The 72,089-nt window shown below is 40.3% G+C and overlaps 1 protein-coding gene and 1 pseudogene across 2 annotated transcripts; one reads left to right on the top strand and one right to left on the bottom strand.

Annotated features, from left to right (window-relative positions):
- Positions 1–31,891: 31,891 nt before the first annotated feature.
- Positions 31,892–34,758, bottom strand: LOC104610064 (pentatricopeptide repeat-containing protein At3g26782, mitochondrial pseudogene; annotated as a pseudogene). The gene is made up of 2 exons (XR_016080521.1): positions 32,186–34,758; positions 31,892–32,078 (listed from the first exon to the last, which is right to left on the bottom strand). The product of XR_016080521.1 is annotated as a pentatricopeptide repeat-containing protein At3g26782, mitochondrial pseudogene (transcript).
- Positions 34,759–35,391: 633 nt separating this feature from the next.
- On the top strand, positions 35,392–71,863 carry PARP1 (poly(ADP-ribose) polymerase 2). Its single transcript, XM_010276526.3, has 20 exons — positions 35,392–35,734; positions 43,405–43,454; positions 43,565–43,748; positions 44,615–44,801; positions 44,921–45,227; positions 55,396–55,591; positions 55,674–55,832; positions 56,005–56,065; positions 56,170–56,233; positions 56,321–56,569; positions 58,747–58,984; positions 59,112–59,227; positions 59,315–59,391; positions 59,564–59,724; positions 68,480–68,671; positions 68,792–68,900; positions 69,115–69,197; positions 70,490–70,627; positions 71,074–71,256; positions 71,533–71,863. Exons 1-20 carry the CDS (start codon positions 35,591–35,593, stop codon positions 71,596–71,598), a joined length of 2,964 nt encoding a protein of 987 aa, XP_010274828.2. The 5' UTR covers positions 35,392–35,590; the 3' UTR covers positions 71,599–71,863.
- Positions 71,864–72,089: the final 226 nt, after the last annotated feature.

Below are 72,089 nucleotides of genomic sequence, written 5' to 3'. Positions count from 1 at the left end.
GCTCTAAACCCAAAATGACATAGGGTTTTCAATCCCTTAACATTAGGCTTGATTTTTTTAAGCATATACCCACCAACTAGCTCTCTTAGACCATGGTTTCAACTTTCAACCAATTTTAGGACTTTTTGAACAATGTACTTCTTCTATAGGAAATAAATTACAAAGAGACAGTCCTAACAAACCATTTTTAGGAACCCAAACCATTTATCCTCACTATCATCCTAGGATATTTCTCTCCACCTACCCATGAATAGGAGTTCATGCTGATTGCTTACCTAGAAGCTCTAGGGAATATTATAACATGTATCTGTTTCCTAACATCCTTAACTCACAGTATAAATGAAGGCACTTAGGGTTCTTAACATTTTTCCATATTTTGTGGCTACGAAAAGTCCTACTAGACCCAAATTACTGAAAAGGACAAAATAATAGCCAAAAAATATGCCACATTTCATAAAATATATTATTGTTTTAGAAAATATAACAGGAGGAAAAGAGGATTACATTAATATAGAGTAACTTGTAATGGAGATGGCTCTAAAGATAGAACTTCTATAATATATATGAACAAAAATGCATTTGCATTAAATTTACCAACGATTACATAGATCAGAATTAGATCCTTTTGTGTCTTCATGGTTAACTTCTAGCATTTTTCTCAATTCAGTTGCCCTCACATGCTGCTTAAGTTCTTTCACTATAGCAGCAAATTTTTCTTCAAAATCTGACATCTAATTGAAAAAAAAGAGAGATGTCATTGAATTTTTTTAAAAAGGAAAATTGGGAATAAAAAAAGGTGGACAGTTAAGCAAGTTAGAACACAATTATTACCAATTAGCTACTAAGAAAAAGTAAACATAATAAAAGAAAGGACCATGATCAAAAGGTAATTAGTGTTAGATAGTGTATGCCCTTAGCTCCAATCAGATTGATGTACATATCCATTTATTGTAAATGAATAAAAGTATATAATTGATTCATGTTATATTTGGTGTGTTTTTGTGTAATTACCCTTAAACTGGACAGTTATGATACTCGTGTTAGTTTAGAATGTTCTCAGCCATTGGATAGACTTGGGGAAGTTTATCCTGCCAAGGCTGACACTAATGTGCTGCCAAGTAGGTTGGGGTAACTTGTCTCAACCACTAGGGTTAGACCCGAAGCACATGTAGTGTGTTTGTTTGAAACACTGAACCCAGACCATTTTCCAGTTATGCCCGGGACCTTGGAGACTGGTGGGCAAAACTAGAAAGTTACACCTAACCCCTAGACTTGATTATGGTACTGCACTGGGTGTCGGATTTGGCTATCTTTGATATGCCAATCAGTGAGATCCTTTGGGGGTCAAAACCTGGGTATATTGGGGCAGTTTGAGAATTCACTCGAGTGGGTGATCATAGTGACATGATCAACCCCTTTGTCGGATTAAGTGAATGATCAGGATTGCACTCTCTCTAATGGAAACTGATGAGGGCGGATTTGCCCCTCCAATGACATTGTGACACATGGCACCTCAGAACAACTAGGTGACACCCGGAACCACTTAGGCAGCAACTTACCCAATTCATGGTGTCCAACCTGGCGGCCTGGCCCAGGCGTCGACCCGGCGACCTGCAAGACGTGCTCGTCGACAAATTCGGCGTGCATACCCCACGATCCTTGGAGGTTGGCCCTCATTCCGGAAGATGGTTAGCGTGCATGGTAGTTACCTCCGAGGATCTCAAACCAATTAGACACGACCTCTCGGAGATCTCGAGGGCGGTACATGAGCAAGGCTTATATAAAAGCACCAACCCCAATGACAGAGGGGGGAAGAGGCAAGTAAGCAAGTTCTAACTCTCAGACTTTGTGATTTTTAGCTCGCAGTCTACTATGAGAGTACTGACTTAAGCATCGGAGTGACCTCGCTGGGTTAGCCACCCCGGGTCCTCTAATATTTGGTTCCTTACAGGTCTCCAAAGAGCAAGGAAGCTCATCAATTCTGCTCGGCACCTGGTCAGCCCAACACCTCACAGGCAGCTCGACACCTCATAGGCAACCCTACACCTAGTCAGCCTGGCACCTCATAGGTAGCTCGCCACCTAGTCAGCCCAACACCTCATAGGCAACTCGACACCTAGGCAGCACGGCATCTCATAGGCAGCCCTGCACCTGGTCAGCCCGACACCTCACAAGCAACTCGCCACCTGGTCAGCCCAGTACCTCACAGACAACTCGGCACCTCATAGGCAACTCGGCACCTCACAGGGAGCTCGGCACCTAGGCAGCTCCACTTCGGCCTCTGAGTCATCGACCACTTGGAAGCAGACCAAATGACGAGGTACTTAGCCAAAAAATCGATACATCAATAAAAATCGATTCATAAGAAACCAAAACTGCCAACAGTTGATTTGAAACTTGTTTGAGATTTGTTTTTGCAAAATATATTTATATGATAATATATATATATATATATATATATATATATATATATATATATATATATATATATATATATGTGTGTGTGTGTGTGTGTGTGTGTGTGTGTGTGTGTGTTTTTTAAGACCCGAGACCCATCTGAGCAGAGAGTGCAACACTACACCTTGCAGCCAGGGGAGAGGTCCTCCCTTATCGAGCAGTGTTTGATCATTAAGGGCTGAGAGGTTAAGTGTAAAAGCATTTAGGGTTGTTATACCTGATGGGCTAATCTCACTTAAGACCATTGTCCTTGGACCATCATAGGATGGCTGGACTCAAAGACCATTTAGTGCAAATGTTGGGCCCATTAAAAGCCCATATTGATGGACTCAGGGGTTCACTGTGCTTGACAGTGAATTTGGCTAGGCTTTTTCATTGTTGGGGTCCCACACCATACAAAGAGAGCCAAATTGGACAGCAACTAAAAGGGGACGTGAGCCACTTGCTTAATGGGCCTAAGGCCCATGATTATTTGGATTAACCAAGGTATCACACGACAGCTTAAAGCAGTCATGTGACATGGATGAATATGGATATGGATATGGGCCTAGATCAACAATAGTATAAGAAGATAACTCTTATCCACTTAAAGAGTCCATATCCAAATAAAGATTTGGACTAGGAAGCTCCAAATTGGATTAGGAGAGCTAATCTTTAAGGCTTATAAATAGAGGAGGGCGAATTGCTCTAGAGATCATCTTTCTGCTCTCAGCTCTCCCCCTCTGCTCTTGCCGCTCAAACCCTAATTCTTTCTCCACTTGGTGACTGATTTTGATTAATCTTGATTTCTGATTTTTGCAAGAAAAATCAGATTTATCTCATGCTCACATCCCTTGCTCGATCCAAATTGTTGGATTGTAGTTATTACTAAAGGACTGCATTGCTGAACCGGCTTCAATTCAAGCTGCATCATCTTTAGTGGAAGTTGGTTTTGGTATCCTCTTTGGGTGTGAACACCCACTTTGGGAACTACACATGTGGAATCTGTATTAGGTATTCTTCTCTATTTCTTTTTGGTTTCAGATCTGGTCCGGTTCAGAGAAAGAACAATCATTGAAAAATGCAATTTTTCTAAAACTAGGAATACGATTCCCAAAAGGGTAAAAAGAAATTTTTGAAATTTCGCCCTACCATCCAGCATGGTTTGGCCATCTATACGATGGATTTCCCCTTCCTGTAATTAGCATATATGATAGTTGAGGAATTCTGATTGGATAAGTGAGCCTGAGACATTTTAGTTTTAAAAAGCTTTGGAAGGAAGGAAAATGACACATTTCTACAACAGGGGACTCGAGGAGGGTGTCATATGACATATCCTTAGTGTTCCATGCTCTTTTTATGTTCCTCCTTTTGATGTATTTCTCAAGTATGAGGTTACAATACGTCATTCTTGATTGGGATTCCTTCATCTTTGATACTACTTGTAATTTATAACTCTCTCCTGACATATAGTTCTAATCAGCTAAATTAAAAAGAACAACCAAAACATACAAGCTTATGCCTTTTTTTATCTGTATATAATACCCTTACCTATAAAATAGTTGTAAAACCAGCAAGCAAACCAATTAAGCTAATCCAAAGTTATATTCTTAGTTTCTAAGCATATCTTAATGTGTGCAATCATTTGATGATCCATGTACTAGTACTGTGGGCAATATCATGTAGTTAAAATCTCTGTAAAATGCATTCAACATATATATTGGACAACAAGGACACTGCTCTAGAGAGAAATTTTTTTGGTTGAAAGTTGGTGGATGTCGATCAAGCAGCTGGTATTTTTCCTAGGAGTTTTATCATTTGTATGGTTGAAATAAAAAAGATACAATCATACAATCATGCATGTAACAACATCGCACTACCTAGATATATGTTTGCTTTGCCTAGTCAAGTAGTAAAAGGTTGTTATCTACCATGCATTTGTTTCACTCAAAACATTGTTTTCCATTCATACAGCTCAAATTCCAAAAGATTTTCCACCAATTGTCTGAAATAAACCATGAACTACCATATTTATTATGATTTTCTTTTATTAGCCTCAACTGCCATAGATATTTCTATATATGTATGTATGTATGTATTAGGGTTTCTAAATGTTTTTCCTATTATAAATTACACTCCTGTACTGGGAAAAAGCATGCACTTTGTGTATAGATCTTAGAAGGTACACCAGGTTTGTTTTATATTTAAAGAGAATTGGCATTAATGTAAAACCACTTGCCAAATAAGTTTTGGTATCATATGGTAAAGATATAGAAAAACTTTAAAACTTGTAAATTGATAAGAAATTTGTTGCTATCTGAGAATTTGCACCAAAGCTAAACCAGGGGATTATGAAGGAAAATCATACAGTATAAATGCAGCAAGATGAAACACAAGTAAAGTCTCATTGTTTAGCAAAACCATTGTTTTTTGAGGTTAGTGGGATCTAATAATTGAGTTTTTTGTGCCATTAGATTTGTTTGGAGAAGAGCTCTTGCAACAGTGCCTCATTTATTGTATAATAAAAATTATATAAAAAAGTTGCAACCTTTTCTATACCAATTTAGTGGTTGTGCCATAAGTAGTCAAAGAAACCACATTAAACAGAAAATGAACATAAAATGCAAATAAAAAATCTAAAATAATTGGCTCTTTTTAATAACTAATAGTTTGTATCCTTTCCACCAAGTTTAATGGAATCTAAATATATAAAATCACAAGAAAATAACAAACCTAGAGTTTCTTTATACAAGTAAGATTACTTTTCCACAAATCTTTTCTTCTGTCGGACCCTGTTCTATCATTTTTTTTTTCTCGCGCTTGCTCTTCCGTTTTACCAACAAGCTCAACTACTTTCACTATCTCTCGTTGCTAGGAAAAGAAATGCGAAAACGCAAATTAGTGGTAAGCCTTCAATGACATCTTTCGTTTTACCAACAATGGGAATGCCATCTTCAGAATTTCAGAATTTCAGATATGCATCAATGGGAATGCCACATTATCATTTTCCAAATGGTTAGGAAGAAAGTTGTTGAGATGGTAAAGGGAGTATGGATTGCTTTACCATTTATTCTAGCATTTCCATTCAACATGCAACTCGTGTCCTATTACAAAGTACTTAAATTGTGATGTCTATGTACATTTTACATTCAACATCTAACACAAATACAAAATTTCACATCAAGCTGTATCTGATTAAAAACATCGAAATGTTCAAAAATCACTGAGATATTGGATTTGTCGGAATTCTAATTTTCAGTGGATTGTAGAACCAATGATGAAATTCGACACTAGTGTTATTACTAGCGTGTAACCTTATAATTCCTTCCACAGCTATGGGTGCAAATTGGGCGGGGTCAGCTCGAAATTTTAGTGTTGACATTGGATTTTTCAGGCTAGACCTGGGCCTAGCCCTTAGGTAGTCTGAACTCAATCCGAGCCCAATCCAATTATATACATTCATACATACATATGTATATATATACTAGTAATTAAGTACATGCATTTGTACGTGGAGAGATATGCCCAATTAATAAAAATACTTCTTACATTTCATACTTATTTTTGTTTAGTATAACAATATTAGAGATATGCCCAATTCTTTTTTTTTTATGTATTATATATTGATTATTTAATTATGACATTATTTAAAAACCCATTTGACCCCAAATAATTGAATATTTGAATTGCTTACCCACCATTAGGAGGAGAGAAGAAAATGGTTTTCTTTTTAAATTACTTTTCAAAATATTTATTTTTATACTATTAAAATTAATATTGTAGATTTAATTAGTTTAATTTAATGATAAGAAAAATATATCTTAAATATAGGATTTAATGAGAGAATATACCTTAGATATGAGATTTAATGAGGGAGAATAGTAAAATAGTTTTATTTCCAATTGGTTTTAAATTTTACATTTCATTTCCATCATTAATAAAAACATTTATTATTTCTCATACTTATTATTGTTTAATATATTGAATATATGACATTAAAAATGTTTCCTTTTTTTAATTTCATTTTTTTTTTGCATTTTATCTATTATTGAATTTTATTATTTAATTGTGACAACTCGGATTAACCCATTTGACACAAAGTGTTTTAATTTCTTACCACCACTTAGATGAAAGCACTATTTTTTTGAGGTAAAATTTAAAAGTATAAGTTTTTATGTTATTAGAATTATTAGTTTATTATGTATTAATTTAACTAATTGAATTTAGTGATGAGAAGAAACAAATATGCCTTAAATATATGATTAAATGAAGGTTAATGCGAGTTAATACCTTAAATGTTGGATTTAATGAGAGGGGATTGAATGCATTAAATATCTTAAAATTATCACTTTTCAACTCATTTAATATCAATTACAAATTACCCTACTTCCCTTGATTTTTTAATAATAAATTTAAATATAGAGGAGTAAATGTTGTCCTTAGAAAATTTCAAAAATATTATTGAGGTTATTCATGCTTTTTAAAGTAGTATAGATTGCATTGAATGAGAGGGGATTGAATGTATTAAATATCTTAAAATTACCTCTTTTCAACTCATTTAATATCAATTACAAATTACCCTATTTGCCCTCATTTTTTATCAATAAATTTAAATATAGAGGGGTAAACGTTGTCCTCAAAAAATTCCAAAAATATTATTGAAGCTATTCGTGCATTTTAAAGTAGTACAGATAAATAAATTTTGCATACAGGTTTATAGATATATAAATACATATTTGTATATATATACATTTATATACATATTTACATATATGTGTAAATATGTATATAATTTTAGAGTGGGTAATTTACAATCCGACTTGGGCTTGGATTGGAAAGATTGGGTTTGACCTCAGGCTCATGCCTTAAGCCCAAATTTTAGGGTTAGGCCTAGATTGTCCATAAACTCAACCCAACCCATGCCGACTTGCACCCCTATCCACAGCTCGCTCAACAGCCATCGTGTTCAGCTAAACCTTGCTGGTGTCACATAAGTTTTAGTAGACATTGTCATGTATAATCTCATGTAGCCATGTAGAAGTAGGGTTGCAATCAAGGTTCAAAATATTGATACAGGTTGATACGTCGGTAGGGCATATTGGCATGTATCGGTACTATTTTTTTATGCCTTTTTTTTTCAAATTTGGTTCAGAGGGGCCGGTCTACCCTCTAAACCACTTGCCAACTCGAAACACCCCCTGTAGGGGCGTATCGGCAAGGCTCTGATACGATACGTATCAGCTGATACGGGTTGATACGTCACAAAAATTTGATCCTTTGTTGTAATCGGGTTTTTGTATTCGGATCGGGTTCGGATAAAAATCAATTGTCAAGGTCTACCAAATCTCTAAATCCAAAATTCAATCTTGAACATGATATCTTGGACTCAGATCGAATTTGGATTTAGTCCATATCCATCTTATGTGTTTAAAGTGTCAAAAAACTAAAAACAAAAAGAAAAAATTTACTAAAACCCACCCCATAAATTTTAACTTCACTTAATATTTATAACATTTCAAAACTTTTAATATCTCCACCTAAAACATCACATCCCCCCTGAACTTTCATCAACACCCCACTTTCATTGTTCACCAAACAAAAAAAAAAGAAAAGAAACTGAAGTTTTCCCTTAAAAATAGTTATTTTTTATACATATAAATAATTTCTATAAATATTAAATGGTAAATTTAATATTTATAAACAATATACAATTATGTATAAATTTTATATAATTATACTAGTGGGGTACATGCAATGTACAAGAATACCCGATATCCAATATGATGACAAGGAATTAAAAATAATATCAGTGTTTTTTTTTTCTCCAATCACTATAATCTAAACTAGGGGTATAAGCGAGCTAAGCCTCCTCACAAATAAGCTATTTAGGCTTTGCTCGCTAAATACTTGAACTCAACTTGCAATAATTAAGTTCAAGTTGAGTAGTTAGTCGAGTCAAGTTTCAGCTTTATGATACCCAACTTAAGTGGCTCTTGTGCCTAATTGACCTCACAATGAAATACTATTTTTTAATATATTTGTATTTATAATATGAATAAACATTAATTTTGACATTAACTTATTTATAATATAAATAAATATATTTATAATTATTTTTCATAATATATTTTTATTTATAGTATTTATATTTTTAATACTAATTTATTTATAATTGGCTCGAGTTGAGCCAAACTTGGGTAGCTCACGAGCATCAACTCGAGTCGAGTTCAAGCCAAATACATGAAACTCGATCGAGCTTGAGTTGGTATGGAGCTTGATGATGTGGCTCATTGTGACACTAGCAAGTGCACTGACCGTTCAAGTAGTAAAGTAATGAATCAAGTATTATTCCCACAAGGATTTAGGAAACAAGTATCAATACTAAATTGAGTACTTCTTACCTGATTAACAAATAAATCAAAACTTTAATGAAAACTAAAAATCCTAAACTAAAATCTATCTAAATCATTGGCCCAATTGCCTTCAAAATAGGTTAGAAGAGTAAACAGTAAATGTCAATCTCAGAATTCAGCAATCTATCAATTTGGATCATTCGAATAAATCATGATTGAGCCTTGGTTTGGTCAGACCCCAAGCTCATGAACAACATCTTTCGAGTGCATGTTCAATCTATGCATGAGTGATGATCCCCATATCTCTATCAATGATCTAATCCTCATGCATGCAATTCTTCAAACACATCTAAGGTATCAATTCAAAACTGAATTGATCACCAACTGAATTGTGCAAGTTATCTCTAATCTTGCATTCAATTCAGTTCTTGAATAGTAGATCTAAATTCCTAGAGTCTCTCTCAAGCACTCTAGGAATTCCAAGCTTTACATCCATTCGGCCAATCTGAAATTTGCAGATCTGAATTCTCTTTCAAACAATTCAGATCTTGCAATCTCAGATCTGAGTTTTGAAGGTTAATTGGCCGAATTAATCTACAATAACACCCTTATTCAAGAAACTTCAAGTACAAATCATAACGAATGAATAAAAAATAATTAGATTGCTGAACTGAAATTTTACAAGCTGAAATACATCAAGGAATAATGGAAAAGGAGAAAGAAGAAAAAAAATATAACAAAGAAAATGAATTCAAATTAAAAGAGAATGAAACTACAATTGAGTTATTACAAAAGATCTCTGAATCACAAACCTCCAATTTCGAACTCACCTTCTCTTCTTGCTTGCTTGACTTGAACTTCCTTCAGCCCTTCTTCTTCTTCTTCCTTGCGCCTACCCTTCTCTTCTCTTCTCTCAAGGTGGTCGAACCTCTAAGAGTGGGAGAGCCTTCCTCTCAAACAATTGAACACCTCTCCCTTCTCCTAAAGACCTCCTTATATAGTTTTTCAAGGGGGCTCTTGCCCCTTCTTGAAGCCTCTAGAATGGGGTGTATTACACCCCTTTCTTGAACTTTCTAGAGTTTCTTGAAAGCCCCCTAAGGGTTGCTGCCCCTAGCTCTTTGGGCTGCTATTTGGGATGCACTTAGGATCTCTCTTAGCACATGATAGGTATACTTTGAGCTGCTCTTTTGGGCTGAGATTGGGCCTTCTTTGCTAAGTCGAATTCTACTCTTTGCTAGGCTTTCTTTTTTTGGGTTTTCTCAAGGAATCCACTTACTCTTCTTGGATCAAAGTGCTCTCTTTTGCTTCCACAACTGGGTTGGGCTGAATTTGGTCTTTTTTGAACCTTCTTTCCTTGCCTTTTTCCTTCATTTTCTTGAATTAATTACCCCTGAAACTTATTCTTAGCATTAAGCTAAATTAAGTCAAAAATTAATAAAACCGGCATAAAAATCCATGCAAAGACCTCATAAATTATAGATAAATTGTATGTTCATCACTTGAACAACCTAATACCCAACTCAACTCAACTCAACTCAATTACACCCCTAATCTAAATTGTATCAATGTATAAATTAAGGGTCCATTTGGTTCACAATTTGAGCCATAATCGGAATGGTTTATTTCCATAATTTGTTTGGTTCATATAGGAATTAGAATGGGAATTAGAATAAACTACAATGTGATTTCATTTCCAAGGGAGGGGAGGGAATAACCATTCTCTTAAATGGATGAATGCCATTCCACAAAGAATGGGAATGGTATTCCAATCTTTCCCAACCAAAATTTGTAATCGAAATGGCCCATTTTAAATCGATTCCATACCCCTATTCACGTAAACCATAATGACATATAGGTATAAGTAATATATAAATACATAGAGGTGGGGCATAATAGGGTGCATGTGAGGCCCATTAGCCATACCATGAAGAGCCTATAGTTTCATAGGTGTGATCCTGTGCTTCCTATTTTGGAGGGATGTTGTGACCATTTCAACCACTAGGTCATCAACAATCACCCCATACAATTCTAATAAGCATACAACATTAACATTAAATTTGCTACTACATAGATATTGATTTTAGGGAAAATCTATAATGCCAAAAAGACATGATATACTACAACTCCCCCTCTCTCAATAAATTTTGGTAAATAACTTGATTGGTTTGTATGTACATGAAGAAAACTGATGCGGCACGATCTGGGCACTCTTAGCTAGCTGCTGACTGTCTCCTTGTTGGCAATGAACGACACTTGAGAAGATGAAGAAGAAGGATTCCCGGGGATTAGCCCGACGGGAATACTTTGAAGCTTAAGTTAGAACATTGGGGAGGAAGAATAGAGAGTATAAAAAGCTAAGAGTGTAAATCGCGCAAGATCACTATGTCTCAAGGATAGCTCGTGAGCAAGTAAGAGTGCAAGTTCAGATCTAATTCGAGAGAGAGTCTGTCTCTCCGCTTTAAGGGCTTTTATAGGGGCGTTCTTGTCAAATCAGGCGTAACCGCCACTGGGCTCCTGTTGCAGCCATTACCTGCCAGGGCTGCGCATGTGATCGTTACAACGTACTGCCTGCTTGGTTGAGTGACACGTCTCCGAAGGGACAGGCACGCCACCATCTGTCGAGAGACGTGGGGCAAAGACTGCACCGTCAGTCGAGAGACGTGGCACAATCTGACGAGTATGGTCTTGTTAGATGGAAGCTTCCTAAGAGCGTCACATCACAGTTGCAAGTTACTTCGTAGCGGGCGATCCTTGCCGCGAGCTACTTTGTAGCAAACTTAGGGGTACTTCGAGGTGACCCTCATCAAGGTTGGTCTTTGGGGCAATTCTTCTGCCCAGGTGTTGGAGCGAGCTGGTTTCCTTAGCTCGTGAGCTGAAATAATCTTGGAGTATTCCCTTCTCAGTAGCTCGGGGGATCTGGAGCTCGCATTGTAGCGAGCACCCTCTATAGAGAGCTATGACGTAGCGAGCTATTTTACATACTCGTTACTTGGTTGCGGTCAAGCCAGGCTGCTGAGCTATTGCTCGTGCTAAGTCAAGTCCACGTGTCATCATCTCAGTAGGTCGGGTCAAATCATCCTCCATCAATTGCCCCCCACTACTCGAGCTAAGAGTGTTTCCTTAGCGCGAGGAGTTCATGGAGTGTGACGGATTGATTTGACCGAAATTCAAACTTGATTGACAGCTCATATTAAATGCCTGCGCGGGAATCAGGGGATTTTTTGACTTTTTGAATACCAAAAACGTGTTGAAGCAGCTCTTAACTCCGGATGTCGTGCAGTCGTCATTACCCCAATCATGGGATACGTGCAGCCAGTCACATTTTGGTTTTAGAAGGTGTGCGGTCAGTTTGACTACGAACCGTCAGATCTGCTTCTATCTGGGCCATTGATCCGGGGGCACAGTGACTATAAATAGGAGGACCCCCTGGGCCTCATCTCCTTTCATGCCATCTTGCTGCCTTCGAATTCTGAGGTCGCGCATTCATCTAGTCTACTCGAGTTCCTCAGTTTACTTCGTTTCGTCTTTTCCGGTGAGTTCCAATCACAGCCAACCATGTCTATGTACCCATACCACACCTACCACCGGGGCGATAACTAGGACGATGATGCTCCCTCAAGCTTGGGGGGAGCTTGGGAGCAAGTTCCGGAGGCTCGGGAGACCTCCGGTGATGTAGCATCTACTTCCCGGGGGAGGGAGCCTGACACTTTCGGCCCTTCCTCCATGATGGCGGAGAGACTCAGGTCTCTAATCCGCTATTTTCACCTCCCTAGGGACCTGGTCTATAGCCTCCCCACTGGAAACTTCCCTTGGGAGCATGGTCCCAATGACATAGTTATCTTCTAGGAACAGCTCGAGGCTGGCCTGCGTCTCCCTCTACACCTCTTAATAGTGGAGGTGCTAAACCATTTAAACGTCAACATCGATCGGCTCCATCCCAACGCTATTCGGAACATGGTTGGGACTATATCTTTGTGTTATGAATACTGTCTTCCTTTGAACCTTGACATTTTTGCCTCTATTCTTTGCATAAAAAATGCCACTCCTGGGGTTCCACCGGAGAGGCGCTTTTACTACCTCTCTCCTCGCCGCGGCTATAAGCTCTTGTACGAGCTACCGAACAAGATTCCCGCCTGGAAGAGAGATTATTTCGTGGTCCATAACCCTGAGCGGTGGCCCTTCCCCACTTCTTGAAGGGGCGCCATCCAGGACCCCGGGGCCGAGCTGGACTCCGAAACTCAGAAAACGATGCTGTCCTGGGCATCGGTAGGCTTCCCCTGTTCGGACTACTTGACTGAGGAGAAGCTCATGCAGGCCGGCCTGGGTCCGCGTAGGTTGTATTTTTAGATCGCGTAGTGTCTTGTAGTAATATTGCGTGTATACACGTACTCTGTTCTTTACCGGACTGATATCTTGTGGTTTCTTTTTTGGCAGCCATCATGTCTGGTGTTGATTCACGCTGCCTCCTTTTGAGCAACCAGAAGCGCAAAGTGAAGAGGTTGCGCCCCAACTGGACTCCCCCCTCTGGGGGTACTGAGTTCGGGTCCGCTGAAACAGACTTCACCTCTCCGCCGCCCGAAGTTCCGCCGCCTCTAGCTGAAGGAGGTGCTGGCGGGGCCAGCCTCGAGGAGGGCGAACTTCCGCAGCAAGGGGTGGTCCCTCCAGGTCATTCTGAGTTGTTTCCCTACCAGCGGTTCCCAGTGGGGAACTGGGAGGGCGTGAATGACTTCGTTGTGGCTCGTCGAAGGAGCTGGAGAGCGATCTGCAACAAAGAGGTCGCTAAGTGGGGGGCGATGGAGCCTAGGGATCTTGCCGTGCACACCGCCTCTCACTGTATGGTGGTATGTGGTCCTTCTCTTCTCCTTTGTCATTCGCTTCCTTTTGCTGTCCTTTGACTCCAATCTCTTGTTGGCAGGTGAACACCACCATACACGCCATGGCCCTCCAGACGCACATACACTCCTGCGACACTCGTAAGTAGAAGGTCAACGTTCAGAAGCTCCAGGGAGAGCTCGATCGGACTTGGGGCGAGCTCCTTCACACTCGCAAGGGGAGCGAGTCCCAGGAGCTACTCGTCCGAGACCAGGAGGCACAGATTGCCAGGCTTTCTAAAGAGAGCCACGCTACAGGGAGGAGTCGTCGAGGGTGGTTGCGGAGAGGGAGCTCCTTCGCCAATAGGTTCGGGACTTGGAGTCCACTCTTCTAGACCAAACTCGGAACTTCGACATCATGGTGGAGGCCGAGCGGGGGAGAGCGGCCTGGGACTTCAAGGACTCCGAGGAGTATCACGACCTCCAGGTGGAGTATGGCTCAAGCTCGTACCACTCCGGATTCAAGCTCTGTTGCTGGTTGGTCCGAAAGAAATTTTCCAGGCTCAACCTTGACGGCATCACTATGAAGGGCCTGTCTCCCGAGACGGCGGACCAGGCGGAGGAGGAAGAGTTTGACTCCCCGAAGGACGAGGACGAGGTGGACCCCTAAGGCTGGCGGCGTCGATTTTCTGCTTTGATATTTGGTGGCTCCCGGGTGCCATAAACCCGGTCTTGAAAAGATCATTGTTGGGCGGTTGTGCCCTTTTTTCCTGCTACTGAACTTTCTCGAGCTGTTTTGCTTGGTTGTTTTTTTTAAACAGTAATGAAATTTCTTTTCTTCTTCTAAGTATGGTGTGCTCTTTTTATTTTTGCTAAAGCGATCTCATCACTTTGAGCTATTAGGGCTACATACCCGAAATAGGACCTTTCGGCAGTTACGTTTAGGGCATCCCTGTAGTATACCAAGGAGTGGTTACCATGTATGCCTAAACTATACGTTTGTTGTTTATACCATTCAATCAATGTGCCGAGACGAACCATGCTTCGTGGGGTTTAAACCCGAGCTGCCAACGCCTCTGATATTTCATACTTTGCTTTCGCCACTGAAGCGGCTAAGTCTTTCATGATGTCGAGGTCTTTGTTAGCTCGATGTTTTCGCCCTTAGGCTGATGGGGTGACATAGTTTGCCCTTGAAGTTTGCCCATGCCATGGAGGCGACTGGGCCTTGTAGCGCCAAGGTCGTGTTAGCTCGGCATTTTGGCCCTTAGGCTCCGGGAGTGACCCATGGTCTACTTAGTAGTTCGCCCATGCCATAGAGGCGACTAGGTCTTATTACGCCGAGGTCGTGTTAGCTCGACATTTTGGCCCTTAGGCATTGGGAGTGACCCATGGTCTACTCAGTGGTTATAGGTAATATTGCCTTAAGTTGACAATATTCCATGCCCGAGGTACTTGTTTCCCTTCAAGGGTTTCAAGCTTGTACGTTCCTTCCCCGACAACTCATCACTCGGTAAGGTTCTTCCCAATTCATTCCGAGCTTACCAACGCCGGGCTAAAGTACCATAATTTCTTGAAGGACCAGGTCACCAACGTGGAGGTTCCGCTTCTTCACCCTGGCGTTATAGTACCGAGCTACTCTTTGTTGATAAGTCGCGGTCCTGATATATGCAAAGTCCCTTACTTCGTCGAGTAGATCGAGGTTGGTACGTAGCTCGTCTTCATTTTCCTTGTCGTTGTACGCTTCCAGTCGTAGCGAGGGAACCTCAATCTCAACTGGGATGACTGCTTCGGTGTCGTAGGTGAGGTTGAAGGGAGTTTCTCCTGTGGCGGTCTTCTCTGTGGTTCGGTAAGCCCATAGAACGCTCGGTAACTCGTCTGCCCACAGTCCTTTAGTTCGGTCTAGGCGCACTTTGAGTCCGCGAAGAATAGCTCTATTCGTAACCTCTGCTTGACCGTTTGCTTTAGGATGCGCGACTGAAGTGAAGTTCTGTCGGATCCCCATGTCTTGGCACTAGTTTTGGAACTTGATGTCCTTGAACTGCTTACCATTATCAGAAATCAATACCCGAGGTAATCCGAAGTGGCACACTATGTTTTTCCAAAAGAAGTTCTGGACGTTTCGGGCTGTGATTGTTACGAGAGGTTCGACTTCTACCCACTTGGTGAAATAATCCACTGCGACCACTAAGAACTTCCTCTGGCCTGTCGCTGGTGGAAATGGGCCAAGTATGTCGATACCCCATTGTGCGAATGGCCACGGGCTGGTGAGGTACTTGAGGTCAGCAGTGGGCTGATGGTGGATGTTGGCGTGCTTCTGGCATTTGTCGCACTTTCTGACGAGCTCCATGGCATCTGCTTTCATTATCGGCCAATAGTATCCATGTCGTAGTGCTTTTTAGGCGAGGGCCCTGCCTCCCAAGTGTCCACCGCACAGACTCTCATGAGTGTCGCAGAGTACGAGCTCGACTTCGGTAGGTTGCAAGCAACGCAGGTAGGGGAGCATGTAGGATCTTCGATACAGCCGTTCATCTATCATGACATATTTGGCTGCCTGACGCTCTACCCTTCTGACAACATTGCGATCTACAGGGAGGGTCCCATGTAGCAAGAAGCTCGCGAGCGGGTCAATCCAGCTCGGCTCTGCTTGAACAACGGGAGCGACCTCCTCTGCCCCCCGAGAATGCTAGGCCGAGGCAAGTTCTCTATGTACACGGTTCTCATGGTGTTATCACTGGTGCTGGCTAACCGGACAGGGCGTCGGCCTCAGTGTTCTCCGACCTTGGGATTTGCCTGATGAAGTATGAATGGAAGTTGAGCAGGACCTCCTATACTTTGGCTAAGTAAGCAATCATAGTCGGTTCACGAGCTTCGTATTCTCTTGTCACCTAATTGACCACGAGCTGGGAGTCGCTGCAGATGATAATGTGCTTGGCTTTCATTTCTTTGGCTAGAGCTAGCCCGGCTATCAACGCTTCGTACTCCGCTTCATTATTGGATGTTGCAAACTCGAAGCGCAGTGCGTACTCCAACTTTGTGCCACTTGGGCCGTGCAGGACTATTCCGGCTCTGCTGCCCTGCTGGTTCGAGGAGCCATCTACGTGAAGGATCCAGGGCTCCTCATCCCAGTTTGTGCTTGGCCTAACTAGGAGAGATGCCGCACTTGCTGCAACCCCACGGTGCTCAGACTCAACCGGCCTGGGGACTTTGGAGCCAAAAATGCATTCTGCAACAAAATCTACTAAGGCTTGGGCTTTAATAGCAGTCTCCGGCTTATATTGGAGATCGTACTCACTGAGCTCAACGGACCACTTCGTCAGTCGACCAGAGACCTCGGGTTTGAGTAAGACTTGCCTCAGAGGTTTGTCGGTGAGGACAATAACAGTGTGAGTTTGGAAGTACGGGTGAAGCTTTTGGGCTACGATAGCCAGTGCGTTGGCCAGTTTTTCTATCTTCGGGTATCTTGTCTCTGCTCCCTACAACACTTTACAAACATAGTAGATAGGTCGTTGGGCCCGATCTACTTCTTTTATTAGTACCGAGCTAACCACTTCGTCGTTGGCCGAGAGGTACAACTCTAAAACATCACCCTCTTCGGGCTGGGTTAAGACCGGTATACTAGCGAGGTATTTTTTGAGCTCGTCAAACGCGAGCTAACAGTCTTGGGTCCATTCGAACCCGTTGCTTTTAATTGCCTTAAAGAAAGGTAGGCAACGATCTGCCGACTTGGACATGAAACGGCTCAGGGCGGCTATTCGGCCATTCAGCCTCTGAACCTCCTTCATTTTCTAGAGTAGTTGCATATCTAAGATGGCATTTATTTTGTTCGGGTTGGCCTCAATGCCGCGCCGGTTCACGATGTACCCCAGGAATTTACCCGAGGTGACTCCAAAGGCACACTTATTCGGGTTCAGCTTCATATTGAATTTACGCAGAATTTCAAAAACTAAGTTCAAGTCTTGTATTAAGTCGCGAGAAAGCTGGGTTTTGATGACCATGTCGTCTACATAACATTCCACCTTTTGACCAATCAACGGCTCAAACAATTTATTTACAAGTCTTCGGAAGGTCGCTCTGACATTTTTTAATCTGAAGGGCATAACCTTGTAACAGTACATGCCGAGCTTAGTTATGAAGGTAGTTTTCTCTTCATCGGCTGGGTCCATCCTGATCTGATTGTAGCCCAAGTAGGCGTCTAGAAAGCTCAGCAACTCATGCCCCGATGTCGCGTCCACTAGGCGGTCAATCTTGGGGATTGGGAAGCAGTCCTTTGGGCAAGCTCGGTTCAAGTTGGTGTAGTCGATACACATGCGCCACTTACCACAATGGGGTTGGCCACCCAGCTCGGGTAATGGATTTCCCTGATAAAATTGGTCGCAAGGAGCTTCCCGACCTCCTCGTCGACTACCCTCCACCACTCCGAGGCTAGGTTGCATTTCTTCTATCTAACGGGCCTAACTACAGTATCAGTATTAAGCTTATGAGTTATGATGCTGGGGTCTATGCCGGGCATTTCCGCCGCGGACCAAGCAAAAACATCCAAATTCTTTAGTAAAAAGCATACCAATTCGAATTGCAAGGGCTCCTCGATGGAAGCATCAATCTGAAGTGTTCGGGCAGGGTCCTCTGCCGAGGTTGGGATAGAGACGGTCTCCTCCGTAGGCGCAGCTCGCTCCTCGCTCTGCTCCGTAGGTCGCTCCAACTCGAGGTTGTCAGCCACCTTGGCTTTTCCCTTGAGGGCGGCGACGTAGCATTTGCAAGACTCAAGCTGGTCACATCGCGTTGCCCCGGTGCCAAAGTCCGTGGGGAACTTCATGGCCAAGTAGTAGGTGGACACCACCGCCCGTAAAGCATGGGTAATCAACCGACCTACTATGGCGTTGTACGGCGAGGGGGTCGCGACCACCAAGAAGTCGTGGTTGAGCCTCACAATGCTAGGCCAGGTGCCGACTTCCACAGGTACTGTCACCCTTCCTAGGGGCCGAACTTCCTCTCCGCTGAAACCCACCAAGGGAGTGTTAGCGGGCTTTAAGTCGCTCTCCTGAAGCTAAAGTTTGTCGCTTTGAAGAGGATGTCAGCTGAATCGACGAGGACTCGCATGACTTCGAAGTCATTGATCTTCACTTTTATGACGAGTGCGTCGTCATGGGGGTAATGGATCCCGCGCGCATCGTCCTCTGTGAAGAAGATGGGGTCTTCTGTCCTTGGTCGTTTCAGAGGGTTCTGCCCCTCCCTGTCGGTCTCGCGAGCTGTTGCTGAGGTGCAGCCTGCCACGATCGAGCCTCCGACTATAACATGGATGATCCCCCAGACCGGTCTCTCCTCGGGGGGCTGCTTCTGCGGTTGTCCGCTTGCCTGCTGGACTCGGGAGCGTCTCTACTTTGCTCCCCTTGTCGACCTACTTTATTATTATTATTATTATTATTATTATTATTATTATTATTATTATTATTATTATTATTATTACTTTGTACAAAATTTTGTAAATATCCGCGATGGATGAGCTCTTCTATCTCATCGCGGAGGTTTTACAACTCTCGGTACTATGACCGTGACCTTTATGAAAACACAATACAAATTTTTATTCCGGGTGCTAGGGTCGGCCTTCAGCCGAGGTGGCCAATTCACATATGGAGCGTCCTTGATCGCCATGAGGATAACAACCTGTTTTGTTTTGAGGGGCGTGTAGTCCCTTTCTGCTGCTAGAGCTCAGGATGGCTGAACTGGCCTCGCCCCCCGAGCTATGTCCTTCTTCTTCTTGCTGTCGCCCTGAGACGGGGGTTCTGTCTCCCTCTTTCTTTCTTCTAGGGCCTACTCGCCCTTCTGGTTGATTTTCTCCTCAATCCTGATGAACCGATCTACGAGCTTAAGGAACTCGGTTATGGTTTTGGGTTGGTTGACAACAACGTGCCACTTGAACTCCTTATGGGTGATACCTCGCTTGGCTGCTATGAGGCGAACTGCGGGATCCAGGTCGGGTATCTACAAACAAGCGTCATTGAACCACTTGATGTAGCTCCAAATGGACTCCCCTTCCTTTTGCACTATGCCGAGGAGGCTCTCCTGAGTTCGCGGGCATCTCTTGCTGGTGACGAAGTGGGAGGAGAAAACCTGCACGAAATGCGCCCAACTTCTTACCGAGCCGGGTGCGAGGTTTCGGTACCAGGTGCGGGCCACTCCTTTGAAAGTAGTGGAAAAGGCCACACAAATGAAGGACTCGCTGGCCCGTGCCAGGTGCATCTGGGACTGGAAGGCATCCACATGGTCGTTTGGATCGAAAGACCCATCATACTTGTCTAGAGGAGGGAGCTTGAAATCCTTTGGCATGGGGACAACAAGGAGTTCTGGAGATAGCGGGGAAGAAATCAAGAGGAGGGGGGTAGCTTTCACTTTAGCTGAGCATACCTACTCCTTTCCTTTGAGCTCAGGAGAGGCTCTGGAAGTAGTTCAGCGAGCTCGCCGGCGTCTTCGTTGCTGCTTTGCTGGTTCAGCGTTGGTGCTCGATGCCTCAGTGTTGCCGAGCTCGATGGGCTCGGACTGTTAGTGATGACTCTAGACCGAAGGGCCCTGTCTGTAGCCCACTGCCAGGACCTCGAACGGGTTGTCCACTAACGGGAGCTCGAACTGCGATGGTTGTGGTGACACGGGCTTTGTTGGGTGAGAGTCCCCTGACGAGGGGGCAGCCGACCTCACCTTCTTGCTACGGAAAGAGGCGTGGCTCTTGGCTGGATCCTGGACCTGGGAGGCTTCTCCCCGGCGGGTTGGCTTGGTTTGCTTCTGTTATGAGCACCCGCACCACACGACAGCAGTAGAGGCAGCAGCGCGCACCGCACGACAGCACGCACCGCGCACACGCCCGGCACCACACGGCAGCGGCACCATGAGCCGCGCGCACGCACTGCGCGGCAGCGGCACCATGAGCCGTGCACACGCACCCAGCAGCAGCAGTAGAGCGGGGCCCACACGACAGATCATAGGCGTGGGCCCACCCTTATCTGGACATGTCAAGAGAACTCGCCGCCAGCCTACCTTATCCCTTATCCTCATCCCTTATTTTATCTTCTTAAGTAAGAGTTGTGTTACCATTAGGAGTAGGTAATTAGGAGTTTTAGTTTAAGTTGGATTACCCTAGCCTGGCCGAATCCAACAAGGAATTTCCTTCTGTAATCTCCTATTTAAGGAGCCACGAATTGAAATAAAGCCTTTAGTTTTCCAGTCAAGAAAAGAGTGAGGAGAGTTCGGGTGGTCTCTGGGACAAATCACCCACTAGATAGTTAAAATAGGGCCTGTGCGCAAGGCGAAAGGAAAGAGAGGGTCAGAGGTTCCTGCCGTGGAACGACCCGTGACACGATCCTACGCTCGGGCCCATAACATCTTGGTATCAAAGCCTACCGTCATGGGGGAACAGGAGCCGGTGTCTTCCAAAGTCCATGAACTGGAGCATAGGCTCATAGAGACCAGTATGGAGGTTCGAGAGGTAAAAAATGACGTTCGGGTGCTGTGTTGCCTGCTAGAAGCGTTCCTCTCCAACAAAGAAAAGAATTCAGAGGGATTAGCCACTACCAGCAGTCGCCGTACGGACTGGACAGAATCAGCTAACGAACATCAAGCCACCGCCCCGATAGTTGCAATTGTCCCTAAGTACAGCCAGCTCGAATTTCCATCTTAAGACGGCACCGGAGACCCATTAGGATGGTTGTACCGCTGCGAGCAGTTCTTCCGCAACCAGTGCACGGATGACAGAGACAAGGTCAACCTGGCAGCCTTCCACCTTATGGAAGAGGCACAACTCTGGTTTTATCGCTTGGAGCAAGAAGAACCCGGGCCCAGTTGGGAGCAGTTCAGGTCCTATTGCCACCTCAGGTTTGGACCCCCGATGACGAGCAACCCGCTGGGTGAGCTAATCAATCTCAAGCAAATGGGAACTGTGGCTGAATATCAACGCCAGTTCCAAACTTTGCTTGCCAGAGCGGCCACGGTTAGGCCAGATCAGCAAGTGGACATGTTCACAGCAGGGCTGGTAAAACCCTTAAGGGTGGACGTAGAGATGCAGCACCCCCCAAATCTGGTTACAGCAATGAACCTCGCCCACGCCTTTGAACGGAAGATGCAGCTTACTCACGGACCCTTCAGCATTGGACGGCCAGCAACGACTTGGGCACCGTCAAGGACAGCGGGAGTGTCTACCCCTGCGCCCAACAGGGAGTAGAGGACCCACACCGGTAACCCTTCCAGATCAGTATCACAGACAGGGAGCAGTAGGGTGTCACCCCCCATTCGGCGTCTGTCCCGAGCCGAGATGGCAGAATGGCGCACGAAGGGGCAGTGTTTCAATTGCGATGATCTATACTCCGCAGGGCATAGATGCAAGAAACTATTCTGCCTTCTAGTAGACGAGACTGAAGAGGATGATGAAGAGCCATCACCAACTGAACCCGAGATCTCACTCCACACAATCATAGGGATCAGAACCTCCCAGACAATGCAACTAAGGGCGCTAGTGACGGGAAAACCCGTGCGCATTCTGGTAGACTCCGGAAGCACCCACAATTTCATCAGCAATCAGGCGGCCCAAAAGTTGGAGTTTCCCATGGAAGTCAGGCCACAACTACAAGTAGCCGTAGTGAACGGGGAAAGAGTTCACAGCCCCGGTATCTGTAAGAACACTAGAATTTAGGTTGAAAAAGAATCCTTCCGAGCAGATTTATTTGTACTATCATTGGACGAATTTGACATCGTCCTAGGCGTTAAATGGCTGATCATGCTCGGCCCAATCCTGTGGGACTTTGCTGCCCTGACCATGACCTTCCACTTAGATGGCAAACCGGTTACTTGGCAGGGAACTTGGACAAGGACCAAGACACAACTACATGCACTCCAGGGGGAGAATTCGCGCACAACTGACGTAGAGAGACTTCTCACCGATTACTCAGCCGTTTTCCAAGAACCCAAGGGCCTCCCACCTCCTAGAGCCTGTGACCACTAGATCCCTCTAATAGTAAGGTCAAACCCGATCGTGGTTCGGCCCTATCACTACCCCCACCGACAGAAAGATGAGTTAGAGAAGCAATGCGCAGATATGCTACAGTAGGGGATCATTCGGCCCAACCACTCCCCTTTTTCCTCCCCAGTTTTGTTGGTACCCAAACAGGATGGGACTTGGAGATTTTGTGTGGACTATAGGGAACTCAATAGCCGAACAATCAAAGATAAATTCCCGATCCCCATCGTAGACGAATTATTGGACGAACTCCATGGCGCACAATTCTTCTCCAAATTAGACCTCAGGTCAGGCTATTTCCATGTCAGGATGTCTTCCGCAGATGTAGAAAAGACAGCCTTCAGGACGTATCATGGCCATTTAGAGTTCCTAGTTATGCCATTTGGCCTCTGCAACGCCCCTTCCACATTTCAGGCCCTGATGAATGAAGTCTTCCACTCCCACCTCCGTAAATATGTACTGGTCTTCTTCGACGACATCTTGGTTTATAGCAAGACGTGGGTGGAACACATTCAGCATCTGCGGGTCGTGCTCAAGCTCCTAAAGCAGCACCAACTCTTCCTTAAAAGATCCAAGTGTTTCTTTGGGGAATGCCAAGTCCTTTACCTTGGGCATGTAATCAGCGGGCAAGGTGTAACTGTGGATAGCTCCAAAATTCAGGCCATCAAGGACTGGCCCCGGCCACAGTCCGCCAAGGCCCTCCGTGGGTTCCTAGGGCTAACAGGGTACTACCGAAAGTTCGTACAGAATTACGGCCTATTAGCAGCCACGCTTACCAACCTGCTCAAGAAAAATGCCTTCCACTGGGATAACATAGCCGATGCAGCCTTCATAATCCTAAGGAAAGCCCTCTCTTCCACACCAGTTCTCTAGCTACCAAACTTTGATCTCGAGTTCACAGTCGAGTGTGATGCTTCCGGCACAGGCATAGGAGCCATCCTTCAGTAGCAAGGGCACCCAATAGCCTTCTTCAGCCGCAAGCTAGCCGACCGCCATCTCAAATTACCCGCCTATGAACGCGAGCTCATTGGCCTAGCCAAGGCAGTACAACACTAGAGGCCATACTTGTGGGGCAGACCTTTCGTCGTCAAAACAGACCACTAAAGCCTCAAATATTTGCTGGAACAACGACTAACCACCTCCCCACAACAACATTGGGTCAGCAAGCTGTTGGGTTTCGATTTCCGGGTGGACTACAAGGCAGGGTCCCTGAACCGTGCAGCAGATGCCCTGTCCCGACGAGAGGAAGATAGTATGCTCCTCCATGCGATCTCCCAACCACGAGCCACCCTGCTAGAAGACATTTGGAACACACAGCCACAGTCATCAGAATGGAACGACTTGGTCCAACAAATACAGTCCGGGTCTGCTAACCCGAACTGGTCTCTCCACGATGGGCTGGTGCTCTACAAAAAGAAGATCTACCTACCCGCTGATTGCCCCCTAATCCCCTCCATCATCGCCAGCATACACAACTCTACACACGAGGGTATCCAAAAAATGTTGCATCGTATTCACATTGACTTCCACTGGCAGGCTATGAGGGCCTCGGTGCAGGACTTTATCCAGAACTGCGCAGTTTGCCAACAACAAAAATGGGAAAATTTGCACCCCGTAGGCCTGCTCCAACCTCTCTCCCTCCCAACGCAGATTTGGGCTGATATTGCCTTGGATTTCATCGAAGGGCTGCCCAAAGTCGGGGGGAAGTCAGTCCTGTTCGTGGTAGTGGACCGGTTCTCCAAATATGCTCACTTCCTCCCTTTATCCCATCCTTATACCGCCATCTCGGTCGCCCATGCCTTCTTCACCCACATTTTTCGCTTACATGGACTCCCTGAGTCCATCGTCAATGACCGGGACCCGATCTTCACAAGCACCTTCTGGAAGGAACTCTTTCGATTACAAGGCATGGCTCTCACCTTCTCCTCAACCTACCATCCACAGTCAGACGACCAAACGGAGGTGGTGAACCGGACAATTGAGATGTACCTCCCCTGCTTCGTGGGTGACCAGCCACGGCGCTGGGTGGAGTACCTCCCATGGGCTGAATACTACTACAATACATCTTATCACTCCTCCCTTGGAATGACTCCCTTCAGAGTTGTGTACGGTCGAGATCCTCCACGCCTTCTGTCCTATGAGCCGGGCTCAACGCGGTTGGAAGAAGTGGACCACAACCTCCAAGATCGCGATGCCCTCCTGGACGAAGTCTCCTTGCGCTTAAAGCAGGCATAGGCACGCAAGAAACACGCCTACGATCAGCACCACTGCGAAGTCACCTTCGAATCGGGGCAGTACGTTTGGTTGAAACTCCGACCATACAGGCAGCTGTCTCACAGGCGTCGGGGCCCCCCTAAGCTGGCCCCCAAATTCTACGGGCCCTTCAAGATTCTACTGAAGATTGGAAAGGTAGCTTATCAACTCGAGCTCCCGGAGCACAGCAGGATCCACGACACCTTCCATGTGTCCCTCTTAAAGCTTTATGTTGGCACTCCTCCCAACCATGTGCCTCCCCTACCCCCTCTGCAGGACAGCAGACCCATCCTCCAACCCCGCGCCCTCATCCGGTCCCGCATCCATCAGGGCACCTTCGAGGTTTTAGTAGAATGGGAAGGACTACCTTCAGCAGAGGCCACTTGGATCCCCTGGACCGATCTCCACAACGCCTATCTAGACCTCGAGCTTGAGGACAAGCTCGTAGTCCAGGAGGGGAGTGATGCTATGAGCACCTGCACCACACGGCAGCAGCACGCACCGCACGGCAGCGGCACCATGAGCCGCGCGCATGCACTGTGCGGCAGCGGCACCATGAGCCGCGCGCACGCCCCCGACAGTAGCAGCAGAGCGGTGCCCACATGACAGCTCATAGGGGTGGGCCCACCCTTATCTGGACACGTCAAGAGAACTCGCCGCTAGCCTACCTTATCCCTTATTTTATCTTCTTAAGTAAGAGTTGTGTTACCATTAGGAGTAGGTAATTAAGAGTTTTAGTTTAAGTTGGATTACCCTAGCCTGGCCGAATCCAACAAGGAATTTCCTTTTGTAATCTCCTATTTAAGCAGCCACGAATTGAAATAAAGCATTCAGTTTTCCAGTCAAGAAAAGAGTGAGGAGAGTTTGGGTGGTCTCTTGGACAAATCACCCACTAGATAGTCAAAATAGGGCCTGTGCGCAAGGCCAAAGGCAAGGGAAGGTCAGGGGTTCCTACCGTGGAACGACCCATGATGCGATCCTACGCTCGGGCCCATAACAGCTTCGCGGCCGGGTGCTGAGGAGGAAGCGACATTTGGGCCTGAGGCAGAGAGGGAAACTGCTGCTGGTACTGGTACTGGGAAACCTGGTGCAGTACTTGTTGTTGGTAGAGTTGAAATTGTTGGAACTGTTGTATTTGAGCCTGCATAGTTGCTCCTACTGTAGTTGGGGGAAACCTCCAGTTGGTTTGGGTTGGCCGTTGGGGGCACAACCGAGGGTTCAGCAGAGGTTGCTCCTACTATAGAAGGGAGCGGGGCAATGGCGGGTGCCACTATAAGAGGCACATTCAAACTGGGGATTCCGTCCATGGTGAGGGGGACGGTAAACTGACCAATGCAGACAGTAGGAAGCTGGGGCTGCTCCCCATAAGCGTTCTGGCCGTTGCCATGTCCGGCATTGCTGGAAGAAGCCATGAAGAATGCTAAGTTTTTGGAAGAAGGTGCTGTTAAAGCTTGGAGGAAGGCTTTTAGAAGTGTTTCCAACTGACGGCGCCAAATGATGTGACACGATCCGGGCACTCCTTGTTGACTGCTGACTGGCTCCTTGTTGGCAACGAACAACACCTGAGAAGTTGAAGAAGAAGGATTCCCGGGGATTAGCCCGACGGGAATACTCCGAAGCTTAAGTTAGAACGCTGGGGAGGAAGAATAGAGAGTATAAAAAGCTAAGAGTGTAGATCGCGCTAGATCACTATGTCTCGAGGTTAGATCGTGAGCAAATAAGAGTGCAAGTTCAGATATAATTCGAGAGAGAGTCTGTCTCTCTGCTTTAAGGGCTTTTATATGGGCGTTCTTGTCAAATCAGGCGTAACCACCACGGGGCTCCTGTCGCAGTCGTTACCTGCCAGGGCTGCACAGGTGATCGTTACAACGTACTGCCTGCTTGGTTGAGTGACTCGTCTCCGAAGGGACAGGCATGCCACCATCTGTCGAGAGACGTGGGGCAGACTATCAATCAAGCAGGTACTGCGCCGTCAGTCGAGAGACATGGCACAGTCTGACGAGTATGGTCTTGTCAGATGGAAACTTCCTAAGTAAAGGTCTATAAAGACAATCTTTTAATGTAACAATTCATTTCCTAAAAATTAAATCACTATTCCTATAGCAGTAGCTGCAATAGTTGTAGTCGTCCCCAAGTAAAGCACAACTTCATCATTATTCAACCTTTTACTTTCCTTAAATCCTTGCAACGTGTTAAATGCATGAGTGGAAACCCTAAAGTCAATACACTGGGATGCAGAAGTGACCAACATATTGGTCTCTATTACAACAGATTCGAAATTACCTTCTTTGTTATTGCGAAATTCCAGATATTGAAGACAATTCCACTTGTAGTGCCCAATTTTCTTGTAGAAGTGACATTCATTAGATGACTTGTATCTTTTCTGCTTTTCCGGTTTGCCTCCCTTTTTTTAGGCTTTTTTCTTATTCTTCTTTTTCTTCTTGCCAAATTTGCCACCTTAAGCATAACTACCAGTTTATCATTTTTAATCCATTCTTTAACTCTTTGCAACATATTGTTAAGTTCTTGCAAGTTAACTTTTAGCTTGTTCATGTTGTAGTTCATGACAAATTGATTAAAGCATGAAGGTGGAGAGTTCATGACGACATTAATCTTGGTGTCACCGTCAAGTTGAGAGATAAGAGCTTCAAATTCATTTATATTACCTATCATACGCATGACATGGCCATGAATTGGTTGGCTTTCGGTTATCCTCATAGTCATAAATAGTTTGGGGACCATTTGTCTTGCAGAACCATTTGCTTGGCCCGGACATCTTTGCATATATTAATTTTGTCAAACTGTCTCTGTATAGAATTATCCAAGGAGGCTATGACATATTACCGGGCAAGAGAATTTTTCTCTTCCCATTCCTGATATTTCCTTGTTCTTGCCTTAAAAGCCCTATCACCTAGACATTCTGGTGCTGAGTTTGTGGCAACATTGTCCAATTTTTCGGATTTGAGCACTAGGTTTAGGTTATGAAACCAGTCTGCATAGTTGGAACCTTTCAATTTGTTGTCGTCTAACAATTTAGCGAACTGTCTATATGCCATTTATGATAAAAGGCACAATTAACTAGTTAATGACCTTAATATTGTTTCATGTTATCTTTCATGGAATGAACTTTTATTTATATTCCATTTCTAATATTTCTCTCCTATCTCACTAACGAGGATATAGTTCATGTCCATGGAAATGTGGGAAATCACATAGGTGCATGGGGCCAATTGTTTCACTCATCCAATGAGCTTTCCCTTTGGCCTTTATCACACAAAGTTCATTGTTATTTTAGGTTAAACATTTGTAATTGGCATGCATAAACCTGTGATATTAGGAACCCCAAGGTATTGTAAAAGAGTATTCCATTTTAAGATAAGCCCTTCCCACTAGTGTATGATGCTCCTATCATCTCATGAAGCAATCCCACTAGTTGTCTCAATGAAATTGGTAGCCCAATTTTATAGTGCATCTCCATCCACCAATTTAGTCCATTTTCATGCTAATGACGGAAGGCCTTTAGAGATATCATCTTATGATATTCCTTATCTCATTGCGCTTATATTAATCATGAGAAAACATATATATCGGTCCCTAGGTCATATTTAGGTTATACCATATTGGCTCCCATTGGCTTTCATAAAGTCAGATTCAAATGGACCCTTTCATGGGTTAGGATTCTCATGAGATTCCTCTTGGGGAGGAAGCTATTGAGGGGACCCATTAGAAAATGAGATCATGCAATATCTATTAGCATCATGACAATGATGTGCATTCAGCCATGATGTTTGTGGAGAGCCACATAAGTGAATACATGGGCCAAACACTTATGGCCCATGAATGAATCACATCCATTCAACACATTTCATACATATACATAATTGATCCATATCAATTCAAAACTTGTAAAACCTATATCCATTTAGATTAACACATGATTAGCCCATTAATGAACCAAATTATTCAATAATTTTATCTTGTCATATGGGCTAAACTGCAAAAACAGTTCGTCCCATATAATAGTATTTGCTAGAATGGGCTAGTCTTGCTTTAATCCAATATAAAAGGGTTTTTCAAGTATGAGCCGAATTGGTCCATGTAATGGGGCATCAAACATTGGCCTAAAATCGATTTTGGGTCACTTAAATAGTGATCAAAGGGGCTATGAACAGACCCCAAAGAACCATAGGTTCGGCCCAACAAGATAGGACCAAAACTAGGTCAGATCGACCAAAAGTTTAGCGTCTAAAAAAATGCATCAATTCACATAGGTAATGATAATAATTCTCAAATATGATTCACAATCATACCAACAAATAAATAGCATATAATAAAAAATAAAATGGCTAGGGCTGATAGTGTGATGGTTTGAATCCAATCCGGACAAAAATTGCATCTATGCAAAACTGCAATATGTAGATTGATATTCATTTGCGATTCATGTCTTCTCTGCAAGCTCCGACGATTTCTCCGATGTAAAAAAATAGAAAAACCCTAATTTCTATTGTTTACATCAGAAAAATTGAATACATTATTTCTAAAAAGAAAAATAATTAATTATATACCACATAATCAAATTAATAAATTCTATGTACATAAATCTTGCCACCATCAAGAGTTTGATCTCCATCATATTTTCAATACAAGATTTCAAGAATGCGTAATAGAACAGTTCTATAATATATCGGAATATATATAAAAATTTCAGATCATTGGCCTGCTCTAAGAACCAAATTCTTAGAGATTTCTACTAATTGCTCAAATCGGCTAAACTAGTTTTGTCGATTTGAGTTTTGGTTCAAATTTGGTTTGGTTCAGTCCAAGGGATGAACCTAGTGCTCTGATACCACTTTTGAAAGGGTTAAGATCCATTATATGGATGGCTGAACCCTGCTAGATGGCTGGGCAAATTTTCAAAAATTTCCTAATCATTTTGGAAATCGAATTTCTTATGTTTTGAGAAACTGCAATTTTTAGGACCAGTCTTGCATTGAGCAAAACCAGATTTGAAACCAAACAAAGAGGGGGATTTATACCTGATACGGATACCACAAATGCAAATCCCAAGGTGGAATTTCATGCCCAAATTAGTCCTAAAACCAGTCTCCACTAAAGATGGCGCAATGTATAGGTGAAGCTGATTCAGCAACATAATTTTCAGCAAAACTGCAACCCAACTGGTTGGGTCAAACTAGGGAAGGTGAGCTTGAAATTCCTCTGATTTTGTTTGCAAAAATCAGAAGAAAACTAATTTATATCAGTTTTTGAAAGCCTATGTCGTGATAGGGTTGCTTGGAAGACAAAAGAGAAAAAGAGAGAACAAGAGAGAGTGGTTTTCTAGTCTGTTTCGCCCTCTTCTTCTTTTATTTCCTTATAGAGCAATGTCCTAATCAAATTAGGAAATTATCCAAATCTAATTTGGATCTGGACTCTATTAAGAGATAAGCCTTATCCTCTTAGGAGGATGAGTGCTCCATACCCATTTCCAAACCCATATTTGACCTAGAGCACATGACAACTTACTTAGTCTTATTAAGTTGTCATGTGACAATTTACTTAATCTTATTAATTATGACCATCAGGCCCATTTCCTTCAAAGGGAACTAAGATGTTGCATGGCCACCTTAAGGCCTAATTTTCATGGCGTAGGACTTCACAATGATCTCGCATAATTCCACATGGGTTTGGCCCAACCTCTGTGAAAAGACTTGATCGAATTCACTAGTAAACATAGTGAACCCCTGAGTACATCACTATATGTTCAATATGGGTTCAACTTTTGCACTTAAATGATCATTAAAGTTAGTCGTCTTATGAAGACCCAAGGATGGACTTAGGTAAGATAAAACTCATTGGGTAATCAACCCTGTAATGGTCTCTTATACTTAACCTCTCGGCCCATAATGATCAAACACTACCCGATAGGGAATGACCTCTTTCCTGGCTGAGGGGGTGTAGTGTTACACTCTCTGCTCGGGTGGATCCCGAGAATTAAAACATTTTGCAAACATTTTTCATAAAACATAATATATATCATATAAATATATTTTGGAAAACCAAATCTCAAATATAGTTGAAATCCACTATCGGCAGTTTAGGTTTCCATCAGAGAGTGTAAGCCATATCATTCACTTTGTCCAACAAATGAGCCAATCCTATCACTATGATCACCCACTTATATGAATTATCAGACTACACCAACATACATAGGTTTTGACCCTTGATGAATTTCACTGATTGGCATATCAAAGACAATTCAATCCAACACCTAGTGTAATACCATAATCAAGTTTAGGGGTTATGTGTAACTTTCCAGTTTTGCCCATCAATCTCCAAAATCTAGGGCATAATTGGAAAATTGTTCAAGTTCAGTGTTTCATCCAAATACACACTACATGTGCTTCGGGTCAAACCCTAACAGTTGAGACAAGTTGCCCCAACTTCTTTGATAGCACATCAGTATTAGCTTTGACAGGATAAACTCCCCAAGTCTATCCAACAGTTGAGAACATTCTAAACTAACAGGAGTCTCATATGTGTTCTGTTTAAAGGATAATTACATAGAGACATACCAATATCAAAATGAAACAATAATGTACTTTTATTCATTTACAATAAATGTATATGTACATCAATTTGATTGGAGGTAAGAACATACATTATTTAATAAATTCATCCACTATCGCTATTTCTTACTCCCTTAGGCCTTTCTCCCCAATCCCAAGTCCCACGAATTATGAGTAAAAATAGAAGTGATCACTTTTCTTTTATTTTATGATAGTGAATAAATAGTAGGGAACCTATCACCAAGGGATTGGGTCCATTCACAATTCGATGCCACATAAAGGGCATAAATGCTAATATTTTATTTTTAATTTAAACTCAAAAATGTTTAGAACTTGGAATTGTTGAGATATTGATACGGTTGGGCTTAGGGGCGGATTGCTCTCTTTTAAAACACCGATATAGGCTTCACTATTATTAGGGTTGACTAGTATCTCATTCACACAAGAATTGCAGTTATAAGTGAAAGGATATTGTGCCACCTATAGAGACTCATGGTTTTGCATTGGTGATTTAAATATAACGTTACACAACACCATTGGGCAAAGTTGCTGGTTTCAAACCAAGCCACTCTCCTTCACACCACCAGTTCTTCCTCTTCCAAGTGGGCCAAACACAATGCTCAAAAAGTTTAACGGGCTTGAACTTCACACCTACACATATCTTGGATGTCGGACTTAAAGGATTAGTTTGGAAAGAGTACAAATACAAATAAATATGTACAATACAAATACAACAAAGTAATACAAAATACAAGGTCATGCACTCACCATTCTTTGTATTTTGTGTATCAACAACTTCAAAAAATAATGTGTGGATGCTTTGAACCATGATATCTCCTTTCACACCACTACCAATAATCTCCACAAGAACAAGATCCATTACTGAAGTGGTGGAAGCGTTTGCGGTCTCTGACTATAATTACTCTTCCATAGATCTTAGAAAAAAGTTTAGTAGCAGAGTGACAATCATCACAAACACGTAAATTCTTCACAACTCGAATGGGGGTGCTTGGAGCTGTACTAATAAGAGCAAAAGCCATGGCCAATTTCTCACTATGATAGTTAAGTGCTGTTTCTTTTTCTTCCTCATCTATGTTAAGTAGAACCATTGATGTGTTGGCCACATAGCCTATGTGTTTCAGGTTCTTCATCATTTCACCTAGCATTTCATAGATTTCTTGGGTTTTTGGATGTGTCCGATCACCCATTATAAACTCATGAACCACCCCGTTTACTTCAATTGAACTTAGTCCCGGTGCTTTCTTAATTCCCGTTTCCTTCATAGTTCTTCTTACCTCTGCAACATCATTCCATCTTTTTGCAGATGCATAGATATTTGATAGCAGTACGTTGTAACCACAGTTAAGGGGTTCCAGCTCAAGAAGCTGTCTTGCAGCCAATTCCCCCAATGTTGTATTTTTATGAATCTTACAGGCAGCAAGCAGGGCCCCCCAGACGATGGCATTTGGCCTGATGGGCATGCTGTTTATCATTTCATGTGCCTTGTCAAGCAGTCCAGCTCGACCAAGAAGATCCACCATACATCCATAGTGTTCAACCTTAGGGTTCAAGCCAAATTCATGTACCATTCTACCAAAAAGCCTCTGTCCTTCAGCCACTAATCCAGCATGACTACAAGCATGAAGAACCCCTATGAATGTAATATCATTGGGTTTGATTCCTCTTCTCTCCATTTCCAAGAAGAGTTCCAAGGCTTTCTCACCACAACCATGCATGGCAAACCCACTCATCATAGCGTTCCACATGCAGATGTCCCTGTTGGTAGCTTTAGTGAATATCCACCGTGCAGCGTCTATGTCTCCACACTTGGCGTACATATCTACCAGTGCCGTCATTAGAACAACATCTGTATGTATCCCTTGCTTGTCTATGTAAGCATGGATCCATTTGCCTAAATCGAGGGCTCCTGCATCTCCACACAGCGGAAGGATATTCACCATGGTTACCTCATTGGGCTTTATGCCTGCATTTCTCATAAGGATAAATAGATCTAAAGCCTGGTTAAGGCATTTGGTCTGTGCATATGCTGAGATCATAGCAGTCCATGTCATGACATCTCTCTCGTCCATAGCATCAAAGAGGGCTCTTGCACTTGAAATCCTACCACACTTGCCATACATATCAACCAGAGCTGTGGTTAAAGCAACCGACATGTTAAATCCATTTCTGAGTATGTAGGCATGCAGTTGCTTGCCCAGCTCTATAGCCCCTGTAGATCCACACTCTAAAACCAGACTGAGCATCGTAATCTCGTTAGGAATCACACCTTCTTCCAGCATCTCCACAAAAAGTTTCACTCCCTCTTCAAAGCAATTGCAACGAATGTATCCTGCTATCATGGCAGTCCATGACACAATGCTTTTGTGTGTTAATCTGTCAAAAAGCCGTCGCGCTAGAGTTATACTTCTACACTTGGCATACATGTCTATCAAAGCAGTAACAGTAGGAGTGCGAATTGATACAGAGCTGCTGCTTTTTATGACATAAGCGTGCATAGGCCTCCCTATCTCCATTATCCCAATGTCTGCAAAAAGATTTATCATATTTATCATGGCAATTTCACTGGGCCTCACTTGCAAGTGATGCATTTCTCTGATGAGATCCAATGCTTCATCGTAGGAGGTACTCCGACTATAGGTTCTGATCATCGTACTCCAAGACACCACATCTCTTTCCGGCATTTTATTGAACATCTGCCGTGCTGAGTTGATGCTTCCACATTCAGCATACACAAGTATCAATGCATTATTCACAAAAACATCCATATCCAATCCATTCTTTAATACGAACCCATGTATCTCTTTCCCTTGCTGTTCCCACGAGAGCTGGCTGCATGCTTTGAGGATGGACGGTACGGTAAAATTGTCGACTTCGGCATCGGAGTTGCGCATATGAGCATAGATTGATAGCGCGTCTCTGGGTCTGTTGTTCTTGATGTATGAAGTGATGAGGAAGTTGAATTGTGAGGCAGGGCTGGAATGCCGTTGAATGGAGTCAAAGGGAAGGGGATGGCTTGGGTCAAAATGGGTTTTGATCATGTGGGAATGGATTTGCTTGGTCTCTTCCAGGTTGAATTGTTCAATTGGCGGGGGAAGAGGAGAGGTTGCTTCCTGATGGTTGAGTTTAATTTTGGAGGCTTCGAGTCTGTGAATTGTGTGTGGGAGGAGTGAAGGGGAGAGGTGGTGTTTGTGAGTAACCATCAGGTTCATGGTGCCTGGCTGCATGAGCAACGCGATTACTGTGTCACATCACCAGATAAATCATAGAAGTATGGCCGTATGGTATGAATGATCATGGGCCGGGCTGGGCCAGGCTTAGCATCCGTGGTCTGTGATATTGGTTATATAGCTCGGGAATGGTCTGTGATATTGGCCTGGGCTGGCCAGGTTTATAGTTTTCATTTTACTAAAACATCTACATTTTATTTACTTAATCAACTTTTAATTAAAGAGTGTTTGTTTTATCATTGGACCCATAATTTTTTAAATACTCTTTCTTTATATAAAATAAAATTGATCAAATATAACTAATAGAATGATTGTTGGTGTCTTATTAAGGGCAAAAATAATATTTTTATTAAATTTATTTAAATGAATATTAGGGTCAACACTATCATCTAATGAAATATTGATTAAATCTATTACAAAAATTTTAATAATAAATTTATAAAACTATAAAAAATATTTTAATAAATGACTCTTTCTATTATTTAACTTTTAGTTAATAAATTCTCGGGTCTCTCTAGTCGTTAATAATATAATAAGGTTTTGAACATTTGTACTCTAACAACATCTATTGAAACCTCTTAAAAAAATCCATCGTAATCCGAATTCGATATAAATCTGGCGGATAAAGATTTAGATTCGATTCGAATTCGAATATATAAATGAATCAAATTCGGATTCCTGAATCCGTTTTGATCGGACAAGTTCCATTTTCGGTTTTGTTCTCACACGGTCACACCTGGAAGCAGCTAGCGGCAAAAATCTCGTATCTCTAAAATGTGCAGAAGTCCGAAAGCTTACGAGATACGATAGAGGAAAGTAACAAGAACTGCATTTTCTCTCGCTTCTGGTAGAGTGGTAGAGTGGTAGAGTGGAGGAGAGTGAGTGTGTGATCAGTGAGAACTGAGAAGGTCTGCGGGTTAAGGAAATGGCGAACCCGCCGAAGCCATGGAAAGTGGAGTATGCAAAGTCGTCGAGGTCGTCCTGCAAAACATGCAAGAATAACATAGACAAGGAGAAACTTAGATTGGGGAAAATGGTCCAAGCTACCCAATTCGATGGTTTCATGCCTGTAATTTTTCTTAAGAAATCCTCATTATTTTCCCTTTTCGCTCCTTTCTTCTCTATTGCTTGGTTCATTGACTCATTCTCCATCTTCTCACCAAGGTTTTAGTGCTGGAATCACGTTGAGTTTCTTTCATTTAGAGATGATTCCGTTTGATGAAATGTGGCTTCATGTTTTATGGGTTTTGGTTTCAGTTTTTGTGTTATTAAATACTTTTTTTTTTTGATGAATGTGTTGTTAAATTCTTTTGGCTTTTGGGTACATGAATTTGGTTTGTCTTTTTTTTTTTTGCTCAATAAGGTTGTTCGGTTAATGGCTTCCCATTTTCTTTTAAAAAACGTTCTTTGTCACTTTATTCGTTTCTTTTCTTGTGCCTTCTCTTTTTTGATATTGGCCCTGAGAACCCCAATGGAAGAATGGCTAATTTGATATGCAACGGTTGAGGATTGTTTACACTTCTTCAGTCTTTCTCTTTCTACACTACCATTTGATATCTGCGACAGTTCATGGACGAATGGTAATAGCATTAGGTTTATGCAACTACAAACGTATTTAGGTGAAGGAGATACTTGACACTTTAAAGGTTTTTAACGCCATTTTGTTGGAGTTAACAAAATGGCACACTTTAAATACATATTTTCTTTTTTTTGATAATTTATTTAAATACATATTTTCTTTTTTTTTGATAATTTATTTAAATACATATTTTCTTTTCTATCGTCTTATATAGTTGACCTTTAACATGCAGATATCATATCATTTAATGCTCTTTTGGGTCCGACATCAATTTGGGCCTGATAAGATACTGAAATCAAGAAAAACCAAGAATATGTGGACCCATCAACTGCATTTCGCTATTTGCTGTTAAGCTTATATGGGCAGTGTAAACTTTTTTAAGGCCATACCCGTGGTTGATACTTTTTTCAAGTCTAATGCGTGTCTTTTCCATATAATTGTAGTTTGTGTTCCTTATGATGTGAAAGTTCCTTCTAATTTTAGATTAATTTCCAAAGAGCTGTTTGTTTTTAAGTTTCTTATTGGATTTGTCTTTTATTCACTAGGGTAACCCTTTTCAAAATCATTTGCATCTAGAGTCCTGGTTTAATCCAACTGTGGCTACTTTAACATGCAAGAGAAATTTGGGTTGCTATTTTATTGGTTCTGTCTAAATTCCTGATTTAGTAGTGTGGGAGCAAAGGCATTTTACTATTTACTTTAACTGGTATACTCTCTAAAGCTTTGATGCTGGAAGGTGTCTTACTATGGAAATTCTGCTGCTATTCTAGGATTGATTAAATTTTCCGTTATGTTCCCTTTCTAACTTTGAAGTTGGCAACTTAGCAAGTTAGCATATTTAGTCAATAAGAAAAACCCACACCATTTCATTCTTGGTAAAAACAGAACTGTATCACTTCTTGATAGAAGCTGTACTGGCATGCCTACACAAACTATATCATCATAAGTTGTGCTTGGGACGTGCTTCATTTTTGTTTTTTGCTGGTTATGAAAACTAAAACATTTTTTTTTTTGGGTTTCCCCTCCTTTTTAAACACTAAAAATGTAGAGTTTTGAGAGAGGAAAACGCATCCGGGGGGGAAAGCTCTGAGAATTTGTAATGGGAAGGAATGTAAGTTTGCATACAGTGGAGATAAAAGATAAAAGGAGGTTTGTGGAATTGAGTTAATTTTTTGGTGTGTTGTTTGATTGGACGATTTTTAGGTTCTGATCCTGATGTGGGGTTTGTCTCAAGGTTGGCTTCTTATGAATGGAGCTTTGGGTATTATGTTGAGGTTAAAGCCTTGGGCAGGGGTCTCTTTTTGTTCTGCTTTAACAACAAAGAAGATGCCCTAGTGGTGCTCAATTGGAAACAGTTTTTTATTTCCTTAATTTTGGGATTGATTGTTGGTGTCCTTTGGTTAGGGTGTATTAGGTATGAGATATGACAAAATCTCAAAGTTGGTTTGGATTATTGTTGCTGGTATTCCTCTCCGTCCATGGTGTCTTCTAGCCTTCAGGATGATTGGTGATTATTATAATCAATTTGTGTCAGTTTGGATAGGAGAAATCTTGGTTGAAAGCTCATTAATCACACTTGAATTGTTGTAGATATCAATGATGTTTACTGTGTTACACTAGAAATGGATAGATGTTTGCAGGGAAGGAATATGATTTGAGAGTAATTGAAGAGGACTTAGTTTTGCTGTTGGATTTGAAGAATAGAGTGAGTGGTGGGAGTAAAAAAGTTGATTTATAGGGGATGTCAAGTAGAGGGCTTCTGGTTTAGGTGGTCTAAATTGGAAGTCAAAAGGTCAGGGCGGGGAGTAGAAGTTAAGGCTCAGTTTGGAAAGAGTACAAACACAAATATGTACAGTGTAAATACATACAAAATGATACAAAATACAAGGTTTTTCACTCTACAAATTTGTATTTGTACTATTTCCAAACTGAGCCTAAGGGAATCTTTAGTGGCGAAGATATGTTGGATATTTCAAGTGGAGGTAGAGGACACGTGGGGAAAGGTGTGTGCAGGTAGCGGTTAAATTTGCCTGGGTATTTAAAGGGTGGTTGGGATTATTTTGGTGCTGTGCATTTACATAAATAGGAGACTGAAGAAGGCTTGTGGTGGGTTCTGTTGTGATAAATGGTTCAGTGGGATTATAGAAGGGTGTTTTTTTAAATGGAGGAGATTTGTCTAAAAGTTTAGGGCATCTAGACAGTTTTGATGGGAAATTCTCGAGAGGTTTTGGCATGGTCTAGGCAGTGCTGATTTGCAATTTTGGGCATGTGAGAGGAGTTTCTGCTCTCATCATAGATTGCAGATTATAAGAGGTCCCTTTGGATAATGGTAATTCACTCTAGGATTGATAACTTTTGGTGGATGGTAGCCATTGGTTTCAAGGTGCCAAGCAAAGCTAGCTGACAGGGGGGGTTGTTGCCTAGCTGCCTAGGTGATGGATTTTTTTTTTAACCATGAATTCTAGGGTAGTTTCCTAGGTTCCATAGCAGGCATCAACCATCTTTCACTGGTAATTGTTTATTATCTTCATAAAAAGTGAATGAGTTCCTTTAAAACATATAAAATCAACATATTCATGAAAAAATAGAAGAAAGAAAAAAAAAAGAAATTTCAGAAAATAGAGGGGCTGAACCCCTATTTTGTCCTAAAGAAAAAAAAAAGAAAGGCTAAAAGAAGAAAATAATAATCAATATGTATTTATTGGAAAAAAATTGTGTTCTTCCTTGCTTATCAGTTCGGGTTTTGAAATCTTTAAGGGTAGACAGCATACATGTTCATTGAATGGTTGAACTCTAACAAATAAGCAAGGTTCAAAGTATCAGAAACACAAGGTGTATCGAAAAGACAATTTTAAGAGACGTATCAGGATACACTTTGGATACGCATGGACACGAATGAAAAATCAAGATATGCATAATTATGCTAGGAAATTCAAATAAATCCTAAAAGATATATTACTAATAATAATTACAAGTTTTATACAATTGTAAAATGTAAATGAGTCATTTAAATGTAAAAAACCATAATTTAATGGTTTATATAAAGTGTGACATATCGGGAAACAATTAGTAACATTGAAAAATGATGGAATAATTAAAATGTGAATGTATATACATCAATTTTCAAATAACCAATATAATTTATCTTAATATTTATTACTATATAAATTTTAATAATTAATTCTAGCATTTATTAATAAAATACCTATCACCCTACTAAGAGAAGAGAAAATTTACTTAAAACTAAAAATGCACATAATCATAGAAAACAAATGGGTGTGGCTTAGTGGCGAACTTATGGTCGTTAAAATCTAGTGACCAAGGTTCAGGCCAAGGTTCAAAATATTGATACGCCTGATATGTTGGTAGAGGCGTATCAGGCAGTATCGATAGCTTTATTTTAATTTTTTTAGTTTTTTTTTTTTTCGAATATGGTTTAGAGGGACCAGTTTAGGGTCCGTCCACCCTTTGAACCGGTCGATACCCCGGAACACCCCTTGTAGGGGCGTATCGGGAAGCCCCCGATACGATACGTATCGGCCAATATGACCCGATACGTATCGATATTTTGAACCTTGGTTCAAGTCTTGCTCTTGTTAAAGTTTGTAGTTTGTATACTAACAAAATGAAATTAATGAGATAGAGGATCACTAATTAATGGAATTAATGAGAGAATTTGAATTAGGCGCTAAAATTCAGATTTAAGTTTAAAATTGGCTTAAATATAGGAGTAATTAACTAATTAATGAAAGGGAAATTAGACTTAAATATAGGAGTAATTAACGACATTAATGAGAGAGATTCGGTATTAAATATAGATTAACGAAATTCATGGAAGAAGGGGAACTGAAATGATTAAATGTATTGGGCTGTATCAGACTGTTTCGGGCCCGTGTCAGTCGATACAGATCTGAAACAGTCTGATACATATGAAAAGAAATGGAGTAAATGATTTATACACGTTCCGTGTATCGGGTTCTTGTCGAAACGATACGTATCGGTCGATACAGCCTGATATGTTGCGATATTTTGAACCTTGCAAATAAGAAAATGATAAAATGAAACTAGTGTTTAAACTCACAAACTGAATAATTAGTTTAATAATGCCTGTTCCATTATTATAATCTTAGAAAATTTAGAATATAAAATCATATATTAACACCATGTACAAAATACCTTGGTGATTAAGTGAGGTGACCCTCCATGGGTGCCTTGTTGCCTATGATGGTGACACGATATCATTCTAGAAATAAACATCATTCGTGTGGTAGGGTGTAGAGGAAATGATATCTGGTGCTTCAATGGTGAAATTTAGTGATCATGGTTCTATTGATTTTCAGGTTAATGAAGTTATCAAGAGTGATAAGGGATGTTTGAGATTTGTGAGACACGGCCAGGGAAAAAAAGGATCTATCAACTTCGGTATTATCATTAGAGATATGTGGTTGTGCCATATGTTAAAAATCAGAGAGAAATCCTGATCTTTTCATTTTGGAGGTAGTTGGCATGTCTGAGAAGTTGGATGGAAAGGAGATTGGTTCCAAATAGACTTTATAATCTCAAAACTGTAGTTTCATTGGAGAGGTATATATTCAAAGTGTAACCAGTTGGAAGCTATTTTCCATGAGGGTTTAGTGTGAGGAAATGTGGTGATGGCTGATGAGGTTGGAGTTGCTGTCAAGTCGTTCAGTGATGAGGCAGAGGGGGATTTGATATGCTGCAGTTTGAGTGGCTTTTTGGTTTGTGGCATGCTAGGATTAGAAGTGGCACCTAGGCAAGCTGGGGTGGGTTGAGGGGGGGACATTTATAGTGGTAATGGTGATGGAAAGAAAACATATTTGGTAGATTGTACTGAAGTTCCAATAACTAGAGTGGGTGTAGATTTGGTTGAAGAGCAATTGTTTCTCAAAGGGATGCTTTGATGCTGGATAACTTGGGACTTAAGAAGAAAGAAGGGAGATAAAAGAATATTAAGTGCTTCCAGATGTTATAAGGGAAAGAAGAACCAAAGACTAGTTCATGTTTCAAAAATCATTGCTCAGATTAGAGGGGGTTTGTTTGGGGTTGTCCCCCAAAAGAAGGTTACATAGGGGGGAAAACAATATTAAGTGCTTCTAGATGTTATAAGGGAAAGAAGAACCAAAGACTACTATGTCTTGAAAATCTTTGCTCATCTTAGAGAGAGTTTGGTTGTCTCCCAAAAGAAGGTTAAGTAGGTTTATAAGGGAGAAGAGAATCTTAAGTGCTTGTAGATGTTATAAGAAAAAGAAGAACCAAAGACTAGTCATGTTTCTAAAATCTTTGCTCATCTTAAAGAGAGTTTGTTTGGGGTTGGCCCCCCAAAAGAAGGTTAAGTAAGTTTTTAAGCGAAGAGTGCTAGAGGATTCAAATCTGTCAGCTACTATGTTTGAGCAGGTGAACAAAGATTTTTGTAACAAGGGAGTTGATATTTGATCCATCTTCAATGGGCAATCTCCGCAAGGATTCTTTGGCTGTGGAAACAGTTGCATAGGGTGGCAATAGCTCTAATAGTTTACAAATTAATACCTCAGACTTCTTGTATGGTGTTTCAAAGGAAGCAGGAATGTGTTCCCCGGTCATGCCAGTTGAGAGTGGCCCTCAGAAACAGAATTGCAATTCTTATTTGGCTGAGAACTTCTTTCAGTCTTTGATGTTACAGTTAGGGAATAAGGACTGTCTAGGAGAAGAGGATGTTTTATGTGGTGCATGTGACTGAGAAGGAAGGTATAATTGTTTCTGATGTATTGGATAAATCTCATAAGGTAGGCAAGGCATTCGATTTTAAGAGAGAGGTTGACATTAGATATAGAAGTTGGAAAAAAATTGGGCTCTTTTTCCTAGGATGAGAGGACAATGCCAGGAAAGTATTTATTCAGCTTGAAGAAGACAGAATGAAAAGCCATTTATTTGGTATCTTTGGAGCCCAGCTTGTATTGTTGATGTGGTAATCATTAATTGAAGGATATATAGTGGGGATGGCATTGAGTATTGAAGTCATGTTTTCTTAAAGTTTGAAAGAATTCTGGACATGGGTGTGAATTGGAACTTATAATGTGTATTTGTTAGAGGCTGGGAAAGAATTGGTGATCATTTGAGAAGCTTCAGTGTCTTGTTCCATTTGTTATCTCTTGATTTGGGCTTTTAGTGGAAATTTATGTAGACAAGTGCATGTTTTCTTCTTTTTGGGTTGCTTTTCTTTCGCAGTTGAGGTTGGGTCTTGTATTGTTATGATGTTATCAGCAAAGTGGGGTGATACATTTGTTTTCTGTTTGTTGATTTCTTATCAACATTTCTATTTTTTCCTTTTTAATACAAATTTTATTTTATTATCAAGAAAAAGAAAGAGGGAACTCTTTCCATGGATGTTAACATGATGTGATTTGTGCTTCCATTTGAAACTTATTCACCAAATGGAGAAAACACCAATATCATAATTAATTATGTCCATTCAATTGGATCATCATATACAACCAATTTTTGTCATGTAGTTTGGAAGGTAAAATAAAATAAAACAAAATGGCTCCGGCTCAACTTGTTTGATGTTTGGTGTCCCTCTTGGTGTTTTAACAAGTAAATTAAAGTCTTTTCTCCTTGCAGCTTCATATGTTTAATACACCTCAAGGAGTCTTCTGGTATATACTTCCTCTTACAGCTTCAATTGTGTGTATTTTGCACAAAACAGTGTGTTTACTGTGATGGGGAAAGCCCTTCAGCTTTTATATTTTGATTGTCTTGATTAAGTCTTACTTTCTTCTTTACTCATAGGGAGATTATTATCATTCTTATTTGGCTCCTTATGATACCAAGATACCTACACAAGGGTGCTATATTGTGTCGGATACTTAGTTTTCAGTGTATGTTCTGCATCTGACCCCTTGTCCAGCTTTGTCCTTGCTGTATGTGGGTAATGTAGTTGGCTTCTTGTAGTTAGATTTCATTAATTTTCTACTTAGTTATGTAACCATCATCTACCCTATGATACCTGTACAAGGACGCCATATTGTTTTCGATACTTGAATTTTTAGTGTAAATTTTATATCAGATACCATGCCCTTGCCATATCTGGGTAATATAGCATTTCTTTGTAAGCTTCTTTATATCAGCAAGATCAAATTTGACTTTATTTCTTCTTGAAACAGATGTGGAACCATGCTTCTTGCATTCTCAAGAAAGCAAACCAAATTAAAAGGTATGCCTTTTCATGATTGATTTTACAAATTACAATCACCACTAAAGAAATGATCTGTTGCTACTTTTATGTGTGACTATTGACTTCAATATTTTCTATTGCAATTTTAGCCTTGATGATGTTGAAGGCTTAGACTTACTTCGTTGGGAGGACCAGCAGAAGATAAAAAAGTATGTAGAGAGTGGTCCATCCTCAAATAGTACTGCTGTTGCTGTTAATGATTGTGGTATTGAAGTTTCACAGACCTCTCGTGCTACTTGTAAGCGCTGCAATGAGAAGATTATCAAAGGAGAGGTAATTATCATGTTTTAACAGTTCGTTATTTTGTTTCAGCATTTGGGGATTTTTAGGCAGGCCTTGATAGGCTGGTTTTTCATGATTTGTAGTTGAGAAACCAGATGCTTGGACATATACACGAGTTATAGAGGTTTATAAAAGAGAAGCACTTGCTTTGTGTTTGTAGTGTGCATTGCTATGCAACTGGAAAAGTGTTTAGTGGAATAATAATATGGAAATATGTCCTAATGCTTGCAAGTTTGTCTTCAAAAACATTCTTAGTGCCCTTATGTATTTTGTTTTAGTGTCTGCAATGTATCAATGACTACTTTGTAGGTAGCTTCTTTAAAATAACTTTTTATATTTTATAGTTGATTGTGTATTTAAGCTTCCTAGAAATCATGGTTGCGTCTTGTGTGTTTTGGGATAGAAAATAGCTCTGCTGTGGGTAGTGGTTTGGAAACTTATGTGTTCCATTTAATAAAAATGTGAAATCAACTTTCTTAATAATTGTTAGACATTACTGATCCAAAAAATAATGGTTAGACATTAGACATTAATAATGGCAACAGAGATCCCAATTGTGCTGATCAAAACTCCACCGAAAAAGGTTAAAAAAGCAGTAGTTGGTGGCTTGGTTTCTCTAAGTTCGGATCTTCCTGATGAATACAACACCTGAGGTAACACTTAAGACTCATTAGATTTGCTAGGGTTTTAGTGCGTATGCAGTTACTATGTACCTATATGGTATGTGATGTAATTGACAAGTCTGTTTTGCTTGTCTGTGTACATTCTGAATGATACATTCTTTATTATATATTTGAAATCTTAAGTTTTTTTTTTTTTTGATTTTACTGATTTTTCTATGATGTATTTGTTATTAGGTCCGTATATCAACGAAACCTGATGGACAGGGTACAAAGGGCCTGGCATGGCATCATGCCAACTGTTTTGTGGAATTATCTCCATCCACACAGGTAGAGAAATTGTCTGGTTGGGATAGTCTTTCAGCTCAAGATCAGAAAGCTATTCGTGCACTGACTAAAAAGGGTACTTCCACCGCTAGAAATGGTACTGAACTCTGTTTCTGTTGATAATTTCTTGGCAATGCTTCTGAGAACATTATATTTGAGTATGTGTGCCTTTTTATGTTGATAAACCTGGCAATTTTTTTTTTCTTGTTTCAAAAGTTGACACACAAGAGAATAAAGATTTGCTGCAACAATCAACTTCCACAACTGGCACTAAACGGAAAAAGGGTGTTAGCGGTGAACAGAAGTCAAAAGTTCCTAAAGTAGAAGAAACTGTTTCTGGGACCAAGTCTCCTGCTGAAGGCAATGATTCTGAGCTGGAGCAGAAGCTGGAGGCTCAAACCAAGGAATTGTGGGCCATAAAAGATGAACTCAAAAAGCATGTCACGACGGCAGAGTTGAGAGTGATGCTTGAAGCCAACAATCAAGATACGGCAGGATCTGAACTTGATTTGCGAGACCGTTGGTAAATCTCTAAAGTCCCATTTTAGCATCTCTATTGACGAGCCTGTTGTCATGAATTTACCATGTCAGTTCCTTTTCTTTTTAAGGCCAGAAATTGTACGACAATGAGGATAATTATAACTTATATTTACTTTTGATTATTTTCCTATGATAAAGTTTTATGTTATTGCTAAAAAAATAATGATGTTGGCATGATAACATTTGCAAATTGCAACCCCATTAGTCTTTGTTTGTTCCGTTTATTTCAGAAGGTTATTTTTCTTCTGTTAAGAAACTCAATTAAAGTCCCACTCTGTAGAACATAACTTGATGAAAATCACAACTTTGAATTCCTACGGAACTTTGAAAATTTCAACATTCAGTTGTAGTTTCAGATATATATGGAACCATAACTGTAAAGAATATTTTTCTTCAATTCAGTCCAAATTTAATAGAATTTTTTTTGATAATTCTAAATTTAATAGAAATTAGAAAGTAAGATAGGTGTCAAAGGAATTCACATGGAATAGAACTGAAAAGAAACAGGAAAGATATCAGTGAGGAAAAAAGGGGAGAAAATAAGAGAAGCTGAGAAGCTGAAGATCATTTTTTCATGCTTATTATTTAAAATATTTTCTTTGGATCTTGTTGAAATATTGGAATTTTCTTATGTTTCAGCTAATAGTTTGGTTCTTGTCTAGGTCAAAACTGTTCATTCAACCATGAAGGACAATCTGATAATTGGTCGGAGTTTGAATATCTGTTTAAACACAGATACATAATGTGAAAAATATTGCTTGCAAAAAATGTAAAGGACAGACAAAATAAGCTGTAGAGATGAGCTTTATTCTGCAAACAAGGCTGTATGTTTTCAGTGATCATTGGATATTATTCATTTCCTTCACTTAAATCCTTAGTCCTTTGTGTTCAAAAGGGCAATGAGCTCTATAAGATGATAAATAACATAATAACAACTTCAAATGCTTTCCATATTAATTGAAAATATTCTACAGTGCCAAATCCCAGAAAAATAAAGACTGGGAACTCTTTTTATTTAATTTTTTTGACACTATGGTGCTTCAGTCTGTGTGTGTGCATGTGCATGTGTGTGTACCTGGACACATGCATTCAGGATCAGCTCAACTTGAAATGAACAGTTGAAGTCTTGTAACAACATGGATTCAGACTTGTTGTGCCATATCCCATGGTTCAATATGTGGTAACAGTTTGGAGGTTCACCTAATTAGGTCAAGTAGTATTCCAAAATTCAAACAGTTACTAATCAGTCCAGTTGGCTGTTAAGACATTTTTTAAAGTATGAATGCATGTAAAGCTTTCCATATGGTTTCTTGACAGGCCATGATCTCTCATGAACAGTGAGCTGCTCTTTTATTAATGAAATCAAACTGCATTGGATAACCCAATATTTATAGCTAATATTCTATGCCAATATACTAAATTAATTTAGCATGTGAAAGAATGGTTTTAAGCTCAAAAGGATCCTTTTAGTCAGTAGGAAGATTTTCTTAAGGCTGACTTTGGGAAGAGTGCAAATACAAATACGTTCAGTACAAAACCTTGTATACAGTATTTCTAAACATTGTATTTGCACTCTTCCCAAGCTGAGTCTGAAAGAACAAAACAATAAAAAAGAACAAATTATACAAGGTGTACATGAGGAAATGGATTAGCAAAGGGGAAAGCCAACATGATGTAGTTAGTTCAGCCTTCTACAACACTAGAGGATACATCAAATAAATTTCTGGAGAGGTTTGAGCATCCCAAAGTTGCTAGAACATATTAGAGAAGGAGGAACCATTGATTGCATGCAGATTTGGAAGCTGACAACAGTGTCTGAATTTATAGTTTCTACTTTCATGTTTTCTTTGGGGAGTGTCTTTTTTTTGTTTAGACAGTCTATAGTTAGTAGTTTTCTATGATACCCAGATACCTGCACAAGGGTGCCATATATAATTTCATTTTTGGTACTGAATCTAATCATATCCTTGCTGTATCCAGGTAACATAGATAGTGTTTATTGAAAGGTTGTAGCTGAAGTAGTAGAAGAGAGGTGAAGGCAAACAAGTGCTGAGAATGTCGAACTGAGTAACCTAGTCGACAATACTATTATTTATAGTAGATTACAATACAGTGTTACATGAAATGTCTGGAATGCCCCTCTGATTAGTGATGGGACACCCATACTGCTTAAAACACTAAACAGACTTGGGCCCAATAACAAAGTCCCAATACCTAATAGGTTAAAACCCAATACTAACTAACATGTACATTTATCAGCCGAACCAACAATACATAAAAATAGTCAACTTAACACTCCCCCTCAAGCTAAGCATGGATGTCAGTCATGTTTAGCTTGCCAAGAAGGTCCAAGAATTTTGTTGCAGCCAACCCTTTTAGTCAGCACATCTGCAATTTGCATCTTGGATGGAGTATAAGGAATGCAGAAGTCTCCCGAGACTATTCTCTCTCTAACAAAAAGTCGATCAATCTCAATATGTTTCGTCCTGTCATGTTGTACTGGGTTATTTGCAATGTTGATGGCAGCCTTGTTGTCACAGTACAGCCTGAGAGGACCCTCAGCTTTTATGCCAAGCTCACCAAGAAGGGTCCTAAGCCACTGAAGTTTAGCAACACCATGAGCCATAGCTCGATATTCAGCCTTCGCACTTGATCTAGCAACCACATTCAGCTTCTTACTCTGCCATGTAACCAGGTTCCCTCCAACAAATGTACAATATCCTGAAGTTGATTTTCTGTCCCCAGCAGAGCCGGTCCAATCTGCATCAGTATAAGCTTTAATTTCAATTTTATTTTGTTTTCTGAATAGAATTCCCTTTCCTGGGCAAGTCTTCAAGTACTTGAGAATCCTTTCAACTGCTCTCATATGAGGGATCTTTGGAGAGTGCATGAACTGACTGACAACATGCACAACATAAGCAATATCTGGTCGGGTGAGAGATAGATATATCAGTTTCCCTAGCAATTTTTGGTATCTCTCTTTATCATAGTAGTCCTCCCCTACTGATTCCTGTAGACCATGATTCTGTTCTATTGGAGTATCTGCTGGTCTACACCCTATCATGCCTGTCTCTTCTAGGAGGTCAAGTACATACTTCCGCTGACATATATAGATCCCCTTTCTTGACCTAGCAACTTCAATCCCAAGAAAGTATCTCAAATGGCCCAAGTCTTTGATCTCAATTTCAAAAGCTAAAAACTCCTTTAGTCTTTTGATCTCTTCCAGGTCATTCCCAGTAATCACCATATCATCCACATAAACAATGAGTGCTGTAAGTTTGCTATCCTGTCTCCTTATGAATAAGGTATGGTCTGCACCACTCTATTGGAGTATCTGCTGGTCTACACCCCATCATGCCTGTCTCTTCTAGGAGGTCAAGTACATACTTCCGCTGACATATATAGATCCCCTCTCTTGACCTAGCAACTTCAATCCCAAGAAAGTATCTCAAATGGCCTAAGTCTTTGATCTCAATTTCAAAAGCTAAAAACTCCTTTAGTCTTTTGATCTCTTCCAGGTCATTCCCAGTAATCACCATATCATCCACATAAACAATGAGTGTTGTAAGTTTGCTATCCTGTCTCCTTATGAATAAGGTATGGTCTGCACCACTCTGAGTGTACCCCACTTTCTTCATGGCCCCACAAAGCCTCTCAAACCATGCACGAGGAGACTACTTTATGCCATATAATGCTTTCCTCAGTTTACACACTTTTCTATCAAAGTCGTAATCTGGTGGAGGGTCCATAAATACCTCTTCATGAAGATCACCATTTAGGAAGGCATTCTTCACATCCAGCTGATGGAGTTCCCATGAAAAATTTGCTACTAATGACAGTAAAACCCGAATTGTGTTGAGCTTCGCTACTGGAGCAAAGGTTTTTTTATAGTCAATCTCTTCTTTTTGAGTAAACCCCTTTGCCACAAGCCAGGCCTTGTACCTTTCAATGGACCCATCCTCCCTATGCTTTACAGTGAACACCCACTTGCACCCGCCAGTGCTATTCCCTTCTGGCAGATCTACTAATTCCCAAGTCCTTGCTTTCATTAAAGCTTTCATCTCTTCATTCATAGCTTCTTTCCACCTTGGGTCAGACACAACCTCTGAGTACCTAGAAGGAACATGTACAGAGGAAAGAGCAGACACAAAGGAGTGATAGGATGGAGATAAATGTGAGTAAGAAACAAAATCAGCAATGGGGTGCCGAGTAGTACAAGAACGGATAGACTTACGAAGAGCAATAGAAAGATCCAAATCAGAAGTATGTGTGTTGGGATTACCTTGGATTGCGGAGACAGATTGATCCAAGTCCAACTGGTTGCTGTCATGAGTTTGAGGGCCCTTTTTCCTTATGTTGTAGGTGATTCTTATATCTTTCTGTTGCCTACTAAAGCCCTCAGGAACATCTGCAATATTAGGAGAGGTAGCAGACACTGTGGGAGCCTCACTAGGTTCACCCGGGATGCCACAACTAGGAGGAGAAGGAGAGGGTGGAAGGCCTGAGGCAGATAGAGGAACAAAAAAGAAGGGAGAATAAGAATCCTCTTCCATCCCACTAGTCTCCCCCTGAAGAGGATTCTGGGAAGGCTGAAAGTAGGGTTGAGACTCAAAAAAGACCACATCTCTGGTGACATACTTTCTCTTGGTGACAGGATCATAACACTTGTAACCCTTTTGTGTAGGAGAGTACCCCAAAAAAATTCCTTTTGTAGCCCTAGGATCCAGCTTGGTCTTCTTTGGATCCTTTACATGTATAAAACATACACAACCAGAGACCCTAGGAGGAAGAGGAAAGTCTGGAAGGGTAGGACACAGAACAGAGAAAGGGGTTTTGATACCCAACACCTTAGATGGCATTCGATTTTTCATATATGATGCAGTAAGTACTGCTTAAGACCAGTAGTGCTTGGGAACCTTGTGCTGGAATAGTAAGGCTCGAGCTGTCTCCAATAGATGTCTATTCTTGCGCTCAGCAACCCCATTCTGTTGAGGGGTATTAGCACAAGATGATTGATGTAGCATGCCAGCATCTTCCATGAACAAGTTCAAGGATTTTTCAAAATATTCAGCAGCATTATCTGACCGGAATTGCTTAATCGTCTTGTCAAATTGTGTTTCAATCATTTTGCAAAATGCCATGGCTATCCGTGGAACTTCATCTCATCCTTTTAACAGATAGATCCATGTGCATCGAGAGTAGTGGTCAATAAAACTGATAAAGTAACGAAAGCCATCAATAGAAACAATAGGTGAAAGGCCCCAAACATCAGAATGAACCAAATCAAAAGGAGATTGAATTTCATTACTGGAAACTGGATAAACAATTCTACATTGTTTTGATAGTTGACATACTTCACAGACTAAACTCTGACTTGGAATGCCTTTAAACAATTCGGGAAACAACACTTCCAATGAAGAAAAAGGTAAATGACCTAGCCTAGCATGCCGCAGATGCAACCTAGCTATTGACTCCACATTCTCCGGACCACTAGCAGCAGATGCTTGTAAGGCTGAACCGATGTCTGCATCAAAATAGTAGAGGCCTCCATACTCATGACCACTCCCAATCATTCTCCTCGTCAATCTGTCCTAAAAGACACAATGAGAAGGAAAAAAGGTTATGCTACAGTTCAAATTTTTGGTAAGTTTTGAGACAGACAAAAGATTTGAGGTAAGGCAAGCAACATGCAGAATTGATTTAAGAGAGAGGTCCTTGCTTAGGTCAACCACCCCTTTGCCAGAGATGGTGGAGAAAGACCCGTCAACAACTCTCATCTTATCCTGACCAGACAACAAGTGATATGAAGAGAATAAGGAGGACATATGTGTCATGTGGTCAGTTGCATCGGAATCAATAACCTAAGAAGTAGAATCAATAGGACTAGTTGCACTAAAGGCAGAGACTATACCTGATCTGGCAAGAGAGGTGGAAGCAAAAGAGTTACTCCTTAGACGGGCTAAAGCCCGGCTAAGGACCTCTACCTCACCAGTAGTGAAGCCCAAGGTACCGGCTCCGGAGGAATTAGCAACCTGCCCATTGGAAGAAGAAGCCACTGTTGGTATACTCTGTGAGCTATCACCATTGTTACTAGTGACAAGGTTCCCACTTGCCACTTGACCCTTCTGTTGCTTCTTGTCTTTTCTCAATGCAGCTGGCTTCAGGTGAGGATACAGGACCCAACACTTTTCTTTTACATGTCTTTCACCTCCACAATTAGTGCACTTAAGATGCCTTTTGTCTGGATATCTGTTCCCCTTTTGATTTGTAGAAATCATGGCTGAATGTTCTACAGATTGTTCAGCTGGTTGCATTTGAGTGTCAACTTGCATCTCCTTTCTCCTGACCTCTTCATTCCTTACCAGATAATAAACATGATGTAAATCGGGCATTTCATCTCTTCCAAGAATTTGTGACCTTATGCCCTCATACACTGGGTCCAGGCCAGCCAAGAACTTAAAGGCTCTGCTCTCTTCAATCTGCTTATCATGTCTCTCCTTGTCCCTGGCATTCTCCCAATCCAGAATCAAGTGATGATCAAGTTCTTCCCACAGTCTTTCTAGAGTTGCAAAATATGTTGCAACTGTCATATCCCCTTGCCTTAAAGCAGCAATGTCTTGGTTCAACCTGTAAATTCTAGCATTGTTTTTCTTCTGTCCATAGGTTTTTGACACTTTTTCCCAAATCTTAGCTGCTGTGGGAAAGTGTTGAACAGTCCTGGCAACTCGTGGAGTCATAGAAGCAAGCAACCAGGACATAATTGTGGCATTCTCCTTGCGCCACACTACATACTCCACACTGCCAACTTCGGTTCCTTCTTCTTCTCATCTAAATAACCTGTGAGTTCACGGGAAGTAATAAAAAGCATTGTAGAAACGGACCACTCCCTGAAGTTGTATTCATCCAGCAACACACTTGTAATCTGCAAGCTATGCAGATTCGGGTTCTCCAGATTTGAAGGCCTCCCACCAGGTCTGTTATCCCTAGAAGAGACCTCTCCGGATATTGAAGACATCTTGGTTGCAGACTTTGTGTAGATAACACACTATTTTAGACTAGCCGAAGTGGTCACAGTTCTGAAGTGGACCAGTTACAGCAGCAAGAAGAATTCTGTGAGCTAGTAACCGACCTGAAACTGAGAGCCCTCCACCACTGCACTATGCAGACTTCTCTTGGGCTTCGACTTCTGCTACCGTAGAGAGTATTTTAGACTAGCCGAAGTGGTCACAGTTCTGAAGTGGACCGGTTACAGCAGCAAGAAGAATTCTGTGAGCTAGTAACTGACCTGAAACTGAGAGCCCTCCACCACTGCACTATGCAGACTTCTCTTGGGCTTCGACTTCTGCTACAGTAGAGAGTGCTTAGCCCTACGACCAATACTAGGACTGCTGAAATCAGTCCTCAACCTAGGTCTGTCCTATACAGACCTCTCTTAGTAGCCATTCGGCTACTAACTTCTAGAAGCAGTCTAGTAGGACATCAACTTCTGGGTCTTCCCATCACTAATCAGGTTTCTCCGCAGCAACCAGGATAAAAAAAAAGAGAGAAGAGTTGGCGTCGGCTGTAACCAGAAGATCGCTCAATGCTCTGATACCATGTTTGCTGAAAGGTTGTAGCTGAAGTAGTAGAAGAGAGGTGAAGGCAAACAAGTGCTGAGAATGTCGAACTGAGTAACCCAGTCGACAGTATTATTATTTATAGTAGATTACAATACAGTGTTACATGAAATGTCTGGAATGCCCCTGATTAGTGATGGGACACCCAGACTTCTTAAAACACTAAACAGAGTTAGACCCAATAACAAAGGCCCAATACCTAACAGCTTAAAACCCAATACTAACTAACATGTACACTTATCAGCCGAACCAACAATACATAAAAACAGTCAACTTAACAGATAGTTTCCAAATTTGTAGTCAACTACTATTTTTCTGAGTTATTATTTTCTGAGCTTCTATTCTTAGGATCTCTAATCAGGAGTCACTTGCAGCTTTAGAAATCGCCAAATTTCTATTTCAGTTAAAGCTTTGAAGATTTCTATTTATACATGTAAATCTGTCCAGAACAGCAGAACTGAATGGGTTGATTTTGTTCTTCTCTATAGCTGCCCTTTTTCTCTCTTGAAATCACTGTTTGAGAAACACACGATTTCTTTTTTTGTTTTTTTTTCAAGAAAATGTAAGGTAAATTTGTATTAATTAATCAAAAAAGAGGGAACAACCCTTATACGAGGCCATGTTTGGTTCATTGCTCTAGGCCTCATTCTTTTAATTCTTGCCCAATTTGGGCAAGAATGAATAACATTAGAGCATTTGGTTACAAAATTCTTGCCAGGGGCCTAATTCTTTTCTGAATGAAAAATCAACCCCTAGTATAAAAATTGAGACAACCTGTAGCATGAAAAATAATCATGCCCCATTTTGCTAATTTTCATTCTTTAAAGAAAATCTCTGCCAACAATGGTTTAGATCTACAAAACCATTGCCACAGATGTTTATTGGTATATTGCTATGGAAACTTACACCAATGGACATTGACTACCGGCTATTCATTAGTAAATATCTATGTTGATGGTTTTGGAAAATTAGGCGGCGGTTTATGCCCATGGGAAGAGTTTTTTGAGGAATGAAAATGAGCAACATAGGGCACTTGTCAATTTGAAAAAAAAAAAAAAACATATTTTAGGAAGAAGCATTTGGTTCATAGCAATATTTTCTCATTCTGCCCATTTTTACTCATTCTTGTCCATTTTAGAATTTCATCTTGGGTAAAAATGAGAAAGAATGAGAATTGAACCAAACATGATTTGAGTTGCTGTACAAAGTATAGGCAATTTCAGACAGCAAAAGTATACCAAGTGCAGTAAGTTAAACAGCATGAGAAGTAGCAGAATTTGCCCAAGAAATGACTTTAGCAGATTTCATCCAATTGAGAAGTTTGCTGTTGAAGATCCTGTTGTTTCTCTCCATCCAAATGCACCAGAGGGTGGATGCAGGGATTAAGTACCAAGATGCCTTGAGAAGTCTGATTCTGTCCCTGCCAGCATTGAAGGGCTTCCATAGTTCCATTACTGATCTCGGAAACACCCAGCTTATATTTAGTCTATTGAGAAAGTAGGTCTAGCTCTGGAACTCTAGATTTCCCTCTAAATTCAGAGCCTACTTTGTGGGATTTCAAAGCAAGTCTACCCATCAACCTTGCCTTCTATCTTGAGCATTACACAGTGACTACAACTAAAAGATGGGCTTCAACCCAACCTGGTTGTCTATACTAAATTAATAAACAATAACATCAGAATTAGAGGCAACAAATTTGCTTCACTTGTTTTTCCTTTTCCCCTGATAGCTGATTATTTGCTTTTACCCTGCCTCCCCCACCCATCCCCCTCATCCACCTTCTTGCCTTCCCTACTTTTTTACTCTGTCCAATTCTATTGTCTGAAGGAGGCAGAGTCACATGATTCTAGCTCATCTTCCTTAATGATCCTCCTTTGTTTCTCTTGCTAAATACTGATTTGGTCACTTTCAAAACTCAGGAATATATGCTGGATGTTTTCTAGCAAGCACCGCTGTTCTTCAAGGTCCCCTGTTTTTCATCTATTTCACCACGAGTAGAGCCATCTATACCCAGAGAGTCAGAGACCATTTGTGCTGTGTAATTTTAGCCAAGCATAGCATTTCTATCATTGTTTTATGTGTAATAAATAATTTTTATTTGTTGTATATTAAGTGCCATTTTATGTTTTATCTGATATGTACTTTAAATTATTCTTATTTTTAACCATTAGTACAGTTCATTGGTATTCATGATGGTCAATTTGAGTCAGAGACCATTTGTGCTATGTAATTTTAGCCAAGCATAGCATTTCTATCATTGTTTTATGTGTAATAAATAATTTTTATTTGTTGTATATTAAGTGTCATTTCATGTTTTATCTGATATGTACTTTAAATTATTCTTATTTTTAACCATTAGTACAGTTCATTGGTATTCATGACGGTCAATTTTAGATGATGTTTGTGCAAACAATTGCATGGGTTGTTGACTGTTGTCAATTGTCTGTTTGGTTTTACTCTGACTTTTAATTGTGGATCACTTTCTTATTTTGTCTTTGGATCTTACATGTATTCCCTCCTGTATTTATTGTTTAGTGCTGATGGAATGCTATTTGGAGCACTAGCTAGCTGCCCCATCTGCTCTGGTTCTTTACATTACTCTGGAGGTGAATATCGTTGCCATGGGTATCTGTCAGCATGGAGCAAATGTTCTTACTCAACTACTGAACCTGAACGTCAAAAGGGAAAGTGGAAAATCCCTGAGGAAACCAGTAATGAGTATCTTTGCAAGGTATGAAATGTTCAGAAGCTCTAAATTACATAGTTTTGTGGCTATAATATTGTAAATGAAGTTGAATGATGACTGAATGCAGTGGTTCAAATCACAAAAAGCAAAGAAACCTGTTCGTGTTTTGCCCCCACCATCTTCTAACAAATCTAGTCAAGCTGCTATTGGCCTGTCTCAGCAGTCCAAGGGAGAAAGATTGGAAGATTTGAAAGTTGCAATAGTAGGGCTATCTACGGAATCCATGGTATGAAACTATGAATATGATTTGTAATTTGTGCTAATATTTGTCCACTCCTTCCTTTTCAAATTTTGTGAGTTTAAAACTCTGTTAGAAAACATGCATTTGGTCTATATGATAATATCTTATTTCTCTGGAGTTTTGGGCTTTATTTCATCTAATATAAGGAAATGAGCAGGAAGAGTGGAAGAGGAAAATAGAGGGATCAGGTGCAGTCTTTCATGCTAAGATCAAGAAAGGTGTTGGTCCTGTTTACTGGAATAAGACTTCAAATACTCATTTGTTTTCTAACAATACTGAATTGATATGGATGGATATACATATTTTGTGTTCTATATTGTAGACAGTAACTGCTTGGTTTTGAGTGGGGAGATGGATGATCAGGATCCTGAGATTAGAAAAGCAAGGTAAAGTTGTGATGTATGATTCTCCCTCTCTCTGTGTCTATTTTGCTAAATGGATTTATCATGAGAAAGTGGTTATCTTCTTTGCAGGAGGATGAAAATACCCATTGTTAGGGAGGATTATCTGGTTGAATGTATTAAAAGGCAGAAAAAACTTCCATTTGAACAATATAAAATTGAAACAGTTGGTTCTTCAAGCATGGTTACTGTGAAGGTCAAAGGGCGGAGTGCAGTTCATGAAGTCTCTGGTCTGCAAGATTCAGGTCACATTCTTGAGGATGGGAAAAGCATTTATAATACAACCTTGAATATGTCTGACCTGTCAACTGGCATTAACAGGTAGAGTTGATATGTTGATACATATGTATGGAGGAATATAGCTATTGTTTTTACTTCATGCATTGAAATTGTTTTGACTGTTTCTACTACAACTTTTTTTTTTCTTTTTTTTTTTTAAGTTGCACATCTAATTGATTAAGTTTCTTAATAATAGAGTATACATTAATGGTGGTAAATGTGCACATTAAAAATGTAATAGAAGGAAAGAAGAAAATTAGTGCTTGAGAACTAGGTTGGTGAGTCTAAAAGGAAAAAAACTAGTATAATATATCGACAAGCTAATAGTAAAAGGACGATGACATTTAGATGAAAAGATTAATGATATGTGGCTTGAAATGACTAACTGTATGAAATAGATAGCAGAAGAAGTTCTAGGAATAGGTGTTTTCACTTTTCTGAAATGAGGAAGGCCGTATAGTAGCACTGTTCTCGGGTCCAATTGGCATAGGGGACTCCTTAAGGGTGGAGATTATAACAGTTGTAAAAGAAGTACAAAGGGCAAGGATGATGGATTTTACCAAGTTAATAATTGAAGGGGATTCAAGATTGGTGATTGGGTGGTTGCAGGATTTTGAGGCTGCTCTGTAGTCTTACTGAAATGAACTAAAGAAATTTAAATGGCTGACTAGAGGAATGGATGTGGGGCTTCAATGGATAAAAAGGGAAGTGAATAGTATGGGTTGATGCTTTAACCAAGCTAGGGATAAGAATAAAAGTTAAAAGAAGAGATAAGAATCCTAATGTCTCTAAAGGGTGCTCGTATATTTGTACCATTATTATTATTAATAAAATTGCTGGTTATTGATAAAAAAGTTGAGGAGAATTCAAAGAAAAAGGGCAAGGCACTAAAGAAAATTGGTGGTGGAATAAGGAGGTGTAAAATATAATAAAAGAAAATTCATAAAAAAATATAATCAAAGAAAACAGATACATTACAAAGATTGACAAAAGAGAAAATGTAGAAAAATTGGAAAAATATAAAAAAAGGAGAAAGTAAGTCAAAAAGAAAGTGATTGAAGCTAATTTTAGACCTAAAATGAGCATTTTTTTCTACCAAAAAAAAGCTAATTTTAGGCATATAATGAACTTCATAATAAACTGGGAACTAAAGAGGGAGAAAATGAAATTTATAAACATGTAAAGATGAGAAAAAGAAAAATTAGAGATTTAAATCATGTTAGATGCATCAAAAAGTCTTGGAGTAAGAGGAAATCAAGGAAAGTAGACCAAGGTGGTTTAGTCACATGCAGAGAAGACCATCTACATCACCTGTGAGAAGAAGTGATCTGTTACAAGTTGAAGGGTCTAGAAGAGTTGGGGCTGACCAAAAAGGACATGTTTTGAAGTAGTAAGGAATGATTTAAAGGCCCATAATTTAACAATGGATATGGCACTAGTATAATGGTGGAAAGGATTCATGCAGCCCTCCATATAGTTGGGGCAAGGCTGAGTTGGGTTGAATGTGCCAATGTCATGGTTGGAAAGCTAAGTCTAACATTCTGAACTTCTTCTGTCAAATGAACAAAATTATGTTCCAGTAGATGTACTATGCTGTGTTTGTTTGTGGTGTAAACCTCATTGATGTAAAAGTAAAACTCCATCGATAGAGTTTCACACCGAACCGTTTGAAATTTTCTAAACTGTTGAAAAAGTGAGCATCGAAAAAGGTGATTATCGATGTAAAATCTACATCGATAATCAATGTAAAACCTCACTATAAGTGACATTTTACATCGATTTGCGATGTAAACCTCATTTCCATCCAAATACCGACAAAACCGAACCGGCAGTGACGTTTTACACCGCAAACAAGCACAGCCTATGAAACTATTATAATGGTGCTACGAGGTTTCAATATGGAAAATAAGGACCAACTTTACTAGCTATTTTACTTTATCTGAAGAGCAGCAACAAATGATATCTGAAAGTTCTTTTTCCCCATAAACTCCATAGTAGAATTCCTTAGAAAAACACTCCATAGTAGGAGAATAGAACAACTTTTCTTTTGATAGTGAAAGAAATGTAGAACAATTTCATTAGTACGAATACTTTGGAAGGAAACCAATTTGATGAGTTGATTTTATTCTTGCAATAAGTGATTTATAGTGTTTGAACTTACTGGTTAGCTGGTTTATTTTATTATTGCGTTCTGATCACTTTATTTGTGCTTCATGAAGTTACTACATCCTTCAAATTATCCAAGAGGACAAAGGGTCAGGGTTCTATGTGTTCCGTAAGTGGGGGAGAGTTGGTAATGATAAAATTGGTGGAAGCAAACTAGAAGAGATGTCAAAGTCAGATGCAACCCAAGAATTCAAACGTTTATTTCTGGAGAAGACTGGGAATCCCTGGGAAGCCTGGGAACAGAAACATAATTTTCAGAAGCAACCAGGCAGATTCTACCCATTAGACATTGTACTAGTGGCTTCCTTTCATTTTCATTTTTCTTTTTCATTTTTTTTTCATGTTAACATAAGTGAAATCTCCTTATGTGAGGCCTGTCTAGTGTCTACAACTTATGTTTGAATATGGGATTTTGTAGGATTATGGTGTCAACAAGCAAGTATCACAAAAGAAAAATTGGAATGGTGCCAACAGCCAACTTGCCCCTCCATTGGTAGAACTAATGAAGATTCTGTTCAATGTTGAAACATACAGGTTATAAACTGATCCTTTTCCATTTGATGGTATCCTGTGGTTTGTTGTAACACAGCATATTTGAAAGACTAGTATTACTTTTTGCAGGGCTGCGATGATGGAATTTGAGATAAATATGTCTGAAATGCCCCTTGGAAAGCTAAGCAAAAGCAACATCCAGAAGGGTCAGTCTCTTTTCATGGATCTTATACATTCTTACATGTTGCGGCAGGCAGCTCGTGCCCAATATACTTTATTGACTTCATTGTTTTCGATCCAACTGGATTATACTGCATCTGCATAATAGAACTTGTATTGTTTATTTCACTGATTTATTTATTTTTTTCTTTTTTGCAGGGTTTGAGGCATTGACAGAGATACAGAATCTATTAAATGGTAGTAACCATGAACCTTCTGTCAGAGAGAGCTTAATTGTTGATGCTAGCAATCGCTTTTTTACTTTAATCCCTTCTATTCATCCACATGTCATTAGAGATGAGGAAGATTTTAAGTCAAAGGTATAGCATTTCATCTTAGTTGGCCTTTTTCATGTTCTCATGTATGCTGCTTATGGATGAGACAAGGCTTAGAAGATGATAGTATATTCTACTTGTGGTTATGTGCCCCACTAATTCCAAATGGTAGCCTAATCATGCCAAATTGCATATTTTATTATCTATACCGCCTCTCTACTGTAGGTATATCAAGCTGTGGATGGGTACTTTGGGTGACAGTGGAGCACTAATTTGACAAAGAAAAAAAAAACTAAATTCTAGGTCAGCTTCCTTGTTTTATATGCCCAACAGTATGCATATGAATTAAAAAGAAAAGCTATGCTCTTTACTAAATAACTTTGGATTTGATATCAAAACATGGATGATCATCATATCTAAAGGAAAATAGCATTTTAAATCTATAAGCCTCTAATCAGTCAGTTGGGGGGGGGAGTCATCTTGAATTCATATGTCAACCTGATTTAGGCCTTCAGTGGGCCTGCTGCTGCTATGGATGCTGCTGAAGGTGAAGTCAAGGCCCTCCTCACTGGTCTAAGATCTGCCAAGGCCTTGCAGGCTGCCCATTTGTTAGTTGGGGGGGGGGGGATTCCAGGCAAGGATTAAAATATCAATATGATACGCTCCATATTGGGCATATTATATTCGTATCAGTGCACCCAGGTATGCATGGGTACAGCAAAACATTTTACGTCATTTAAAATTTTGGGATAGTCTATCCCATCCCTCTAATACTTGTAAATAAAAAAAAAGAGTATCGGTCATATCAATACACACTGATACCCAACTTTGGGCGTCAAGTGTATTGATATTTTAATCCTTAGTCCTAGGATAGTGATTGACTAGGCCAGCAAGCTGGGGACTGGTCCCTAGAGACTAGCTAACTTCCTTTTTGAAATCAGCGGACTTTCTTCTACTCTTGAGTCTACAGCTGGATTCCTAGCGGGTTGAACCAAAATGCTAACACTTTAGCTAAAGCTGGAATGGAGAGGATTTTTTTAGTAGTGCAAATAGTTTTCCTGAGATTTGAGTGGCCTTATGTCTTTTGGATTTATAACTCCTTTTTTGTACATCCACTCATGTATTATCTCTATTTTTTTTTGCCTTAATAAATCGACTACCTTTCTCAAAAAAGAAAAAAAAAGAGGCTTATAGGAGGGGTCTTGGTGTATTGGGGGGGATCTTCCATCTTCCATGTGATTAGGTTTTCCATTGAAACAAACAATCTCAATTGGAGGATTCCAACTAGCATGAGAAGATTCAATAAGGTGGTGGACTTAAGAATTACCTTTATTGCAAGTTAGTTTTGCTTGGTTAAATTTCCAAGCTAATCATCATCATCATCATCATCCAAACCTTATCCCAACTATATGGGTCGATAACATAAATCCTGTTTCGCCATTCTGTTCTATTTAATGTCATATCTATTGTTAAATTATGGGCACTTAATCATTTCTAACTATTTCAATGCATGTTCTCTTTAGTTTACCCCTAGCTCTTCTAGTCCTTTCAACTTGCAACAGATCAATTCTTCTTACAGGTTCTGTCGGTGGTCTTCTATGCATGTGACCAAACCATCTTAGGCCATGTTTGGGAGTGCTTATTCTAATAAGCACTTATTTGCATTTGGCATCCAACTTTTTCAAGAGGGGGGCCCTTGAAAAAGCACTTTTATTCAATTACTTCTATAAAAACACTTGTATGAAAGTACTTTTACAAAAGCACTTTTGTAAAAGCACTTTTGTGAAAGCACTTTTACAAAAGCACTTTTATGAAAGTACTTTTATGAAAGCACCTTTATGAAAGCACTTCTATAAAAGCACTTTTATGAAAGTTCTATAAAAGTGCTTTCACAAAAGTGCTTTCGTAAAAGTACTTTCATAAAAGCGCTTTTGTAACTTATGAAAGTTTTATAAAAGTGCTTTTGTAAAAGTACTTTCATAAAAGCGCTTTTGTAAAAGGGATTTCATAAAAGTACTTTATCAAAGGTGCTTTCGTAAAAGTATTTTACTATTTTTATAAAAGTACTTTTGTAAAAGTGCTTTCATAAAAGTACATTTATAAAATTCAACTAGGGATATTTTATAAGTGGTATTTTAAAATTCAACTAGGGATAATTTTGGAAGAAAAAAGTTGAATAAGTGCTTATACAATAAGCACTTAAAAAAACTGGAAATTTGGGCTTAAAAAATAAGCCCTAATTTTTAAAATAAGCACTTATTTCAGGCTTATTTCCCAAATACCAATAAGTGCTTAATGACCCAAATAAGCACTTATTTTTAAGCACTCCCAAAGACCCAAACATGGCCTTAGTCTACTTTCTCTCATTTTTTAACCTATTGGAGCTACTCCTAGGTTCTTTCGAATGACTTCATTTTTAACCCTATCCTTTCTAGTTTTTCTACTCATCCATCTCAGCATATATATTCTGCCATTGTCATTTTTTTTGGATATGTTGTTTCTTGACTGCTTGACATTCTGCTTCATACAACATAGCTGGCCTTACACATGTTTTATACATTTCCAAGCCAATCCTATTTGCTCTAAATTAGACCAATTTCTTTTTCTGTGAATTGGGAAGAAAAATAGGAAGGGTTGATGGCAAGAGCATTACCTAGGCCTATTTTTGTTCTTTTGCCCAATTAGACTGGTGGAGAAGAAATTAGGGGTGGGTCTGCCACCCTTCAAGTTTGAAATATGTGGTTAAGGTTTCCAGGGTTTGATGGCTTGGTTAAATATTGGAGGGAAGAGGGTGTACAAGAATATAGATGGGGTAACAAAATTTTCAAGAAAATGCAAAAGGTGAAGGAGAGAGTAAAGTCTTGGAATAAAGAAGTGTTTGGTAGAATTGAGGAGAAAAAGGTGAGAATATGTTGACAGGTTGAGGAGTTGGGTCGTAGAGAAAATTAGAGACACTTAAATAATACTGGATGAGAGGAGAGATCGTAGTTAAAATAAGTACTTGGAAATGATTTTAGGCTCCATTTGGTTTGTGGGAAGATTTGGGTGGGATGGGAAAAGATGGGATGGGATGGGAAGGGAAAGTATAAAGATCTAACTTTCCAATGTTTGGTTTTATTGGGATGGGATGAGATGGGAAAATGTAAAAGGGGACGGCACTATTCACCTTCCTCCTTCGTTTGAGACGAACAGAGGCGAGTTAGGCAACGGCTACCCCCTTCATTCTCGTGATCCAAATGTCGAAGAAGCTTAATCTCACGAAGTGTACGTTTGGCATCCATGTGATTATCAAACGCATTAGCTATCTTCTTGATGGCCACCATTTCGTTGGTTTCCGAATTCATTACCGAGCTAGAATCACACAACAGAGGAAGAGCCAATAAGAAGATGACTAAAAGTTCTCTCCAGTTCAGACAAAAAAGTCAAGACCGACAAGCTACACAAATAACAGATAGGGGGGGGGGGATTTTCTTTTCTACTTTCCATATCAAAAAATTCAAAAGATTGAATTCATCTTTCTTGTTAGCTAAAAATAAAAGAAGAGAAAGTGATCACTAGACAATTCCGTAAACGCCTCGTTTGATGGGCATTATCGGGGGACGATACTTGGACGTGATCTCAAACAGATTACCGAAGATGTTGTATTGGATGAAGCGGCCATCATGCATTCGAATGGCCGGAAAATCCGAAGGATTACCGGCATTCATGTTTTCAGGACTGTTAGACATCCCCGAATCAGCAGCAGCAGCTCCTTGCATTTCTTGGGCATGTCTTCTTCTTCTTCTTCTTGTTTCAACCTCTCTGTTTATTCCCGATTGCCACTGTAACTTGTATGGTCGTGCTCTTCTAACTCTGCTGTAACTTGTTCATTCGTCGTTGCTGCTGCCTTCGGTTCGTGCTCTTCTAACTTTGACGACGACGATCCCACAGCATGGTCGTGCTTTGACGTCGCTGCCACATTACGGGAGGAGGGAGGGAGGACAAAGATCGTAGCTCGAGTTTTCCCACCGGGGTTGCACTGTTTTGGTGCGACCCCGAATCCATGATTTTGGGATATCGCATCCCACTTTTTTCTCATCCCATCCCCCTCTTTCCCTCAAAACAAATATGAGAAAAGGGGATATTTTTGGAATATTCTCTTTTTCTCATCCCCATCCCACAAACCAAACGGAGCCTTATGGAATGAGGAAACTTGTTGGAGACAAAAATCAAGGTGTAGATGGATGCTAGGAGATGGGAACACCAAGTTTTTTTTTCACTCTTTAGCTTTAGGCAGGAGAAGAGAAAACACAATTTCTAGGTTGGACGTGAATGGGGAAGTACTGATGAGGGATGGGGAGATTGTCAGGGCCTTTTTGGATTCTCTCTCTCTCTCTCTCTGGTGGAACTTTGTGGATCACTTCAAGTAAATCCATATCTGGGAAGTGGAGGGTCAAGTAGAGATCCCTGACTTAGTGTGGGATGTTTTGATCCATACCTGGGCAGCATTGTAATTTTATTTCTGATCTCTTGTAACGGTTAGGAGAGGCTGCATCTTGTGCCTCTCCAAGTGATTCTTGTAAAATCTTATTCCTCTTATTTAATGAAATCATTTTCAATTATAAAAAGAAAATGCTTTGAGTAGAGATCGGCCAGAGCAGCTGAAGATAAGGTTTGAGTTGGAGGAAATTAGAGAGGCCATGTTCTCTATATCAAAATCTCTATTCCTGAATGGTTTCACTGTAGCTTTTTACTAGGACTATTGGGATATATTGAGGCATGGTTTACCAGAAATACTATTAAATTCTGGACAGACCTTTGGTGGGGAAGCACTCCCTTCTGCGAAGCCTTCCCCTCTCTCTTTAGGCTAGTGTGTGATAAGCATGCTCTCATTTCTGTAACCTTGATAAGAGATTCAGAGGGCCTTTCCTTTAACCTGAATTTTCACAGAGAGCTAAGAGACTCAGAACTTTCTGAAATCACCTCCTTACTCTCCTTACTCTCGGAAGTGTTGATCTCTTACTCCACTGAAGACAAGCTTATTTGGTCTTTAACCCCTCAAGGCTCCTTCACTACCTCTTCTTTCTTTCGACACCTAACCACCAACCCACTCCCTTCTCCTTTTCTGGGCAAAAAGATTTGGCTCTCACAGTCCCCTCTAGAGTTTTTTTCATGATTTGGGAGGCCTCTTGCTCAAAGCTGAATACTTGTGACAACCTCCAAAAGAAGTTTCAAGGCCATCGTTTCTACTATCTGTCTCATGTGCTACAAGGATGGTGAATCTATCAGTCATCTATTTTTTAATTGTGCGGTGGCCAGAAATCTTCGGCAGTTCTTTCTCGATTCCTCAGCTGGAGGCAAGTTCAGCCGGACTCCCCCTAATTCTGTTGTAGAGTTTATCAACTCTTGGCAAGGGCTAAAGATGATTTTGGGCAAGAGAGGAAGCTGGGTGGTGAATAGCAAAATCTTCGAGGGTATCAGTCGGAAGAACATACATAGTAACTGGCCTGCTCTCAGCCAAGGCAGAAGATGCTTCTGATGCAGAGGCAAGGTCCCTCTTGGAAGGCCTCAGAATTGCCAAATCACAGCAGCTCAGCTGCATTGTAGCGGAAGGTGATTCAAGAAATGTTATTAACTGGGCTTCAGGACAGATTCTAGACCCGTGGAAGCTATCCCATCTGTTGTTAGAAATCAGGGAGCTTGCCTCTTATTTACACTGCAGTTTTAGATGGATTTTTTGTATGGCTCCAATATGCTGCCTTCCTAGAGGGCTGTCTCTTTGCTTTTGTTGTGCTTAAAAGGCTTGTACATCCTCTCATGTACATCCCCCTCCTTTTTTTTGAATGCTGAATGAATTCAGTTATCTTCTCTCAAAAAAAAAAAAAAAATCTTTGATAGAGGAAGAATAAATGTGGGGGCTGATGCGACTCTTGCTGGTTTAATTCCTAAGAAGAAAGGGGTTTGTCACCTGAAAGGTTTTAGGCCTATTAGTCTGGTGGGGAGCTTGAACAAGATCATAGCCAAGGTGCTGTCCATAAGGATTAGGAAAATGTTATTCTATTAATTACCCAGTTTCAAGATGCTGTTATGCAAGGAAGACAAATGGTGGATCAAATTCTTATTGCAGATGAATGCATGGAGGACAAGAGGAGAGGTAGAAAGAAATGGATGGTCTATTCATCAAAACAAAAAAAAAAAAAGAAATGGATGGTATGCAAGCTTGACCAAAAAAAGCCCTATGATATGGTGGACTGGTCCTTTCTTGTTAGAAGTCATGGGGAGGTTCGGGTTTGATGAGAGGTGGATAGCAGGATGTTCGAGGACTTGTCACTATTCAGTGGTGGTGAATGGAATAGTCAAGGATGTTTTCCTAGCAAGTAGCACATTGAGACAGAGACTCTTTCTCCCCTCTTTTGTTCATCTTGGTGGTATGTTATTAGTAGAATGACAAGCATAGCGGATAGGCTTAATTTGATTAGAGGTTCGACGGTTGGATATCAACGTGTGGTCACTCATTTACTATTTGTAGATGATATAATGTTGATTTGTGAAGGGGGATATGAGGAGGAGATTAGAAACATTCTAGATATCATTAGAAGCTTTGAAAGAACTTCAAATTTGAAGGTTAACTTGAGGAAGAGTTGTGTAGTTGAGATCAACATATCTGAAGAAGAATCAAACACCATTGGGGGGATCCTTAGAATGTGAGCCTAGAAAATAGTCGATGTCTCGATGACTTACCTAGGTTTACCTTTGGATGGAAATCCTAGGCCGGAAGATTTTTTGGAGCTAGTGCTTGAGAGATTCTCCAAGAAGCTTGCTATGTGGAAGAGAAACTATATTTCTTTCGGAGGAAGGATTACCTTGATAAAATCCACTCCTAGCCACCTTTCAAATTTTGATTATGATTGCTAGAAGAATTCATAAAATAATGATGAATTTTCTATGGGATTCAGGGGATTCTAAGAAAGATCACTTAATAAAATGGAAGAATGTGTGTAGGAGCAAAGATCTAAGGGGGTTTGGAATTGGGAACTTAGTGCATGGAAACATTGCTCTTTTGGGTAAATAGTTGTTGAGATTGCGTCTAGAACAGTACAGGCTTTGGCACAAGGTTATTGTAAGCATTTATGGACTGATGAGCAATGGTTGGGATACTAAGATCTCCTTAAGAGCTTCTGCTGCTGCTTCTTGGAAATCTATCCATTTCATTCTTCCTAGTTCTTATCTTCCTAACACATATCAGTTATAATGCTGGAAACAATAATAAAATATTGTTTTGGGAAGATTTGTGGCTCAAGGATGGCTTGGTGAAGAATAGATTTCCTTCCTTGTACGCTCTTTGACTCTTTTCTCCTACCAAATGGAACCTATTTCCAAATTTCGGGTTTCTTATCCTATTGGGGTGGCTTGGGACCTTGGTTTTAGTAGTGATTTAGAAGGCGCGCCTTAGGCATTCCTAGGCACACAAGCGAGGCACATTTTGGGGTATGCACCTCGCCCAAGTCCTAGGCACACCCCTTTCAAAAGGCACACGCCTGGTGCGCCTGGTGCGCCTGATGCGCCTTAGCCTCATCCTAGGCATGGGCCTTTTTAAAATTTTGCACTTTTTGCTTTTTTTTTAGTCTAACGGCTGGGCCAGAGGCTCTACCGCCGAACCCCGACCACGCCCCTTGAGGCAAGCTTGAACAAGTCTATGTTAGGGTCTGAAATTCTTATAGACTTGTTCGGGGCTTGCCTCGAGGGGCGTAGTACAAAGGCGACTCATAGAATCAAGAATGTAATATGTTTTACATCACATTAGCTACTTGAAGCAATGCAATTAAGGAAAAAAAGAGATTGTGGGTTTTACATGCTTGAAAATGCTTTATATGTTTGATCTATAAAAAAATGCTTTATATGTTTGCTTTTATTTTTAAATTTTCTTTTGAATACGCTTTACATGTTATGCTTATGTATTTTAATTTTAGATAATAGGTTTTTTAAAACATTTATTTTAAAACTTAAGTTTTGTATTAACATTATGTTTAATATTTTTTTATTTTTTTGCATTTTTTAAATTTTTTTTGGCACTTTTTTGAATTTTCTGACTTTTTTTTGTACTTTTGCGCCTTGCTTAAAAAGGCGCACGCCTCGCCTTGCGCCTTGTGCCTCAAGCACAAATTGGCCCTTGCACTTTTAAAACACTGGGTTTTAGGAGAGGCATTGGGAGGGGAAGTCTTCTTCCTTGGTTGAGCTGCTCTCTTTGTTGGATTATATATACCTGGATCAGTCTTGCTTTGATTCCCCCTTGGTGACAGCTCACAACTCAACCAAAAAAAGGAAGAAGAAGATTGCAGCGGCAGCCCCTTTACCTTGTCTTCAGAAAAAAAAAAAAAAGATATTAGAAGAGAGAGATAAAGGAGATTGCAGTCTTCTTTAATCCAGATCACAGCCTTCTAGGTGCTCTGGTACCATGTGATTACACCCAAAAACCAACAGGAAATAGTAGGGGAAAATAAGAGAAAGAGAGAGAGGAAGGAGAAGAGAGTATTGTCCTGTCCCAGCTGGCTGATATTTATTATAGATCACTAAAGATGTAGACAATAACCATTGTGCCCCTGATTAAGTATGGGAGTATGGGGCATATAATGGTAGGACATGATAGAACAACTACATCTAATAAAAAATACTGTAGTGACAGAAATACCCTTAATAAGTTGGCTTCTAACAGAGGTGATGTGGCAGATGAGCTTGAACTGTCTGAACCATTTGGTTTATCTCTTATTGAGATTTTGGTACTAGGAACAATTAAGATAACTATCTTGTATGTCCATTGCAGGTGAAAATGTTAGAAGCCCTACAAGATATCGAAATTGCTTCAAGATTAGTCGGTTTTGATGTTGATGATGATGATTCCCTTGATGAGAAGTACAAAAAGCTTCGTTGCAACATTACTCCACTGCCTCATGATAGTGAAGATTATCGTTTGGTTGAAAAGTACCTCCTTACCACTCATGCACCCACGCACAAGGTGGGTTTATTTATTGCTTCTTTGACAATGGCATGTTCTTACTGCTGATTGCTGGATAGTTTTAGTTTATGCTTTATACTTTTTTCCTTTTGTTTGAAGTTTGAATTTTGTTACCTGTAGGATTGGAGTCTTGAACTGGAAGAGGTTTTTACACTTGAAAGAGATGGAGAATTTGACAAGTTTGCACCTTACAGAGAAAAACTTAAAAATAGGATGCTTTTGTGGCATGGTAAGCTATGTTAATTACTTTAGATGATTGAGTAATTCTTTTATGGTATGCAAGTAAAAAAATCATGTATTGTTCTGCTTAGAAAATAGAAACATGAGTTGGTTGGACTTTGGCTTTTACTACCACTTGAATATGGATATGAATACCAGAAAGTGTTTTGATAATCTGCAAGAGAACAAGACGGATAGCAAAGTAAAAAGTTTGTGTTCTACAGGTTCGCGCTTGACAAACTTCGTAGGTATCCTCAGTCAAGGTTTGAGAATAGCACCTCCAGAAGCTCCAACTACTGGCTATATGGTTCTCTTCTCTTCTCTCTTTCTCTCTCTTTCTTTCTCTCTCTCTCTCTCTCTCTTTCTCTCTCTCTATCTATTCACTAAAGGGGCCAGAAAAAATGGAAACCCCAAAAGAGCTATACAGTGGATCATGTGCTCAATGAATAGTTAGGATCTGCTACACCAGGCCAAGTATTGGTGGTTTTCACAACTAACATTAGGGTCTGTTTGGTTCGCTGGAATAGGTGCCTGGAATCGGAATAGCCCATTCCAATTCCAACTGTTTGTTTGGTCGGAATGGGGTTTCCATTCAAGAAGTCTGTCAAAGATATTAATTAATAATAATAATAATAATAATAATAGTAATAATAATATTCCAACTGTTTGTTTGGTTGGAATGGGATTTCCATTCAAGAAGTCTGTCAAAGATATTAATTATTAAATATAATAGTAATAATAATAATAATAATAAGTATAAATACAATATTAATAAACAATTCATGAAATAATAGTAAAACATTAATAATTAAATAATAAGATATTGTGAAGTATTAATAAAATAATTATATATTCATAAATATTAATAAAGTAATAATAAAATAATAAACTGATTAATACAAAATTGGAAAATTTCAGTTGATTCTGATTCCCGACTGAACCAAACAGGCGTGGGAATGATTCTGATTTCCGATTCTGATCCTGTCTGCGAACCAAATGGACCCTTATTTATTCAGAGTTTGGTTTTTAAATATAAAATTTACTTGTAAAAAGTTAAACTTATTTTGCACATTATTATGTATGGGATAGATTCCTTGGTTATTTGGGGAAGCTCACTAAATGACCCAACTTGCAGATCCACTATATATATAGTTTTGCTAATTGAATTGTTTAGAAGATTATAAAGGATACTGGAATCTTCTAAGTAGCAATATTTTTAACCTCACTTGTTCCTCTCTCTGTCTATTCACTGGATAGTTTTTACTTAAGATTTAAGAAAACATGCCACATGTTCAAAATAAGTTGAAAATAGATCATGTTGTCTGAAGAAAACTTGAATTACAAAGTGGTAACAAGTCTGATACGAACAGGGGAAAGTGAAATGAGGCCAAACTAGAGGGTTGCCTATCCAATAGATGGTTTGGAACTTTGGATCTGCCAAGCAAAAGCTGTGTACTTGACCAATTTAAAACCTTACAGCATGTGTGTGTGTATGGTATAACAAATGTGCAATGTATGCACATGCAACCATGTGGGTATGTATGTATGCATGTGTATTTGTGCACCATTTCTAACTATCTGTTCATCTTTGTAATATAGTTTGGCAAAGGAATCTACTTTGCTGACCTGGTCAGTAAGAGTGCTCAGTATTGCTACACGGATAAAAAGAATCCAGTGGGTCTGATGATTCTTAGTGAAGTGGCCTTGGGTGAGGTCTATGAACTAAAGAAAGCGTTGGTGAGTTTCACAACCTATCATCTTTGGCATCATCCATCCATATGATTGTTATTACATTAGCACTTGATAACTATAACAGATGTATGCATTCTTATGCATGCTGCCCTGATGTTTAAAATCATAGACGGGCATGCCCCCCCCACCCACACACACACAAAAGAGAAAGAAAAAAAAAAAAAAGAAAGGCTTATGATATGTAAGGTAGGCTCCATGAGAGGTTAGAAATTTCTGTACAGTGGTCCCCGAGGAAACTTTCCTGGTCCACCTGAGTATGTTTACATGTTTTAAGTGCATTATCTCCTAATCATGCATATATGAGGCTGAAATTAATTGTTATTATGGACAAGATTTATTCCACAATTAATTTTTGGCTTCAGAATTGTTAGCTTTCTCCTGATTTCAGTTTAACTAACTTTTCTTTTTTGTTTCATCTATTAACACTTAAGTACATGGAGAAACCTCCAAAAGGGAAGCACTCAACCAAGGGCCTTGGCATGAAGAAACCTCAGGAATCAGAGTATGCCAAGTGGAGAGATGATGTGATTGTGCCATGTGGGAAACCGGTGTCATCAAATGTCAAATCCTCTGAGCTAATGTACAACGAGTATATTGTGTATAATACAGCTCAGGTTAGACCCTTTTTGATGGTTCTGACTAACAATTTAGTTGATTAATCCTGCACTGAAAATTTGTTGTTTTAAGCTTAACCAACTTGTTTGCAAGGGGAGAAACACTTGATAGTTGATCAATACCTTGGTGGAAGGCAATTGATCGGTCAACACTTCATCCAGGCTATACAGTGGATGATAATTCATAATTGCAATTGTTCCCCGCATGATTTATGCTGTTTCCTTAGATTTGTGTCTGGGTTGCCACTAAGTTAAGTGTTTTGGTATTATGGACAGGTCAAGATGCAGTTCTTGTTGAAGGTGAGGTTTCAGCACAAAAGACAAGGAAACAAAGGTGAGTGATGCTCCTCACTTCTGAAAGGTTGTCTTTTCAGGGGAATGATATTTGGCTTTCTCGCAGTCGTGTAAATAAAGAAACAGATTGGGTCTTCTTTTTTGTGGCTGGGGTTGTAAAGAAAATGTAGCCTCTTTTCTAGTTTTCTTCCATCAAGTCTTTTCCTGGTTTTGGTGAGAGTGAGATCTCATTTTGGATCTTCACGAGGTCCATCAAAGTTCTGTTTCGTGAAACTTGTGAAGCAATTAAGGAACAGAAAACAAGTTAAGATGATCCACTTTTCTTCACAACTGATTGTGGCAACACGATTGCACTCGTGCAAGGGAACAGGAACACACTTCAGCGGGCCCCATTAGTTTCCAAACAATCAAATATTCAATAGGATGATAAGCATATCCAAATCCAATCTTTAAACTTGGCCGCTTTATCCAACTACCACCTGAACGTGGGCCTCCGTTAGGATCACGGCTCATGTCTCACGCTGACTCGTCTCGTAATC

Source organism: Nelumbo nucifera, chromosome 1 (genome assembly GCF_055504915.1).
Source record: "Nelumbo nucifera cultivar China Antique chromosome 1, China Antique-T2T, whole genome shotgun sequence".
Classification (NCBI taxonomy): Eukaryota; Viridiplantae; Streptophyta; class Magnoliopsida; order Proteales; family Nelumbonaceae; genus Nelumbo; species Nelumbo nucifera.
This window is presented reverse-complemented; position numbering and strand designations above follow the sequence as displayed.

Coding starts and splice junctions, on each gene's coding strand:
- PARP1 (XM_010276526.3), top strand. CDS start 35,591: ATGGCGAACCCGCCGAAGCCATGGAAAGTGGAGTATGCAAAGTCGTCG. Junction 58,985..59,111: donor GATTCTACCCATTAGACATT/GTACTAGTGGCT, acceptor GGGATTTTGTAG/GATTATGGTGTCAACAAGCA. Junction 69,198..70,489: donor CTCCAACTACTGGCTATATG/GTTCTCTTCTCT, acceptor TTTGTAATATAG/TTTGGCAAAGGAATCTACTT.